This window comes from Podarcis filfolensis (assembly GCF_964270895.1).
Source record: "Podarcis filfolensis genome assembly, chromosome: 1".
NCBI classification, from domain to species: domain Eukaryota; kingdom Metazoa; phylum Chordata; class Lepidosauria; order Squamata; family Lacertidae; genus Podarcis; species Podarcis filfolensis.
This window is the reverse complement of record NC_139604.1, coordinates 32084258-32156346: the sequence shown is the minus strand read 5'-3', so window position 1 is coordinate 32156346 and position 72089 is coordinate 32084258. Positions and strand designations below refer to the sequence as shown.

General features: G+C 42.2%; 2 long non-coding RNA genes across 3 annotated transcripts; one reads left to right on the top strand and one right to left on the bottom strand.

Moving 5' to 3' along the window:
* Nucleotides 1–19467: 19467 nt before the first annotated feature.
* Nucleotides 19468–44981, bottom strand: LOC310746247. 2 transcript variants are annotated; one of them, XR_014540527.1, is made up of 3 exons: nt 44911–44981; nt 26812–26987; nt 19468–20486 (listed from the first exon to the last, which is right to left on the bottom strand). It is a non-coding gene; the product is annotated as an uncharacterized lncRNA (long non-coding RNA). The 2 variants fall into 2 exon arrangements; XR_014540528.1 differs by lacking the exon at nt 44911–44981 and adding an exon at nt 33666–33788.
* On the top strand, nt 20484–25731 carry LOC310746313. The gene is made up of 2 exons (XR_014540617.1): nt 20484–22402; nt 22782–25731. It is a non-coding gene; the product is annotated as an uncharacterized lncRNA (long non-coding RNA).
* Nucleotides 44982–72089: the final 27108 nt, after the last annotated feature.

The following is a 72089-nucleotide window of genomic DNA, read 5'->3' as shown; positions in this document are numbered from 1 at the left end:
CTCCTTCTCCTTCTCCTTCTCCTTCTCCTTCTCCTTCTCCTTCTTCTTCTATAGGATGTCCCTATTTTCATCAGAGAAATGTTGGAGGGTATGCTTCCAGGAAACTTCAGGTTAGCTTCAGCCTGCATTTTGAACAACCAGTAACAAGTTTTCAGTTCGGATTTGGGATTTGGGACAGTGTGGAGTAATCAGAAGACATTTTGCTCCTGGTCATCACAAACCATGTGATGTGCCCAGCAGGGCTGGGCGAGGTCAGGTTTTCAACATTGTGATATATCACCAGCCAATCACTGCGATCTGACAATACACCACAATGTTGAAACTGTAAGCTGCATTGGCCCCAGCCTGTGAGGTGCAGGATGAAACTGCCACAGCTCTCACCTTGGGAGCTGAGGCACTTTCACCTCAGCACCTCAAGGGGCTGAGGATGACTCAGCTTGTTTGCCCTGCTCAGCTGGGTGGCAGGAAGGCTCCCACCTTCCCGCCAGCCTAGCGGGCTTTGATGTCCCTCCTGCTCCCTCTCCCCAACTGAGTGAGCCCCACGTCTCTCCAGCTCACGCATGAGGCATAGGGGCTCACTCATCTGGGGGCAGGGAGCAGTTTAAAGAAGCAGAGGGAGAAATAGATCGTATCGGCCCATCAATACAGCTTGCTTCTCCCTCTGTGGTATGAGCATGATGGTGGCTTCACCCGGCAGTATATCATGGATGAAACCGCCGCTGCTCCTGGGTCCCTCTGCTACCAGTGGCCCAATGTTGAAAGCGGTGCTGGTAGCAGAGGGACTCAGGAGCAGTCTTGGTTTCACCCCCTCATACCAGTCCTGGGCGATGTATCAATACATCGCCCAGGCCTAGTGCCCAGGCTTTATTGGGATACTGAAAACTGTAATCTGAGCTTTTTATTTGGGGCCCAGCGCTCAATTTCTCACACTATTGAGTCATATATTTTGGGGCAGTGCTCGATTTACAGGTGTGGGAAGGCAGAGGGGCCTGGCCCTCTTACCTTTTCTATTCCCCATAGCTATGGAGGGGGATATAATTTTGCAAAAACTGTGGAGGTCAGGGGGTAGGACTTTCAAATTTCATCCAGGGAAGTTCTCCCCCCAATTTTTTTTGAACATTTATTTTGGAAGTGTTTTCCTTACCACGGCAAACTGGGATGTGGGCTAAGGTTCAGAACATCAGACAATCCCGTTGCCACCCAGTGACTGAATCCATGCTGCTTCAGAATATCTGCAAGTGGTTGTGTAGGTTTGGCTGTGACCTACCCCTTTCCCACCTTGTTGAAATGGTCATACAGTCATCTGCCTTGAGGCAAGAGCTGTGTCTTTCAGCCATAGCCTGTTTCTCCGTTTCTCCCCAAGCTGGTGAAAACAAAAGCAAGACACACTGGCTATGCAGCAGCTGCCCTGTCAATTGTAATGAAGGCGCTGCACTACAGAAACCTAATAAAAGATTTCGGGTTTCATCCAGCGACATCTATTGCTACTGCCTCGGCCTGTTTTCTTTTTCTAAACTGTGGAAACAGGCTTGGAATGATGCCTCTGGCTTCTGTTTCGTAACCTCTTTTGTAAGCAACCTGGTTCTCCAGTGAAGATTTTCGTTACTGAAGCTACTGCAAATTTTCCATCAGCTGCCACACTTCAGCTGGAATGTTACCTACAACTCCAGCCCCACCCGCGGGCCGTTCTGAAAAGCCATTGTAGCTCCTGCCCCCAACAACAACTTGATGTTGACGTTAAGACACAGGCTGAAGATTTCCAAGTGAGTGAGAGAGGAAGAAATTTTGCATCATTAGTTTTCCTTTTGAATTAAAAGATAGAAAGGAGGTGTGTTTTTAAGTTCTTTTTGTGCATTTACAAATCCGCATAGTTTTATATGAAAGCAACACAAATGTATGTCAAATGCTCTGCCTGTTCCTGCGGGATAAATTGAAGCAGAATCCAACCATAGGGCATGGTTTAGTAGAGGAAAAGGCACCATAAGTCTCAATTTTCATTTGGAGGATGGCACAGTGAAGGAGACCTGGAATCACGCTTCCATGGCACATGCTAATCTGTCCCAGTGTAATCTTACTATCAAACATTGATGGCACAAATTGCTTTAGAACAATGTGTAATTTAACATCTGATTATTTTTTTCAAGTGAGTAACTCATATCCCTTTTTTTATGTCTCACCCAGACAGTGGCGTAGCGTGGGTTGTCAGCACCCGGGGCAAGGCAAGTAATTTGCGCCCCCTAACCCGGTAGGGGCAGAGAGCTGCGAGTGCGAGCGCGCCCCCCAGATGTTGCGCCCGGTGCGGCCGGCCCCCCCTGCACCCCCCACACTACGCCACTGCACCCAGAACTACCCAGAGACTGTATCCAATGGGAGTGCACTTTGGCTCGTGTAAGGTCAGGTGCCTGATTTTTTGCTGATCCTCCCCTGCACTCCCCAGAAAAGTTGCTTCGGAGCAATAGGAGATATTTTGTGTTTTTTATATTGTGATTTTATGTTGTGAACCACCCCAAGATCTACCAGTATAGGGCGGTATACAAATTTTATTATAATCATAATAAATAATGGTGCAGTGGACCATGGTGGATGGGAAAGATCAGGTAAAACTGGGTGAACCACCTTACATGAACTGAAGCAATTTTGACTACCACATTAGCTACAACTTCTGGGCCTCAAGGACACCACGGTCATGCCCCAGCAGCGCTGAATGCATGAAGGGAACTTGGCACTCGCAGATGCTCTTCCAAAGAAAGGGAAATATTTTGTGAGCAAAATGGAGAATACCCTGCTCAAAAAAGCAATATCCCCCTTTGCAGAAGGGAACAGAAAACCACTGTGTGTAGACAGTGCCCTGGTTTACAATCCAGGTGATCTCATAGCTGCGTTTCAGATGCTGCTGGACTACAACTCCCATCATCCTTGACCATTGGTCATGCTGGCTTGGGCTGATGGGTGTTGGAGTCCAGCGACATCTGGAAGCCACCACATTGGTTACCGCTGTCCTAGGTACAAGGGGGCCCTAAACGCCATAGGTTTTGCTTTCTGGTTTTAAGCTGCCAAGTACCATTTTTAAAATAAGATAATCCCTGCTTTTGTATTTAAAAAATGTGAATATTTAGGGTAGAACAACTGCCCTGCATGTAGAGAGTTCTAGGTTCAATTCCTGGCATCTCCAGGGAGGGCTGGGATTGTGTTTTGCCTGAAAGCCTGGAGAGCCACTGCTAGTGGACCAAAAGTCTGACTACCAAAAGGCAGCTTCCCGCATTCATGATAGCTCAGTTGGTAGAGCACAAGACTCTTCATCTCGGGGTCGTGGGTTCAAGCCCCATGTTGGGCAAAAGATTCCTGCATTGCAAGGGGGTTGGACTCGATGAACCTTGTGATCCCTTCCAACTCTGCAATTCTATGATTCCTACTCCAGTGGATCATATATCCACCAGACAGATACCAGATCTCGTCCTCACAGCTGTTTCCATATTTTCAACAAAGAAGCTGTATTCTGAAGACCTTACAGGGCAAGTCTGCATGTGTCTCCTGTTAAGCAAGTCTGATAGGGCTCCATAGACTTAACTCCTAGGTAAATGAAAACAGAATTGCTGCTGCAAATACTGGGAAATTAGAAACAAAATTGAATGCTTTTGAATCATTAATATATAAGAGGAAAACATGGAAAGGTTTGTTATCTCACATTTTTCAATCATTATTGACTTCAGATAATTCAACTGGAAATAATTCAGAAGCAGCTTGCCAAGGAATGTTTAACCAAAGGGTTAGCACTATCTGCACATAAAAGAAAACAATTTTACAGTTTAGGGTTTTTAGAGTTGATTTTAAAACACCTTTTGAGCTCAGCAGAATTAACAAGAATGGAAAAAACCCAGTACATTAAAAACAGCTAGTCAGCAAGATTTTAAAATGCTTGGAATACTTTAAAAGCCTGGGAGAATAAAAAGGGGTTTCTCCTGATGCCTAAATGAAAACAGCATAGGCATTGGGCAGAGGGCTTTCCATAAATGGGCACCATGGCTAAGAGAGAAAGACTTCTCTCTAGTTGTCACTGTCCGTCAGCTGATGAGAAGCTGCTTATTCAGACCCCTAGATCTCAAGCCCTTTAGAGATTTAAACAGAATTGACATTCGGCGAAGCTTTTTTAATCCCTGATGTTATATTTTTGATCCAAATAGGCTGTGCCAGCTAAAATCCTGGCACTTCTGTGCCTGCTGAATTCTATGCCTACTGAAGTTTCAAAAGTATTTTCATAGGCAGCCCCACATTCATTTCCCCCCCTGAGCTGTTTCCTACAGTAATGATAAATGTTGACAGAGTTTCCAGACTAATGCAGATTGATTTGTTTCATCTATGATGGGATTGTCTTAAAATTAAATTATTTTGGAGGAATGTTCTGTACGGTTGGCTTGGTGATTAAACATGCTTTGCTCCTTAATCTGTTGGTCATCTTGCTTAGATATATGAAGAGTGCTAAGAATGAGCTTGGAACTCATTGACTGCAGCAAAAAAATATTCATAGCAAGTAAATGGAGTGAGCATAAACGCCCGGCCTTGAAAGACTGAATTGCTAAAACATGGAGGATTGCTAAAACGGCTAAGCTAACTGAATATGTACACTTAAAAGATGGTTAAAAAAGAGGAAAGGATCAGAGGCAATTCAGGGATACAGTTTCCATTTATTGGCGTTGTAATCATAAAGTATAATTTGGATATTATTAAATGTAGGACATTTCACCTCATTTCTAATATAAAATAAAAGATAGTTTCTGCTTTTGCGTGACCAAGGAATGAAACCTGGGACAGGGTCATGAAAATGAACTGACAGAATTAGCAGCCATGCACTAGCTAAATTCTCAGTGGATTATAACCAACTGGTATACATCCGGTGATAGAAAGCTCTTGGATTCAGTAGAACCTTCTGTCAGCAGGACAGGGTTCAAGGTGATCTTCCATGATCCCCTCTCCACCCTGCAGCCCTCCATTCCACCTCCCATGCTGTTCTGAAAGGTCACCAAAGAATCTGGAGCAGGTTTGAGAGGGGTGGGGCAGGACACCCCTTCAGCCCCTAATCTACTGACAGATGGCTACATTGGATCAGAGAGCCTTCCATCGGCAAAGAGATCCTGATTGGATACAACCCAGTGATCCCCATGAGTTATGTTGAATTAGACAAAATAAGTGGGCTCCAGTTTGAGTCACAGCTGATGAGGGCAAAATTAGTTCCAGCCATATCCTTCCACTCATGAGTCCACTTCTTTGCTTTCTCCCATGTAAGTGAACGGCTGCCATTTTGCTACCATGGGAAAAGGTAAAGAACTATATACTTGGAGAACACCATTGCGAGAGAGCCTAAGCTTGCAAGATCACTGGGGCAGAATGTACAGAGACCCCTCAATAGTCTATTAACATATGAGCTTTCTCTGCCTACACTTGTGGGGAGGGGCATTTTGTGTCTCATATAAAATAATGAAACACCCATGATATTTCAAGGTGGGCTGGAGAAATCTCCAGTTCTTGTCGGTCCCAATTTAAGTTATTAAATTGCTTAATATCTTTTTGCTTCAACTTCTACCTCCCCTTGGTATTCCATTTCCCAGCTTCTCCCCCTGATCACTCTGCATTTCCAGTCACTATTGGGAAAAGAGAATAATATTGGCAATAGATTGCTCCTCCCTCCCCTGGCAATTCCACTACCAAAATTGTCATAACGAAACTTCTGTCTTTTGAAATACTCTCAAGTGTGACAAATGTTGGAATGGCTGTGTGGACACCATACATTTAAAGCACATGATTTACGTCAAATAGTCCTGGGAATTGTAATTTACCCCTCTCAGAGAGCTGCAATTCCTAGCATCCTTAGCATACTATAGTTCCCAGGATTTTTGGGAGGGAAGCCATATGCTTTAAATGTATGGTGTATATGCAGTCCTAGAGAAACAGATAGGCAAATGTTTATTACTGGATAGGCTATTTGTGTCCATGACAGACATTGGACCATGGTCTACAGGTGAGAGAACATTACTATTGAATCTCTCCTCCTCACCCCCACCAGTGCCAAACGCAGTGACCTCTTGCTTAGAGGCTGTGTGTTCAAGTCCCATCCAAAGAGAGCTTTCAGGAAAGGCCTTTATCTTAGTAGTAGAGTACATGCTTTACATGCAAAAAGTCCCGTGTTCAATCCTTAGCATTTCCTGGTAGCACTGGGAAGCATCCTTGTCGGATTCCTTGGACACCTTCCAGCCAGCATTGAGCTCAATGGACCAATGGTCTGGTTCAATATAAGGCACCTTCCCCTGTCCCTTCGTATACCCCGCACCCATTCATCCCATCCAGGAGACCATGGAGTGGCTCCAGTTCTGAAGCTCATCTGCCCTCATCAGCAGCAACAGCAAATGACTTGGATGCTGAACTATTGGGCAGGGAAGACCTCATCACGTGCAGTTTGCTGGTTGCTCATAATGTGTGCTCTTTTGTGTCTGTATTCAGGTGTACCAGCACAGAATTTCACTGCCAACCCAACACCACAGTGCCATGCAGCACTACTGTATAAGTTTGAATCTAATGATTCACCTAGTTCTAGCTAAAGGAATCCAATTAGACAGTGGAAATGCCCCGTTTCTTCGCAGGTTTCGTACTCAGTTGTGCTAAGTCTATCACTGGCACACAGCTAGCCCACTTCCCAAGCTCCTTCATTCCCTTAAACATTATTTTCGTTTGATTCCCCTTTTGATCCTAAGGAATTTGCTTACTATTACCTGCCAGAGAATATGTCCTTGTGCAAATTCCTCCTGACAGCAATATGCAAACTCTTATTATGCTAAAGAAGAGGTAGTTCCCTATAGCCATATATGTCTTCTGTGCAAATGTGCTTACTGACCTTCAGGATCATCCACATAATAGTGCACAAATTATTTGGGCAGTAGTTTTCTTTGGAATTGGGAGTTTTCGTTTATCTCTCCCCCCTCTCCTTAGCCATGCTGTAGGGGAGAATTTTCTCTGCAGAGATCTCACTCTCTTCTGCTCATGATTAAAGTCAGATGGAAAAAGGGACCTTGCATAACTAGTATAAACAGAATATTATTGAGAAAAATGCAGTTGGGAATGGGTTTGCAGGCAATGTAGCGACAAAAGCCACAATCCTGCAAGTACAGCTCTCTTGAATCCCCCAGATGACAGATAATCCACCAAGCTATTCTTTTAGTGGGTCCTAAAATAATGTCTAAATTTGCATCTTGACATATATGTTAGCATAGGCCAATCTGTGTTTTCTTTTGGTGTTCTCAGTTTTGATTATGCATTGATTATGCATCCTACAGCACAGTGCCCCCACTGCCACTAAAGGCATGGAGTCTTTCTCCCCTCCTCACTCATTGCTTAGCAGTGGTAGTCAAGCAAACCATTCCACCAGCCTTGCAATCTCAACGTGAGCTGCCCCTGGTAAGAGTGCTGTCCTTGCTTCAGCATCATTGTGTTTGCAAGGAAAAAGGCTTGTTTTTATCCATATTTGCCAATCCTAAAGAGGCGTACTCAGAGCCACTGGTGAGGAGATCATGTCGCAAACTGACTAGGTTTTTGACAATATACTGCTTTGTCTACTGTCACAGATTATGCTCTGAATTTTCATTTGAGAGTTCGCTATTCAGAGCCTGAAATGCAATGCTTGTTGGGTAGCCACAATTTCATATAGACAGTCTCTCTGTAACACATCGTTGTTAGTAACTTACAATCACAGTCTCTGGACCAAACTCCTTGTTTGGGGTGAGTATGTTCACTGAAATCAATTGCATTGACTAACTTAAGTTCATTAATTTCAATGGGTATACCCTTAGTTGGATACAACCCTGTATTTGTGTGTGTGGTGGTGTTGTTTTTCAATCACTGCCAAATTTACCATCCTGAGGCGATAGTTCAACATAATCACTTTGCTAAATCCATCTGTTATAATTCTCCATATCAGACAAAAGTACAGCTAGCCACATCGTTTAGAAAAAGGCTAAGCTGTTTTACTTGCTAGCAAAGAACTAAAACCACAAGAACCCAGGAGTTGAAATAAGCCTTAAATCGGGCCCAGGGCTTTCCTCACATGTTTTGAAATAAGGATGACAGTATGTGGGGTGGGGGGAGAGAGTGATTCCATGACGTGTGACAAATCTGAGCGACGACAGGAAACATGTAAATCACACGCATTATCAGGCCTCATCTGATTGTCTGTACAACATATACAAGTTGAAGGATTAAGTACTGGACGGGCTTTCAGAGCAGGGAAGGTACTGTGTGGGCCTGGTGTGACAACTCTGATTAAGACACTGACAGAGCGCACAAAAAAACCCCATTTGTTGGTGTGACATGTCAGATGGATGAAGCATCAGTCTTTGTCCGTGAGAGTTCAGCTTCCTTTCAAAAGGCCGTGCAGATCTGCTGTGGGGGGAACAGGGAGACAAGTAACGCATTTGCTTAATACAAGCAACATGTAAAGCACCTAACAATGAAAATCAAAGTGATTTCTATAGCATTGGTAAAGTGCAGTGAACAATATGATTTAATGCAAGCAGCACTCCCTTTTGCCTCTTACTTCTCCAAAGCAGCTTGCATTATACAGTTAATTCTCCTTCTGCCTATGACTAAATTGTTTAGCTGGCTTTACCTTTGTTTGATATTGAAAAAATAAAATGATGGAAAATTGGAGCCAACAATGTGTTCTGATTATTCCTATGCTATAGAATATTCTCTCAATGTGACAAACCATGTTTATCTCACTAGGGATAAAGAGGGAGGAATTCCGTCTGATTTATATTCATTTATGTGAGCCACCGTTAAACAGCCACATTATTATCAAGCCAAAGACAATACTATATTTTTATTTCACTTTTTCCATAATTATCGGATTTCCATTTTCAGAATTTTACCTAACCACAAGATTGATGTGGGGAAATAAAAATGATTGGGATAATTAGTTAAAACTATTTTATCCATCTTCTCTCTTCCATGTATTTTTTTATCCCTTCGTTCCTGAGTGCCTAATCTTCTGCGTTCTTAAGAAAATTCCCTAATAGCTCTAGACTGGATATTTCTATAGAAATATGTTGTGAGTAGTGTTGAGACTGTCTTTTTTTAAAAAATAGCACAAATGAAAGAGACCATTTGCTCTTGATGGAAAATATTAATCACTTTGTGGAGTCTTGCAATGTCTTTTCAAGCTTTTATTTTAAATTTCTCATAATCGGGAGGAAGGACTGAAAATGAGAAAAGAAAAAGAAAGAAATGCTGTGTAATTAATAGTCGGTTATAATGCTTGCACAGTCAACAATGAAATACCTAGAATGGACAGCTGCATCACTGCATCATCATCATCATTTATTACTAATAAATATTATTAAATATTAAATATTATTAAACTCCACCCATCTGGCCAGGCCTCCCCAGCCACTCTGGGCAGCTCCCAAAAGAATATTAAAAACATGATAAAACATCAAACATTTAAAACTTCCCTAAACAGGGTTGCCTTCAGATGTCTTCTAAAAGTCAGGTAGTTCTTTATTTCCTTGACATCTGATGGGAGGGTGTTCCACAGGGCGGGTGCCACAACTGAGAAGGCCCTCTGCCTGGTTCCCTGTAACTTTGCTTCTCGCAGTGAGGGAACTGCCAGAAGGCCTTCGGCACTGGACCTCAGTGTCTGGGCTGGACGATGGGGGTGGAGATGCTCCTTCCTTGTTGTCAAATAGTCGGATGAAATGACTGATGGCTCATGACACACAGACATCTGTACCCATTTGAGCTATGTGTTCTTGAAAAAGTTGCTTCTTCCTTGCTAGCTAAGCAGCCTGGGACTAAGACATGTTGAGGGCACCACATTGGTTTCCCAAGCAGCGTATCTCATGTATCATCTGGTTGAGATTTCTACATTGAAGGGGGTTAGATGATATGATCCTTGTGAACCCTTCTAACTCTACAATTCTATGAGTTCAGGATTGATTACATGAGCTATCCTCTTTACTTATTTGTTTTGTGGAAGCAGCTTCTTGCTGAATAGGTTGCCTCATGGAGCTTCGCACATGCAAAACTAGATTTTGGCTCTCCACAAGATTACAGCGTTTGGCAAGGCTTTGGGTCCTGTTTCACAACAACCTCCTCACTTCCATCTGATTGTTATTTCTAGGTATTCTTGCCATGCATGGGAACACAGTGGTCTGTCAGTCTCCCTTCCTCATCGTGGGGTACAACAACAGCATAATGATGTGTATCTGGTTACCTCATGTTAATGATGATTAAACTGGTCACTAATTTAGCCTCCTGGTCATTTTAGCCCCACACCCTTCTAGTTTTCAGAGTGGGAAGGACAGTCAAAATATAATAATGGTATTTTACAGAATATCTTACAAAACTGGGACCCTAAAGTTCATGACTGACCAGAAGTTGATTAGCTGATAATACTGGCAACCAAGATCTTATAAAGATAGGGTTTAAGATTTATTCATAAAAGTATTATTTCCTATTGGGCTCATCATCTGCTCCCATCTTCCTCCACCGTAAGGAAGAGACTGGAATCTTTTATTTCCATTTCCAGTTAACCATGGTTTATCAATATGTTCAAACTTTATCAAGAACAAGCTGTTGTTAATCTTAACTATGGTTTATTGAAACAAGCCAACCTCTGGCTTTATGACCCTGGTTTATTTCCTTAAACCATAGTTAAGATTAACCACTGTATAGGACTCAGACGTAATTATAAACTGTGGTTAGGGATGAGAGAGAAATTTGATTCAGTTCGCATTTGAAGGCAAACGTAACTTGCACTTTCTAAAGTGATGTGAAAACTGAAACACAGTCATCCTTAGAAACTGGCACTTCTCCAAATTTTACAATGTAGGTCTTCAGCTAAGTAATATATGCAGGAATACTTATACAACAGTATAGGGTGCTTAAAAATGAAAATAACAATACAAAAATACATTATATTGGGGAAAACTGTTTTGCAAAAATGTGTGAAAGGTAAAGGCAGTTAAAGGGGTCCCATAATGTGGGTTCAATATTAAGTGTGTTTACAGTTGTTTTAAATGTTTTATTTTATGGTTTTTATGTTTTCCCCCCTTTAATGTAATGATTTTGTTTATTGTGAAAATTAATTAAAAATATTATAAAAAGGACCCCTGGATGGTTATGTCCAGTCAAAGGCGACTATGGGGTTGCGGCGCTCATTTCGCTTTCAGGCCAAGGGAGCCAGCATTTGTCCACAGACAGCTTTCCGGGTCATGTGGCCAGCATGACTAAACTGCTTCTGGCGCAACGGGATACTGTGATGGAAGCCAGAGTGCACAGAAATGCCATTTACCTTCCCACCACAGCAGTACCTATTTATCTACTTGCACTGGCATGCTTTCAAACTGTTAGGTTGGCAGAAAATGGGACAGAACAACGGGAGCTCACCCCGTCATGGGTATTTGAACTGCTGACCTTCCGATAGGCAAGCCCAAGAGGCTCAGTGGTTTATAGTGTATAGTGGGCTAAATTGCATACCCCCCCAAATGCATGCAAAATCCTGCCAAATTTTCATGAGAACTTTTCAAAAAAGATGCAAACTTCTGTGAAAATGTAGAGAACTTAAGATTGAGAAAATGAGAAACAGAGAAAAACAAAAATTGAAAGATTGGCCAATTTCTGCCTGTGGTTAATGAGAAATCAAATCCGTCTTGCAGCCATGCCAGAGCAGGAGAGGCAGGGTGGAGCATATGAGCCTAAGGTTTATGCCCTGAATATTAAACCATAGTTTAGCACTGTGTCCAAACCAGGCCACTGAGTACAATGGAATAAACTTCGTCTTTTAAAAGAGACGTGGACTACACCTTCACTATTGATTGCCTTCGTTTTTGTTCCCATGAGCTTCCAATGCATTCGTTTATCTCTCACTACCAGTATTATAAGCAAAGCAAAACTCCATCTGAATGTGTTGGGTTATGCTGAAACTACTGGTCCTGCTGGCCCTGTAACAACAAACAGAAATGCCTGCCTGAGATTTCCTGATCTGAGAGGTCTTGCACCATTTTCTATCTCATCTCTGATGAGCACTGCTGAGTGACTGTGCCTTTCCCCAACCCTTTTGTATATTATTTACATGGATTGTATATGCATATATCCATGATGTATGGGAAACAAAAACAGGAATATCCCAATAGAATATCACACCTCAAATTATACAGGAGGACAGGGAAAGGGAGCTTAGCAATTGACCAAAGCAATCCTGTCCTTCCCTTTGTTTCTCTGCCATTGAAAACCATCACTTACGACGTCTCGTTGCTTCTTCATGTTGTACATGAAGTGGCCCGACCAGCTTTCCAGCATACATTAGACTATTGTCTTCTGAAATGCTCTGCCGAAGCCAGCTCTGCACATCACATGGAATGCTTAAGCCGCACTGGTCTTTGTTTGACATCCAGTTTGTCTGGCATCTGACATTAGCATTGCTAAGTATCAAATTGCTGAGCGCTTACCAATTTGGCTATTGTGCCACCACATCATTCATCCAAATCCACAGCCAAGAGAAGGAAAAGAGGGGGGCAGAGGGGAGAGAGAAGAACACAAAGCAATTTTGTAGTCAAGAAGATGAAAAACACTATGGCATCCCAGGAAGAGTGTCAGGAGTCAGTGGTGTTAGAGTGCAGTCATCATTAGTAGAAGGTCCCTGTGTTCATCTTAGATAGCAGGCCTGCAGAAAGCTACCTAGTGCTGCTGCAAGTCTGGGTAAGTAATACTGAGCTAGATAGACCATTGGTCTGAAGAAGCTATGGCAGCTCTTTACAGAGGCTGCAATATCCTATCCACCTATGTAGTCTAGAGTTAGGCTGAAAGGTCAGTTAGAGTCATGCTCCAATGGCATGATTGGCCAACCAGCCCTACCTCACATTAAGACAAGGCATACTTAGAATTAGCCAAATTGACAGACATAATAAGACAAAAACCAAAAAGTGAAGTAAAAAAAGAATGGGAGTGCCTAAATGAATACCTCAAAAGTCAAGGTTTGAGGACAGAAATCTGGCCGAGTCTTGAATAACCTTGTGAAGTGAAAGGATAAGAAAGAGGGATTTATATCTAGATGTTAGGCTAGAGAGGATAAGGAAAACAGGAAAACAGGAAGACACAATGAGAGATAAAGGAGGTGCTGTGGGATTGGTGGAAGTCAATGTTTTGGGTTTTTTTTAGTGTTTATATTATTAACTTGTAAGATATGGATTTGATTTTTGTTGTTGTTGCTTTTTTAGTTTTTCAAATGTTGGCTTTTGTGTGTTGTGTATTGTTATTTTTCGATATTTTTCGTGTTGTTGTTGTGTGGAAAATACTAATAAAATTTATTTAATAATAAAAAAAAGACAAGGCATCTTGTTGATAGCAAAACAATGTTGCAGTGTGTCTTCTCCCCATCGGCCATATATGGGCTACATGTGTACTTCTGGTTCTGAGATTTCCAACACTGTAGCACAGAACACATACTAGGCTAGCTCACCCATGTGGCATGGCCTCACAGACCCTCCAAGTGTCCCTATTCTCCAGGGACACTCCCAGATTTATAGAAGGTCTCCCGGTTTCTGATTTGATCCTGGGATGTACTGCTTTTCCTTAGGACGTCCCTATTTTCATCCGAGAAATATTGGAGGATTGCAACCCCAGAGCCAAGGAGATAAGTAACTATACAACCTTTAGAAGACATCTGAAGGCAGCCCTGTATGGGGGACTTTTTTAATGTTTATTATGTTTTTATATATAGTGGTACCTTGGGTTACAGACGCTTCAGGTTACAGACACTTCGTGTTACAGACTTCACTAACCCAGAAATAGTACCTTGGATTAAGGACTTTGCTTCAGGATGAGAACTGCGGCAGCAGTGGGAGGCCCCATTAGCTAAAGTGGTGCTTCAGGTTAAGAATGGACTTCCAGAACGAATTAAGTTCTTAACCTGAAGTACCGCTGTATGTTGGAAGCCACCCAGAGTGGCTGGGGCAACCCAGTCAGATAGACGGGTATTATTATTAATATTATTATTAATAAAAATAATAATAAGAGAATAGGATGTCCCTATTTTCATTAGGGATATGTTGGAGAGTATGGCCTCATGGACGCAACTATGTGGGGGAAGCCAAGTCTCAGATGGTGCACTTTGGGTAGCAGCTGGGAAATGCACTGCTGTGTTCCCAAACGCCCACGTGATGGACTGGCACATTCATTTCTTCCCCTATATTGTTGCCAGTTTTAGAATACATTTTCAGAGCCCCTGGACAGCTGTTTCCTTCGTGCGGCACTGTCAAGTGGTTGGGGTGTGTGTTGCAGTGGCACACCTCTGTTTTGGCCTTCTGTTAAATAAATTGGCAATTAACCATACAGCAGATCTTGCTGCCCCTCTCTTGGGAGGCTTTTGTAAACACTTAGGGCGCATTGCTTAAAATAGCAGCACCATTTCAAGAGAACTTAAAGAGCATTCAAACGACATGATGTGGTTTTCGTATGAAGAGAAACCAAGTCAGCTCCTCGATGCCAAATGTGAACAGCAGCCGTGAAACCCCTGCAGCCTCTGTAGTTGAATCAAGGTTTAGGGAAATATGTTTTAGGATTAATTTTGTTTTATTTTTAACCTGACTCTGAAATGCCAGAGCTTCAAGAATATCGATTTTATACTGTATACCATAAAAAGCTATCATTCAAGGCAGAATAAAGAGTAAAATCCATTCTGCGGAAAACTAATGCATACATAGAATCACTTCAACACATATTTTAAAGTACATTATGCAATACATTAAAAATAATGATTTTGAGACAAATTAAGCCATAACAGCCTCAAATCAGTTTGCCTACACAGTTAATATGTTGATTAATGTCCTGTTAGAACCAAGACACTCATTTTTATCTCATTATTCAACTCAGTGTTTTCCCAAAGCTATTGAATAAAAATGTAATTATTGCTCTAAATTATGTTATTATTAACTTTCGCATGGTGTTTCTTGATAAACAGCACCACAAATAGTAGAGCCTAGTGGCAGAGAGACAAGAATAAAAACCACATCAATAAACAGAGCCATTTAGAAATATGTATTGGAGGAGGATTCGGGCAAATAAAAAGTAGGCAGGGTTTTCAAGAATATACAAAGACAATATGGGACCAAGTTGCTTAAACACTGGGGTGATGGATCTTACTCTCTCTCTTTTTTTCAATTAAAGTGCAATTGCTGTGAAAAAAAATATGTAATGTTGTTCTCTTTTAAGCTGCACACTGGAACTAAGCATTATGGTTGACAGAGCGCCACCCCACACTCCTCCTCTCTCTCCTGTGAATTTGGCTTTGCAAAATGCAGGGATGTGGGAACATTTTGTGGAAATTCTTGAGCTCCACGACACTGGCTGCTGCTGGGGTGGTCATGCTGAGGATATAGGCAATGCAACCATTATGCTACGAGTCAGTTTTGCATTTCTAAATATAAGGCGGGTGGTAGAGGAAGTATGAGGCTAATGTACATGGTGTTAAGCTACAGGGCGCCTGTAATATGTAGCTGTGGCTTGGTCTTTTATGTTATATGGGGAAAGCCATTCATAACCTCATATTTTCAAAAGTGACCTTACCTAAGGTCCTTCATGCAAGTGCTCCTTTATGCTTTTCCAATACCGAAAGTCTCAAAGGGCCAGTTGTGGGTGACCTTTACCTAAAACAAACACGAGCCCCGGAAAAGCAGGTGTGGGATCTGGTCTGGGGGCCTGGATACTTCATGGAACTCCCGTCTTCCCCCCCCCCCAGCCTTGTCAGAGATATTATTATACAATTCATCGTAACAAAGCATCTATGAAGTCTTCAAAGATAACTGTATCAATATTCCACTTGAGTTTTATTCTAACTAAGCGAGCTCTTTTCAGAGTTATGATTTTGACATTGTTATGCAAAACTCTATTTTCATGCATTCATTCCCACAAGAATGGTGCCTGCTCCTAGTAATGTTATCTAATTCAGGACGAGAGAGTGCTGCTGAATTTGGCACTTGTGGTTTCTTTGGTTCTGTGATTAAGAATGATACATTTTAAAAATGGGCTTTTTAAAAAACGACACTACATTTGCAGCCGACAATTTGAGCTAGCCGAGTTGTTGTCCCCCCCCCCCCCGCCTCTCCCTCACAGGGTATATGCTCTTGATGTTGGCTGTTTTCCATAACCAGTAAAGTCAGAGTTATTGAATTTAACTTGATTTGATCCCACTAATCAGTAACTTAAATTTCAACTGAAAAAGTCAATTCAAATGTTTAGTTACCACAACAACATAAGTAGCAATGGACACAGGCCTAGCCTATCATCCGCTCTTAATTCCTCTTGATTTCAGTGGGAGAGTTAAGCATATGTTTCATTTTCTTCCACTGAACAAACTTAAAAACAGTTACCTCTGGCTGGATCATTCCCAGTATGAATTAGCTAAAATAGTTGACAGAAGAAACCTCATAGATATGAGCTGTGGGTATATATAAACTGGGGTAACCATAAACCTTGTGCCATAGCTTCAGTCGCAAGCTATGGGTGGCAATGGCTCCTTGCTTAATAAAGGACAGTCCTCTGTTTGAAGGAGTCCCCGATTTGAAGGACTATCTGGTCCAAGAAGAGAGAGCAGGAGGGGCCTTGGAGTTGCCCAGCAACAGTTCTGGGGTTGCCATATTTTGAAGAGCAAAAAAGAGGACACATTTGCCGACTTCTACTTTTAACTATAGATCGCTATCACGACTCTACCCTTGAAAAAGAGGATGTGTCCTGGAAAAAGAGGACACATGGCAACCCTATGGTAGCAGCACCTGGGCAGGCACAAAGGTCACCCTGTCATAGCTTTCCCCACTATGGTGAGATACTTGTATTCTTAATGGCTGGCATCCATCTCTCTCAAGAGACAATGGATTGCACTTCCAAGTCAAACTGCTGTGTTAGAAGCACCAAAGTGACCTTGCTGGGGCGCAGGCCTGGGCAGTGTGTATGGAGGTCTTTAATATTCCTTAAAGATGTTCCAGTGTCCTTTCATAATTGTCACAAAGTGGCAAACTATTGTTGGCATCCATCTGTCTCTAGAGGTTGAAGTCAAATCACTACCTTAGCAGCACCAAAGTAACCTCCCCGGGTCACAAGCCTGGGGTGTGTGTACGGAGGTCCTAGCTGCCCAGATGACCTCTTGGCAACATTGATATGGTTCAAAGGAAAGCAGAGCAATACATTTGGCACCAGCTTGGCTGCAGGCATACAGGGCACCATCCAAACATCTTAGAACTCCACTCTGGATTTGTTGTAGGGTTTACTAAAAGGTAAAGGTAAAGGACCCCTGACCATTAGGTCCAGTCATGACCGACTCTGGGGTTGTGGCGCTCATCTCGCTTTATTGGCCTAGGGAGCCGGCGTACAGCTTCCAGGTCATGTGGCCAGCATGACTAAGCTGCTTCTGGCGAACCAGAGCAGTGCATGGAAACGCCGTTTACCTTCCCGCCAGAGCGGTACCTATTTATCTACTTGCACTTTGACGTGCTTTCAAACTGCTAGGTTGGCAGGAGCAGGGACAGAGCAATGGGAGCTCACCCCGTCACGGGGATTCAAACCGCCAACTTTCTGATTGGCAAGTCCTAGGCTCTGTGGTTTAACCCACAGCGCCACCCGCGTCTACTACTTAGCCTTTTTTTCTCCCAAAGATGTTCTGCCAGGCAGTGGAGACTTAGGGTCAGAGTCTTCCTTCTCTTAGCTGGGCTACCTCCCCAGGTTGACGAGTCCCATCCACCCCTCACTTCCTTCTACAACTTGGTCAGAAACTGTCTTCTTGACTGTTGGACCTAGTATTGGTCTCATCCGCTCAATCCTCCAGAGCCTGTCTCCGTATACAAGGGAAGTCCCTAACTCTTAGTTACATTATGATAATTAATTTTGCCTTTGAATCTGTATATATAAATTAGGATGTGCAAATTTAATGCAAATCAATATCCTCCGTTGCCCCCTTATTGCAGTAGCCATTCATATAGGCATCACCAAACCACAGTTAACAACAGATCAGCCTCTTTAAAAAAAAAGAAAAGAATTTTTTTATTTTATTTGAAAATATGTATTTAAGTCTAGATTTTCAAGATAGCTTACAAAAGAGAACCATAAAACAAATATAAAACAGATCAGAAACAACGGAAATAAAAGTAATTATCGCAGCAACAGTAAAAATACAAAAAGCAGTAGATATAAAATCAATTAATAAGTGACTAACACTTATTCCAGACTGAAAGCATTCTTTATCATCAGTTTAGTCATGGTACAACACTCCTGAGAGCAAAGTTTCAGCAGCAAGACAGCATTCTGTGTTCATCACACGTTTAAGAGAAATAGGTAAATTGTACACTTCTGATGTGGGAAGGAGATGGTCTTGTTGTTGTTTACCATTGTGTGTCTGCTTTCTGTGTGGAGCTGTAAGCAGGAGAAAGCATAACATTTTCTTTCTTTTTTTAAGAACAAGGTGCCTCATCCAAAATATATGCAAACGAGAGTCTATCTTTCATATGAATTTGGCAAGACCTTGCGCAGACTTTGCAAACCCAAGAAACCAAAGACCTTGCCAAGAGAATTAAATGCAAAGACAAGTGTTACTTGCTGAAATAAGGTGCCTATATCTAGTCCGTTTGTACTGCCAGGTTTACCAAGGCATAGCAAGATAAATCTATCAAAATAGTTGGAAAAGGAATGTAGTTATTACTTAAACACACGGACAATGCAGTAGGAGGAAAACTGCAGTTCTGTTAGTGAGTTTAGTTTCCTTTGGCAACCTCCATATATATTGCCAGGAATTGTCATGTACTTCAATTCCAGCCCCTCTTTATCCTAGTTAGTATCTCATCTTTTTCATGTTCCAGAAAGCTCAGCTCTTGTTTGTGTCAGTCCCCAGGTCATGCATGCGATGACAGAGACATTCTCTTTTTTCTTGGCAAAATTAGAAATGCTTATCCTGAACATTTTCTAGAGTAGAAAAGGGCTTTATAGGAGTCTTTTCACTATTTCAGAAGCTCTCGGGAAGAGCTTTGGGGAAAGACATCTGCTGCTTTGCTTAGTTTTATATATCTATATATCTATATATATTTATAGATAGATATAGATATACATATTAAGGCTGCAATCCTATTCACCTTTACCTAGGAGTAAGACCTGCTGGGGACATGGGTGGCACTGTGGGTTAAACCACAGAGCCTAGGACTTCCCGATCAGAAGGTTGGTGGTTCAAATCCCTGCGACGGGGTGAGCTCCCGTTGCTCGGTCCCTGCTCCTGCCAACCTAGCAGTTCGAAAGCACGTCAAAGTGCAAGTAGATAAATAGGTACCGCTCTGGCGGGAAGGTAAACGGCGTTTCCATGCTCTGCTCTGGTTTACCAGAAGCGGCTTAGTCATGCTGGCCACATGACCCGGAAGCTGTATGCCGACTCCCTTGGCCAATAAAGCGAGATGAGCACCGCAACCCCAGAGTCAGTCACGACTGGACCTAATGGTCAGGGGTCCCTTTACCCTTTACCTTTTAAGACCTGCTGAACTCTGTCAGTCTTACTTTGGGGGAAATTATTAGTGTTACACTAACCCTTTGATAAAAATGCCCCAACTCACTGCAAGCAATCAACATCTTGAAAAGCTTGTCAAAAAGCTTGGAGAAGACAATGCTCATGATGTTGCATTTGGCTATATCTCTTAGCCTTTGCATCCAGAATCTTAGTTAGCTCCCCTTGCCCAGCCACACCCAACTCTTTCTACTCCATCACCAGGCAAGGCCTGCTCTGCTCTGCTCTGCTCCCGGCAAACAATTTGGCAAGGGAGGAAAGGGAAAGAGCCAGTGTGGTATAGTGGCTAGGATGCTGGACTAAGACCTGCGAGACCAGGGTTCAAATCCCCACTCAGCCACGAAGCTCACTGGATAACCTTGGACCAGTCACTCATTCTCAGCCTGCCCTGCCCTGTGAGGATAAAATGAGGGGGAGGAGAAGTTTGTACCCCACTTTGAGAGCCTTGGAGGAAAGGTGGGACATATATATTCCATAAACAAATGAAAAGATCTATCATAGATCAAGTTGTGATCTGCCATGAGATCGTCAGATGAAGGATGGTATACAAATAAAATAAATAAATAAATATTAGGGCTAGGAGGGATGTTTGGTGAAGTGGCTTTTGGGAATTCTCCCAGCTGCCTCCTTCTTTCATAGCATCTGCTTAAGGGCAGGTCTTTTAGAAGGGCTGATCAGCTCACCCGTTACATGGGATCCAGAGGTCTTCCGTTAAGGGATCAGTTCTGATTACGAACACTACATCTTCTTGACACGCAACACCCCATAGTGTTGCAGTTTGGAATGTTGCCTTGAATATAGTTGCATGGATTTCTTAGGCATCTATGGACTGGATCCAACGTTAGTCCTACTCAGTCTAGATTTGTTGAAAAGAATAGGCATGCCTAACGTAGAACTTAGGATCATGATTAACCTAGGACAGTGGGTATAACTTTGTTGGATGCAACTCAATTGAATAGTGCCTGCAACATCACCGATGACCACCTACCCTCGCTTGCTGTCAGTCTGCAGCTTTCTCCTTGAGTTGGGCAGGTGCTGAAGTGAAACTGATGAAGGTTTCTCTAAGCAACCTTACTATGGGTCAAGCTCAACTCCCATGCCAGCCTTCCCTATGAAAGGCAAGTAAGATACTGTGCTTTATCTGGCCTTTTTAAGAAAAAAGGAGTAGGGGCAATACAGGACAGTGATCCCATTATTCTACCCTCTCTAATGGGTATTCCACTGGAGTCTTTGCATTTAGCCTTGCAGACCTTTCCAGGAAAGGGGCAAAAAAGGTCGTAGTAGAGGAATTGTTTCAGCTGATCATCTGGATAACCCTAACAATACATGGCACAATTCCACAACCCAGATACTTTAGGAACCTTTCTAAAGCTGACGCTTAGGTGGGCACACTTTTTTGGTTAACAGTATCTAATGTATATGGATGGATGTGTGCAATGGCAAAACATTTAAAGCCCAAAGCCTGTGATCAAGAGAAAAGGAAGTATATGTGAATGATGAATTAGTGAATATAATTATTGAGATACAATGGGACACGATGTAATTAAATAACATCAGAGAAAGAGTAGTAACCCAGACACAGATGATAAGCACTGGATACGAAACTACTCTTGTGAATGGAGGCTTGTCTTTTATCTTCATAAAAGTAGGGAAGCAGGTACTGAGCTATGGAAGAGGAGGAGGAGGAGGTTGTGGTGGTGATGGTGTGAGGGATGCTTAGCTTGATTGAGAAAGGTTAATTACATGTGAAATGAGACTGGGATTCAGGCTGTGTTTGCTCTAGATTTTGTGTAATGTTATATCAACACTGGGATTCTCTGTTCATCTATTAGCAAAACCAACCCGTTTTGTTTGGTTTCATTTCAGTGTTGTTTTAATCCCACTGAACATTTATACTGTTATTTTAATTCTGCTAAACATGTGTGGATAGTAAAATACTTCCGGAATTAAACTACCAACGGGTATGGAAAGTGATCCAGTCCTCATAAAGATTTGATCTGTTAATTAGCCATACCAATTTTATGGATCATTGCCACCCACTTAAAACACATTGTTATATGTTCATAATCTTTGCATAATGAGCCTTTATGGAGTATAGAGGCCAACTTTAGTGCAATGTTCAACAAAGCCTTTTTCCCTCACCTAGTCAATCATAACTACATTCCATAGGGGAAATAAGCAGATAAGGATTATTAAAGTATTTTCCCTGCCCTAAATATGGAAGAATTAGACCCTTTGGAAAATTATGGACACCTTTTCCATGTATGGTTTTAAATGCATATGCAGCCCAATCCTATGCTTGTTTACTTGGAAGTAAGTCCCTCTGAGTTCAGTGGGAGCAAGCATTGCATAACGTATTGTTATGCAATTGGGGATGTCAGATACCTATATTTACTGGATCCAGTTAGTGTTAGAACTTAATCAAGGCTTGGGGTGTTAAACTGGAGGTTAGACACTGAAGCCCTGGATTCAGCAAGTGTTAAAATATAAACCAGGCTAGCATCCTGGTGAGATAATCACTTGCAGTGATGAACCATTATGAAAACAAAGGAAAAGTGATGGGTCATTAAGAAAGCAAGGAGAGGGGCTCTGTGCCAGACAGCAAATGGGCTGGGCCTCTCCTCCAGCTCTTAGATAGTTAGAAGGACAAAAGCCAGAGCTTAAGAGTTCTGTGATGTGATGGGACCTAGAGGAAAAAAAGGTTGCACAATGGAAAGGGCACAGAGAGAGCCATGGCTGATTTCTTCTTGAATATAAGGCTGTGGGCTATGGGAGAAGCAAGACCCTCTTGGCGTGCTAATGCTGTGAACCTCTCCATCATAGACTCAGGTTGTAAAAAGGTAAAGGTAAAGGTACCCCTGCCGGTACGGGCCAGTTGTGTCCGACTCTAGAGTTGTGCGCCCATCTCACTTAAGAGGCCGGTGGCCAGCGCTGTCCGGAGACACTTCCGGGTCACGTGGCCAGCGTGACGAAGCTGCTCTGGCGAACCGGCACCAGAGCAGCACACAGAAACGCCGTTTACCTTCCCGCTATAAAGCGGTACCTATTTATCTACTTGCACTTAGGGGTGCTTTCAAACTGCTAGGTGGGCAGGAGCTGGGACCGAAAGACGGGAGCTCACCCCGCTGCGGGGATTCAAACTGCCGACCATGCGATCGGCAAGTCCTAGGCACTGAGGTTTTACCCACAGCGCCACCCGTGTCCCCAGGTTGTAGATGTAGGTAAATAAGCCATATATAATAAAGCCACTACAGTCCCCACTGTGCCTTATTCCCAAACCCTGGAGTCTTGCACGACATGTAGATCGGGGCAGCATCAGGGCAGGTCTTTCTTTTCTCCATGCTCATTCTTAAGACCATGGTATTGTCACTGGCCTTCTCCTTTGCAAATCTTCCTATCCCCTGCCATACCTGCTAAACCACTTCTCAGTACAACTTGATGCTTGTGTATCAGAGTCAAAGCAGCTACGAGAGGCAAGAAGGCTTCCTTCAAAATGCAAAAGTATTGTGCAAAGGAGGAGAATGAAAAGGAACACAAACTTTGGCAAAACAAAAGACCCAGCATATAGAAAGGGGTGCTCAAGAAGAATTTGAGGAATGCATTGTTGAAAGCACTGAGACTAACAACAAACGTCTTAGTCAGCCATAGTCTGGCTTACCATGTTGTGAGAACTAGATCATAATGCATTGTTGTGATCCTCCTAACAACCCTGTAAAGTAGGTATTGTTATCTCTATATTGCAGGGCAGAGGGCCATGGGAGGGGTGGTGGATCCTGAGAGACAATTCAGACCACCTACTAAATTCATAGCAAAAGGAGGTATAAAAGAGGGGGAGACACCCTGATTTGTAGCACAGACTCTTAGACACTATGGTACACCAGCTCACAACTGACTAGAACAATAAACCACCATGTATTAAATATGGCTCTGCTGTCACATGGCAAAATTTAATGGGCAAAGTCATTGTAACTGAGAGTGAGTTTATGGGGCCTGGTTGCCATTTCCAGTGGATTTTCTCTATACTGTTCTCATCCAGGCACAGATTTGGACAGACAAACCATGCGATACGAAGGCTGAGTTTAGGCATCCTCAGAGTCACAAGGGAGGAAAAACCACCATGCACCAATGATTGGTTGATCATATCCTAGGGTTGCCATATTTCAAAAAGTAATGGCTGCCCTATCATATCTGAAATACTCTATGTCCAACCCTTTTAGAACAGACTCAAGGATTGGTTGGACTGGAATGAAGACAACAGTTAAATATGTGCATCCACAATCCATTCCCTCCTGTCCAAGCAGCCATGTTTAGGAGGATATTTATGGGATTTGGTGAAGCCATTTAGATTCCCTCCCACTGACATACCTGAGCAGACTGCGGAATATACTGCAGAATGCCCTATGATTGCCTGCCAGGGGAAGCGTGTGGCTGGGGTTGGTGGCAGGGTGGCATGCAGGACAGATGGATTGCTCTGGATTGCTGTGTTACCCATTCAAGGTGTTGGCTAAACATGTTGTGTAAAAGGCTTCGTCCGAACCTATATTTATTATGCTTTCACTCACAAACGTGCTTCTGTAACTGTGGTTGGTGCTAGCCTCGTAGTATTATAAGAGAGGAAGTAAAATCCATTGTCTAGCTCCCATAATATAAGAAAGGACAACCTAAATATGGGTCATCTGCAGGTCAGCCTCCACAATTTTGGTCACTATGTACAATAAGCAGAGAGGAGATAGCATCACATCCATTCTGTGCCTGTAGAGGAAATTGCACTGGATGGATCGGGGAGGGGGGGGATTGAACCAGACCTAAATGAAAGGAGAAGGCAGTACCAATATGGCCTAGAGTAAAACGTGTCCTCTGATCTCAAATGTGGTTGGCTCATGAGTGTGGACAAACACCACAACACGTGGAAATCCCAGAACCATTCTTTCTATCATCTCATCAACTTAAAACAGGGTTGGCTGATAAAACTCCCAGGCTGGGGGGGAGACTGGAATTTGAGTCAAAGATCTTCTGGAGGGATGCAGTTACACCACTGTTGACTTACAATAACCTTTTGATAAAGAGGTAGACTTTGAAGCTTAAGATATAAACCAGAATGTGGATGGTTGCATAGTTCTCTTGGCTTAGAAGGCAATCCACCCACCCACCACTAAAGTCTAGAATAGAACTCTTTTGGGAATTTAGCACAATTCTATTACGTACATATATCATCCAATCACAGTCCCAGAGTTTCAGTTCTATAGCTTTGTGACATGATACTGTATTAATAGCTACACTAATTAGTGAAAGGTTCACAGCCTCTTTCAGCAAAAGGATTATCAGGCCCTTATTAGAACGATCCAATCCTCTTGGGTCTGCAGAACTGAGCTGGCAATCTCACAAGAATTGATTTCCTTTCTTGAGACGCAGGACTTCCTGCTTCCAGTCAGGCCGGAAATGCCAGGAGAACACCTTTGTATTTTAGAGCTTCTGCTTCTGGGCAATTTCAAGAAGCAAAAAGGCAAGGATGAAGGGGAAAGGGAAGTCAAGCCACATGAAGAGGTGGACTGGAAGGGAGAGCTACCCAAAAGGGGGCTTGAAGCAAACAGCGTTTTGTACAGGGAACAACTCCAGTCCTTGTTCAAACCCTCTGGCTAGTACTAATGTATGGTACATACAAATTCTAAATGAAATTATACCAGAAAACTCATTTGCATGCCAATATGAAAACTTTGCTTCTCAATAGAGTTGCTTTTGGGGAAACAAAGTTCAACTCAGTTGCTGAGTTAAAAATACAGTGGTACCTCGGGTTAAGTACTTAATTCGTTCCAGAGGTCCGTTCTTAACCTGAAACTGTTCTTAACCTGAAGCACCACTTTAGCTAATGGGGCCTCCTTCTGCTGCCGCGCTGCCGGAGCACAATTTCTGTTCTCATCCTGAAGCAAAGTTCTTAACCCGAGGTACTATTTCTGGGTTAGCGGAGTCTGTAACCTGAAGCGTATGTTACCTGAAGCGTATGTAACCCAAAGTACCACTGTACTGTATAAGCTATGGGGTGGAACAGAGAGCTCCGCCCTCCTCAGAACCACTAAGTTTCCCAGAATCCCATGAACTGGGACTGAGGGCCTAACTACGTATTATGTAAATTGAATGGCTGGCAGCCAAGTTGGGGTTTTTTTTTTTTAAAATCCTAGGTCTATGTAGGAACTTCCAATGGGAAAGCAGTTTAACTCTTCCCTACCAAGCTGTGACTCTGATGGAAATATCCTCTCCTGGTAATGGTCAATGAAAGGAAAAAAATAATCTCCCATTGCTACCACTATGAAGTTTCTCTGCAATTGCTAATCACAATACAAGTGGCTTATATGGGATCACACCTAGGGAGGGAAGAGTTAAGTTCCCTATGTGTATAGGCTGTGGTCCCAATGCAAAGTACACCCTTGAACCTAGAATTAAATTCCCAGACCAGTTGTAATACACTTATAAGCAGATGGGATGCAGATCACATCCAGAGCCTGATGAACGCTGAGCACTCTGCAATTTGCCGCAGGTGGTTCCACTGCAGATTTCAGTGAAAGAAATGTGAAGGGAGCATCCCTAGTCAAACAAAAGGCAATTTGTCAGTTTCTGCCTCTCCCCATGGGCTCCTGTTGTTTTGTGCTCTCCTCAGATATGGCAGTCTGGTTTGTAACTCAAGTATAGACAGCAAAGGGGGGAAGGGGTTCCCAGGAAGGAGGTGCTGAATCTGTAAACTTTTAAAAATACCTGTACTTTACAGTGCAGTTAGAGAATTCCCAGCCCAGTATAAGCTGAAACACTAATGTGTTTCACCGGCATCACCATGACATTTCTTCAGTTAAAAAAAAACAAAAAACAAAAAAATCTTAGGGGTACATTAATTCTGCTACACTCCCCGCTCCCTGATTATTACTTAATTAGGCACAAGAAGGTTTTTTTAAAAAAATATATAAAAAATTAAAGCATGAATCACCCAAGTCTGGTGTTATGCACTGACATCGACTAAGTTAACAATTCAAGGGTCAGTATTTGCAAAAGTAAGGACAAAGCTTACAAGCATTTGGATCCATCTAGCAACAATGTGCACCTTGGGATAATGGACTTAAAACAATTGCAATTAACAGGCTAAGACAAAGGATTAAAATTAAAAATGAATAGTGTGGCGCTTGCAGCTTGCTTGTAAAACAGCATTAAGCCAACTTAATCCATTTTAATTCCGGGGTTGGGGGGGAACCTACCGGCACAAATGAAATAGATTTGGGAGGAGGGTGTCGAGTTCAGCTCCTGCGAAAGTGCGATACATTCACCTGTGACAATTCTTTCTGGAATGATAAAGTAAGGGAAGTCTCTTAAGAACTCTGAGTGACTCTCTGAGGTCCCCAGAGATCAGGTGTCAAAGTTGTCTATCAGATGCCTGAAAAGAAAAAAAGGAAGCATTACGCACTGCTATTGTGAGACAGTTGTCATTGACTGATCAGGCCTTTTAAGCAAGCTTTCACAGTCAATGAAACCACCTGAATAGATGAAAGCCAGACAGCTTCTGACAAACAAGAGACTGTGGAATATTCATTGTGCATCTGTGAGGGAAAGATTAATGTATTAGAAATTAAAATGGGACCAGAACGTATGATCTTGCTCTAACACTTGGCCAGACCTGTGTCACCCATTGCTAGTGCCTGAAGTCGACAGACAATTCTGCCAGGGTAACTGAGAATCATTAAGCATCCTGCTATTGTGCGTGGTGAATAATAAAACTTTCCCCCTATTCTTTGCCTGGAGCTGACAATGAATAATTCTGGAGCTATTTGCAATGTTAACAGCACCTATCTTGCCCATCCATTCCTTTACGATAAGGATGGAAATATGCATTTCAACAGTCTGTACAGATACTGATTCACAGGCATTTCAAAGGACACCTGTCACTCAAGTGAAGGACCTGTCAGTCTCCAATGTATGATGGTGCCAGGAATATGGCCAAAAAGATTATCTATACTTTATTTCCTTTCCCCCTAACTCAGATTATAACACTGTTACATTTGCCATAGACTGACAAGTGATTTACACTCACAACTGTAATGTGTTTAAAGCTAAAGGGGTGGGGAGGCAAGCTATTCTCTTAGCCTTATTCTTCCAGGGTTTACAACGGTGTCAGATGTACTATCGCAAATGTGATCTAGACCATACAGAATGTCATTATGCCAGATATTAGAATCATTTAATCCACTGGCTAACTTAAAAGGTGACATCCGTAACACTTTTTCCTTTCACACCAGAGTCTCCAAATCTCTGGTTTCAAGAAATAATTCAGAAAGCATACCTGTGAAGGGGTCCTTTATGAAACTTCAGTAATAATACATCTAGACCAACTGTTACTATTAAATTAGCCTTCCCCAACCTGACCCCCTCCAGATGTTTTTGGACTACAACTGCCATCAGCCCAGCCAGCACATGCTGGCTGCAGCTGAGGAGATTTGTGGCCCCAAATATCTGGAGGTCACGTGATTGGTGAAGGTTGTATTTACATTGGTACCTCAGGTTACAAACACTTCGGATTGCAGACTCTGCTAACCCAGAAGTAGTACCTCGGGTTAAGAACTTTACCTCAGGATGAGAACAGAAATCGTGCGGCAGTGGCACAGTGGCAGCGGGAGGCCCCATTAGCTAAAGTGATGCCTAAGGTTAAGAACGGACCTCCAGAACGAATTAAGTTCGTAACCAGAGGTACCATTGTAGTTTTGGGGAGGGCAGGGGATGCACGAGGAGATGAGACGAATTCCTTCCATCAGATACAAAGAAGTAAACCTGTCATTCTGATGAAAGATAGCTAGCATCCTATATGGGTCAAATATCCCCTAAATTTTGGTATACGTTTGAAGTGAGCACATCATTCTTTGTGTCCTGCCCTCCCCCAATCCTTTGACAAGCCTTAAAGATCTCGAGGGCAACTCCATTTACCGTGCCTCATGTGACCTGATATGCTTTCTATGTGGTTCTGACAAAGCTGCCGAGGCAGCCGGGCAGCCAATGGCCTTTCATACAGTGAGGCACACCCTCCAGAGCAGGACTCTCATTGGCCAATTTAAAAGGCAGGAACTGGCGGGAACTCCAGCCAGCTACCTAGGTGGCCAGGGAAATTTTCCCAACAGTCACCTGGCCATGTGCATTCTGGCCGCCCGCTGGTGGTGATTGTGAAGATCTGCAACAACCACACACCCAAAGGAATAGGTAGGCATCCGTCATGAAAGCTGGTGACAGGACAGGCATCCATTATGAAAGCTGGTGACAGGACAGGACACACATCAACCAGTCAGAATGCATTTTGGGGCAGTTCATTGAACCACTTGGGCTTTCTAATTCTCTTATTCTGTTCAAGACTCTTCTAAGATCTTTGTATACACACTTGACTTTTGTATCATGCATCATTCTTCCATGATGGCAAGATAGTGTCTCTAGGATTCCCTGGTGATCTCTCATCGAGGAACTGACCAGATCCAGACCCACTTAGCTTCAGCAAAGTTGCTGTGTGATGTTCCTTCAAACCAATGCTTTTAGTATGTCAGTTTCTTCATGTAATTTTCCTCTTCAGTTGTATTACCACTGGAATTACAATTACAGTGGTACCTCAGGTTACATACGCTTCAGGTTACAGACTCCGCTAACCCAGAAATAGTGCTTCAGGTTAAGAACTTTGCTTCAGGATGAGAACAGAAATCGTGCTCCGGCGGCGCAGCTGCAGGAGGAGCCCCCATTAGCTAAAGTGGTGCTTCAGGTTAAGAACAGTTTCAGGTTAAGTACGGACCTCCGGAACGAATTAAGTACTTAACCTGAGGTACCACTGTACTGTAATTGCTATTGATACCATTTCTCTCCATTTGCTTGCTGTTGGTGTACTAGATAATGTTAGTATGGAGTGCAACTCTGAGGTATTTCTGCTTCTTGTGCATTGATGGCATGGTTATATATCTGGAAGAAGTGCATAGGCGATAATATTTGTACAGTGGTAACTCGGGTTAAGAACTTAATTTGTTCCGGAGGTCCGTTCTTAACCTGAAACTGTTCTTAACCTGAGGTACCACTTTAGCTAATGGGACCTCCTGCTGCCGCTGCACTGCCGCCACGCAATTTCTGTTCTCATCCTGAAACAAAGTTCTTAACCTGAGGTACTATTTCTGGGTTAGCAGAGCGTTTGTAACCTGAAGCGTCTGTAACCTGAGGTACCACTGTACCTTGTTAAATGTGGTGTAGCAATGATTGTGTCAGCACCAAAGCAGTCCCCATAAAATGTTGACTGCACCAGTCAAAAAGGCAAAACAAGCTGGTAAGAGTAGATGATGATGTTGCTGCTGTTTCGTTGCTGATCAATTATTACTACCCCTATTGTAAAATCACCAGTGTATGTGGCCCCTGCCCTACAATCCTATGTCTGCTTACTCAGATCTTTAAGATCTTTATTGTTCAATGCAGCTTTAACTGCTAAGCAAAGAAAGTTGTCAGAAAATGGCAAAAGGGCAGAAAAAGCGCCGGAAATTCCCCAGGTGACAACTACAAAGCACAATATCCTGAAAAATAGCAACATAAATTCTGTATCTCAAATTTCATAAATTGTGGGTTAATGAAACGAATCAGAGTGTGATTGCTTAGCAGTAGTTTATATTCAGGACGAGAGCTTTGGTAAGAGAAGAAACAAGATGTACAGCAATACATAGAAAATGAGTAGGATTCAAATCCCAGCTAAGCTCAAAGTGAAAATGAATTTCTTCCTTTGATACATGTCCCCATTTATGCAGATAACAAAAACTCCAGGCATGGAGTCTTACATACTTGAACCTGGTTGAAGCTTTTGCCCAGGGATGCCAAAATGTAAAATACTGAGCATCTTATATTTTAAAATGGAGGAGGTAAGAGATTCAAGCAAGCCTGCCCTGGGCTGTGCGTTTCTATATGTGAAACGTAAAAGAGAGGTGCAGAGGTGCTTTATGATCACCCAGAAATTATGCATCTTCTACACACTGGTACTCTGAAGTCTGAGTCTTGAATCTTGACATTAATGAACGATCTCTGGTTGGTCATAGATTTCTGAACTTATAACTTTGTTCTCTTTATCTCCTTCATATCTATTCCACCCGGAAATACCATTGTTCCTTTTATCTTGGACTTGCTCCTGGACTCAGCCCTGAGGTGGTGGAGAGGAGTGCATTCGCACAGCTAAATCTAGCGCATCAGCTACGCCCATTCCTTGAGATGTCTGATTTGACCACAATAGCACACGCCCTTGTTACACCCATTTTGGATCACAACAGCATGCTCTATGTGGGGCTACCTTTTAATCCCTGGTGCCAACTCCAGGGGGCCGTGAGTGCCTAGGCATCCACAATAATATATTTGTGGGGGCTGCCCTTCCCTGCTGTCTCCATCTCTTCATGTGAAAAAGAAGCTGCCATATCTGGCTCTGCTTGCTCCTCCACCATCGTCACCTCCTGGTCCGTGAGGGTGGAAGGGAAAGAGCCACTGCCACCAGCCATCTTGTTCGCCTCTGCCTCGCCGCCACCTCCTGATCTGTGAGGGGGAGGGAGGAAGAAGTGTTGCCGCCACTGCTGTCTGGTGTGTGTGACCTCATACACACCACATGTATTATTATCAGTGGTTCTTTTCTGGGGGAACACAGGGGTACACATACCCCTAAACATTTTGTGAATCTTTGTACTTTTGTCCATTTACTGTATTTATTTTCCCCGATTTGAACTATAAAATGGTGGTTTTCTTGAGTCAAAATGAGAGGACTCCCTAAACCTTTTAAAGAAAAAAAAACACTTTTATTATTATTATTATTATTATTATTATTATTATTATTATTATTAATTGGATTTATATATCGCTCTATACCCAGGTGTCTCAGGGCGGTTCACAGAATAAAATCAAGATATAGAACCACAAAATCCATAATAAAAATAAAAACAACCCAATAGCCCGCCCAACCAAAAAAAAAAAAAAAATTGTTATCTATGCAAAAGAGAGCCTATCACCGAAATTTGCTTTTAAAGATGAGCAAGGAAGATTTGTCGCAATTGAGATCCAACTACAAGGTGAAAAATATTTGATTGTAGGAGTATATGCACCAAATGAGGGGAAATCTGAATTTTTCAAGAAACTGCATGAGACATTGTTGGACTATATGGACTATAACATCATTTTGATGGGAGATATGAATGGAGTGGTATCTACTAACATGGATAAGTCGCAAAGACAGGTGGTAACTAAAGACGGCAGACTACCAAAAACCTTTTTTGAACTAGTTGACAATATGGACCTTACTGATATTTGGAGAACTAAGAACCCCCTTGGAAGAGAGGGAACATTCTTCTCTGAAGCCAACATGACCTGGACAAGAATTGATCAAATATGGATAACTAGAGGACTGGCACCTAAGACACGAAAAGTGGAAATTTGCCCAAAAACTTGCTCCGACCACAATGCAGTGAAGATGGAGATGAAACTAATGCCAATCGGTTCTTTTAGATGGAGAATGAATGACACCCTGTTTAGAGATCAGGAGGTGACTAAGAAGGCCCAAAAAACTTTGAGAGACTATTTCGAGATAAATTTGAACACTACGGTGGAAAAAAGAACAATCTGGGATGCAGGCAAAGCGGTCATGAGAGGGTTTCTGATTCAACAGAATGCAATAAAGAAGAGAACCCAAAATGAGAAAAAAGATAAAATCCTGGAAAAAATAAAAGAAGGAGAGAAAAGACTAAGAGCGAAATCAAAATCCCAAGAGATTCTGAGAGAAATTAAGTTATATCAAGTTCAATATATGAAAATGATAAATCAGGAAGTGGAATGGAAAATTAAGCAGATGAGACAAAAGTCCTTTGAATCGGCCAATAAATGTGGGAAACTGCTAGCATGGCAGATGAAGAAAAGACAGAAATTAAATACTATTACAAATTTGGAGGTAAATGGAAAGATCATACAGAATCCATTGGAAATTAGAAACTGCTTCCAGAGATACTTTAAACAACTCTATACACAAGGGCCACAGAAAGAGGCTGAGTTAGACCAATTCCTGAGGAAAAATGGATTACAAAAAATTTCTCAGGAAAAAAAGACATTGTTGAGTGACAAAATTACAGAACAGGAAGTGGCGGGTGCCATTCAAAATATGCAGTTGGGCAAATCTCCAGGACCAGACGGTTTAACCTCCAAATATTATAGAGTTTTGAAAGATTGGTTAATTCGGCCACTAATGGAGGTGTGCAATGAGATATTAGAGGGGGAAAAGGCACCGGAGTCGTGGCAGGAAGCTTACATTACACTTATACCGAAAACTGAGTCTGAAAAGACGCAACTTAAGAACTACCGCCCCATATCCCTCCTTAATGTGGATTACAAAATATTTGCTGACATTTTGGCTAATAGGTTAAAAAAAGTGCTATTGGAAGAGATCCATAAGGATCAAGCTGGCTTTCTCCCGGGTAGACACTTATCGGACAATACAAGGAACATAATTAACATTTTGGAGAAGTTGCAAGTGAATATAAATACTAAAGCAGTTCTAATCTTCATAGACGCGGAGAAAGCCTTTGACAACATTTCTTGGAGTTTTATGAAGAAAAATCTTCAGGGGATGGGGGTGGGTCAAGGGTTTTAAAAAAAAACATTTTAAAAGGGCATAGGATGTAAATCAGATCAACCAAAGGCCTGGTTAAAAAGGAACACTTTTGCCTGGCACCTAAAAGTGTATAATGAAGGTGCCAGGTGAACTTTCCTGGAAAGAGCATTCCACAGAGGGGGAGCCGGTGCAGAGAAGGCCCGTTCTTGTGTTGCCACCCTCCAGACCTCTCAAGGAGGCAGCACACGAAGGAGGGCATGTGCGTGTGATGTCACACTTCTGCGTTACATTGTGGGCACCCACAATCTTTGGCATGAGAGGACGCCTATGGAAGCCACCAAGTCAGAGGGAACCAGGTTGTGGAAGGTTGGTTTAGTGGCCTGTCCTATTACTCCAACTTTAAGAAGTACACTTACACCAGCACCGTCCTATACATATCTACTATAAAAAGGTGTATTAAGTTCAACAGGGCTTACTCACTGTTTATAGGATCACAGTCTTAAATATTTAGATGAATAGATCTGTAATGTGGATTAAAATAACAATGGAGAGAGTTCACAGTACATTAGTCTTTTGCTCCAACTGGAAAACATTAATACAGCATCTGAACCTCTGAGTCATCTAATCTCACGGTATGTTCTTCATGCCTGTATCTGCCTAGTGGATACAGAAAGAAAGTCCATATTCACATGCTGAGGCTTCTTATTTGCAGAGTCTGCTTAAAAGTTACAGTGGGGAGATTGCTGGAGAAACTGCTAAGACAAGTAATCTGGAAAATACTTGAGATAAATATGAACTGTTTTGCAGGGAACATTAGAACCAAGAATTTGAATAATAAGTGCAGAAACATCTTTGCATACATTTTTAAGGGGGAACCATGTAGCACAGTCTTGTCTACTCAGCAATTAATGCTGCTGTGCAATTGGGTTTATTCCCAAGTGTGCATAGGATAAGTGTTAGGCATGGTGAGAACTAAACCTGGTAAGATTTGCTTTCAAGAAATTCTAATAAAAGCAGGCTACAAATTATTAAAGGCAAATAAATTTCTAAGAGTTGGCTCAATTGGTACTTTTTGATTCATGCAGAATGTCTTAGAGATCCTAAAGTGGCTTGGGCAACCCAGTCAGATGGCTTGGGTATAAATAATAATAATAATAATAATAATAATAATAATAATAATAATGTGTATGTTCCTATGAGCAAATTGTAATGGGTAAACTAAGAGCTGATGGATATTGGCTGCAGCAACCACTAGGATAATTCCTCTAAAGATTTGGACTGAAGTATCACCAATATGCAGGTTACAGTATCTTCCACCTCTTTGCTATCTACTCATCTCACAAAGGATGCCTAACTTCTGAAGAAGGAAGTGGTACCCAGATGGATGAGGGTGAGCAAGCTGGAACTGAAGCCAGACAGGTTCCAATAAAAATCACATTGGGACATTTGTTTGTTAAGCTTTTGATTTCTCCACAACTCTTAATCTGCTAGATGGTAAGCAAATATGAAAAGGTATGGGTGGGGGAAGCTATCTCTGTCGGAATTTTGTACGAGGAGGCAACTAACATTCAAATGGGGCTGTATTCATAGCTGATGTATGTACTACTCATTAATTGTGAAAACAATGTTCTTTTTTATAAAAAAAAATGGGGCTGTATTAGGTGCTATGCAGGTATCGGGCTTCACTGAGACATATCGTTAAAGCAGAAAGATGTAACAACTGTCCCTCTAGCTACATGAATACAAAAACCAGGTGTTACCCAGGCTTGTTTGCCATCCTTAAGTGATATACACAAGTTTGGAATTGGACAACAGGAAAACAACAAATTGTTCTTGTATTCACAAAGATAGAGATTAATTTAAGGTCATGCTAGTTGTTTTTTTAAAAAGAATGGCTGGTTCTTGTTTTTGCATAGAAAGGGGAATCATTATTGTATGTTTCTGCTTCTTAAGGCACCTCTAGGCAACCTGATATCTGAGCAGCATCTAAAACACACACACCCTTTTGAATGTTTGTTGCCTCCTCCCTCACTTCATCATAAGCCCTTTACAAAATGCAGACAGAGATGGCCGCACCACCAGCCAAATATATGTATTCTCCTCCCCACCCTTTTTATTTTTCCTTTTGCTTGCCATCTAGCCTGTTGAAGAGCTCTGGAAAGCTTAAAGGCTTGCATATGATTTTGTGACATCTTGGTTGGCTGTATAAAGGGATTGCCCAAATGTGGAATTTTAAACACATTCATCCACTTACCTTATTCATCCACTTACCTACTACCACTGTGCTTATTGCCTACCCCTGCTGAAATCTACAAAGTTAGGAGACGTGAATGAAGAATGAAGACTCCATGAAAACATCAGGGAATAAGATTGTGATAAAGTGAAAATGAATTTGAGATATAGTTTATAACAGGGATATAGAAATCCAGGCACCCACTAGCTACTCGTACCCTAGAAAACGGAATCTGACTTTCTACAACACAAGTCTGGAAGCAGGATTTTTCACCTATATGGCTCCTAAGAAATCTTCTTCTTTGCAAAATTGTTTGCACTCCTGTATATTCCCCTCATTCTTGGAAGTGGAAAGAACTCTAAAATGTGCAAAGCAGCTTTCCCTAAACTCAGACTCTTCCCAGTCTTGCGATTGGCTAATCCCTTTGCCTTCCTGTTACCTCTGTCCAATCACATGCCAAGGTTTGTAACGATATATATGCCGCAGGTTATGAAAACAGCAGGAGTCTTTTCCAGCTGATTTATTCCTCGCAGTGCACGTGGAAATTGATCCTTAAAAAGAGAGAGAAGATGGTACACCTGAAGTTTAATGGAACACTGAAACAAGCCAGCATCCCACTAAATTATCAGGCAAGAGCTAGCGACAGTGGTGTGTTTTTTTTCTTCTAATGGAAAAGAAAAAAAAGGGTGATGCAATTAGAAATGTGTGGGTCTGGGATTTAAAAATACTTAACAATTATTTCCATTTAAAATAATTTTGGAAGAAAAATATTTTATACTTTGGGAAATAGTTTTTGACATTTTGGGGAGTGGAGAAAGAACAATGGACCGTTTACAGGTCTACACCGTAGATTAATGAATCTAATTGAGTCTGTAGGGAAATGTTTCAGTTTAACTACTGGAACTAATTTATACATTCACTACATCGTAATAAGTCAATTTAAGTTTCTGGAAATAAAACTGGATATCCTGGGTATAGATTTGAACTATAAATTTCTGCAAGAAAGGAGTCTGTGTTCATTATACATTGTAAAATTACCATATGGACCTGTCAACACTTCTTAGCACAGCTTTGTAATAATGTCATTTAGTTTAACATTGTAATGTGCCGACTGAATTAATGCGTATGACAAAATGAATGCCTCCCAACCAGTGGTTTTGAGGGAAGTTTGGAACTATGTATTGTGGTTATACAGACAAATCTCTCCTTATTTACAAAATCAACACCTACCCTTTGATTGAGCATGATTTGTGTTATTTTGTTTCTCTTCCTGTACCAGCTTGAGACCCTTCCATTTTTGTCTCACAACCAAAAGCCAAATCTGAATAGTTGCCAGACGACCAAAAACATGCACATAATCAAAGTTCTGAATAAATGAGATGCTATTTTCTCACGGCTAACTCACCATCATAATGCATGGGAAATACTCTATTAGCTCAAAATATAATTTCAGATGATTTAGGCTCCAGCAATGGGTGTTTCAACTCTAGCCTTCTCTTTGTCTAGATATGCTTCCTTACGCGTCAGTCATTGCTAGGACTTCATTGATTGGCTGAAAATGCTGAAAGGTGGGTGCAGGCTGGTTTCTCAGAAATCAAATTAAGGTAATGAAGTTTGCATTTTTTGCATCGTATCTCAAGTTCTACAAGGACTAAAGACTTGCTTATCTTCAGGTGGGGGAAAGCTGAGAAGCCAAGGAATGCTGCTCAACCTACTCACCTAAACCACAAACACCCATAAGTGGGGGGGGGGTCAGAGTTAAGAATACCACAAAATGTATATTTTCTATGGAAGAAGAAACTTGGCGCTTTAAAATCAAACAAGCCACAAACACTTGACAGAATGTATCTAGTCAGCAAATAATATTTCACTGACCTGAGCCATGCTGATCAAGGTAAGGTTCAGTTCTTTCCAGCTTGGTCTGATATTCACAGCAATCACTAGAAAGTGAGAGAAACACCCTCTAGCCCTCTAAAATAAAAACATCACCAAGCATGTGTAGCTCAAGTATCACAACCTTCTAAAATTTACTTTGCCCCAGATTCGTGGTAGCGGTGGTGGACCAGGAAGGATAGGGTCTAACTAGTATTTGCTGGTATAAGCTCTGTATTAGCTTCAGTCAGTTTAATTGCACCACAGAAGTGCCTGCCTCATATATTGTTCAGCCTTGATATAATGGAATGGAAAATACCCAGCAAATTTTAAAGGAACTATTAGAAAGACTATTCAAGGCAGCAGAGATATGACATGATCAGAGCTCCCCCCCTCCCCGAACATGAAGCATGGGAAGTCCCAACAAAAAATTTATAATTTAGGCAGAATATTTGGACAATTTGATATGTATTTGTATAATTTGGAACATTCAATGTGATTTGATTGGATTGTTAAAATGGGAAACTTAATAAAAATGATAAAAAAAAAAAAAGGAAAATGCCCAGCAAATACAATGGCCAAATGGTGTCATCCATATTCTGGTTAAACTGGTAATGGTAGATATGCTATTGATAGCCTTGAATTCGGTACACCAATTGGCCACAAATACCAAGCACTATACCAAGCATCTCTCTAGAGTCAGGAAGGGTTAATCTGTGGCCCTCCATATTGTGGACTCCCAACTTCCATCAGCCCCAGTCAGCAGCAGCGGAGCATATGCCCATGCTGCCCAGGGCGGGCGTGCTCCTGAGGGGGGTGGAGAGTGCCCTCCCAGGCGCAGGATAGCCACTTGGGTGCAAAGAGCGGTGCGCACACCCTGCAGCCGAGGCAGAGAGAGACACCCTAATAGACAGAGCAAGCCACCGATGGCGGACATTCTGCGCACTGTACGCCCGCTACTCCCAAGCCTCTCCCAGCTGTCAAAACGAAGGGGAAAGGGGGAATGCCGCCAATGTCACCCCCCTCAGCAAGGACACCCAAGGCAATCCGCCCCCACTGCACCCCCTTTCTCCGCCCCTGCCAGTCAGCATGGACAACGGGCATGGCTGATGGTAGTTGTATTCCAACAATATCAGGAAGGCCTCAGCCTCAAAATTTCGTTCACACAACCAGAATACCTTCCCCCACTGAACTGACAAGCAGACTGCTAACATGGGGGGGGGGGCTAAAAAGAGGTTTGTGGTTGGCATAGAAGACCGTCGAATGAAAAGCCTGTCTGGGTCTACTTGCACTGTATCTTTCGAGTCTTGGATTACAGCCAAGATGACTAACTGGACCAACATAACTCAGTTCTCCTCTTGAGGCTGACAAAAAAACCCACTCAAGTCAGCAGACAAATTCCAAATAATTCAACAGGCTTGGGTCCTTTATGAGCATTCTTATTATATGAAAGCACTATTGTGAAATATTTGACATTTCCTTTCATTATTTGCCCTCAACGTTGATTTTAGGATTCTGGCTGTAACTCGCATTGTGGTCAATTATCTTGCAGGAGGATCCGATATGGGAGGACGGCAAGATTTTATATCTTGTGAAAACAAACCAATGTGCTTTGTGTTGACACAAAACTAAAATAATATTAAGTGTTCATTGTATGAAACTCATTAAATACACAGTTAAGGATTAAACGTCTCATGAAATGCTGTATTTCCATGGGATGTGTGAAGCTGCACACACACCAAAAAAAAAAACTGTCTGCAGAAGCTTATGGGGAAAAAAGTAATCTAAAATGCTTTTTTCACAAATATTGTGTCTTATTATGCTGTCCTTAAATGGTGTGCTTCAGTGTTGTCCCGTTTGCTGTGGGAAATTTGAGGCTTGGAATTACAGATAGTCATTCATGACTCTTCTGTAGCCAGTGGCAATTCCTCCAAAAGAATAAGGGGGGAAAGGAAGGAGGGGGGAAGAATTGTATCCTAACTTCTGAATATCGAAAGAAAACTTAATATGCTACAACACAGGTATAGAACAAGCCTGCACAACTTTCAACACACCAATTCCTACCTGTGATTTCTGCATTGACCCCTTTTCCAACTCCACAATCCTATGATTCTAAGTTGGGCGCAGACCACCAGCACCTTTTTGCAGCTGCTTAACAACCCTGCATTTCTTTTACAGTTCTGGGTAGGAATCGAAAACAAGTTTATTATCGTCCGAAAAGGCTACCTTATATGGCTTAGACGAGCCGAATTCAGCTTGGTAGGTAACATCATTTGCGGCTGGTATAGAATAACGTTGATAGTGTCAATGCTGCACAGGGCTCCACCTTGCAAGGTGTTGACCAATTTCTGGGTGGGGGCAAGTGTACTCAAAACTACATTCAATTCCCAGTGAAGCCTGCAGAGTTCGAGAGCACTCATCACTTCCAGATGTTAGGTCGCATAGTGAGTGATCCCGAAAATGCTGACAGCCACATCTACACAATCATAATTGTAGTGCCTTTACAAATTCTTACAGTGCAGTGATTTCACCTTTATGCAAATGATCATATAACGATGCAGTTTGAATGCTCCCAGCACAGCAGCCAGGTGGAGAGATACCTCTTTCTGAATTCCTCTTTGTTACATCAGAAAATTATGGTAATGTGTACTGCATTCTTAAGAAAATGCTTCCTTTATGGATCTCAGAGCTATTATGGCAAAGGAGCACAGTTCCACAGAGGGCCGGGGGGGGGTGTATTTAAACTGAGTGTAGATTTTGGAACCCCAAACAAGATTTTCTCCCAAGGAGTCCTATTCACATAGATTTTATTTTTAAAATGTATTTATAATACACTTTCTGATTAAAAGCCATGGTTGTGGCTAAGAAAACATTGAAAACGAGATAAAATTGTTGCTTAAAAAACCCCAACCACACCTAATTATGTAGACAAATGAATTAGTGCATCAGAAACAGGTAAAAATGTAAACAGGGTCGCCTCCAAGATCTCTGGAGTACCTGGGCCTGGTGAAGAAGAAGAGAAGAAGAGTTTGGATTTGATATCCCGCTTTATCACTACCCTAAGGAGTCTCAAAGCGGCTAACAATCTCCTTTCCCTTCCTCCCCCACAACAAACACTCTGTGAGGTGAGTGAGGCTGAGAGACTTCAGAGAAGTGTGACTGGCCCAAGGTCACCCAGCAGCTGCATGTGGAGGAGCGGGGAAGCGAACCTGGTTCACCAGATTACGACTCCACCGCTCTTAACCACTACACCACACTGGTGCCTAAGTGCCAGCGAGGGGGAAAGTTTCCCTTGGAAAGGATTTTGATCACTTTGGTGCAAGTGGAAAGTTGGGAAAGCACTCCAGCACTGGCAGGAGGATATTAGACAAGCATTCATACCGACGCATGGCAAACTCAAGAAACACAGTCTTACTTTGAAGTAAATCTTGTGGAGCTCGATGGCATTTACCCCATACCAAGGGTGATTAGGATTGTCATCCTAAGACCACATTGCAGTTCTAGACGTATTTACTTGGAAGTAACCAATCAAAGTAAGCCATACAGAGAGAGGAAGAGAGCAGGCGAGCAGGGGAAGGAAGGCTGGGCAGCCAGGTGGAGGACAGACATGCACACACTACACACTTCCATGCGCCTGCCGCAACCGCTATGCTTTCCTTGCTCATCCTGGAGGCAAGCTGGAAACGGAGGGCGGTATGTGGCTGTGGGGAGGCAGCCAGGGGGAGGCGGGAATGCAGGTGGGTGGGGGAAGCCAATATTGAGGGGGCTGCGCTCCCAGATGAAAATTATTGGGGGAGGGGGCCAAGGGATCCCAATCTAGATTTGGCACCTATGCCCTCCAGCACTGAAGTGGTAACACTGATTTCATGTACCTTCACACAGATCTGGGAAATCTGGAATTTCAAATGTTGTTGACCAGACAAGATTTGCATATTACAAATTTCAGGTGCACTGGATAAAAGAACTGTGAAAAAACAAAAGCAAAAGGGGGTGTGGGAATGAAGGAGTCCACATTCCAACCAACGGAGGTGTGTTAATTTTGTTTTTCAATTTTGTGCACCCCTACTGAGCAATACTATTTCAGTTGTTACATTTTCCCTAAGCTTTTGCATCTAGAAAAACGATGGGGGGGTGGAGGATTTTATTTAGAAATTTACGTGCTGCCATTTGGCAAAAGGCCACAGGGCATTTTACAGTGTAACAACAACATAAGAGCCATACAACCCAGTAACTTTACAAACCAACACAACCGTTTCAATACAACTCCTAATGAAAGCAGCAACATCAAACTAGACATTGGAATCAGACCTTCCTGTGCTGAAGAAAGAAAGAAAACGTCTGCCAAATACTCTGCATCATGGAGAGTTATTAGTATATGGATTTAGTTACTGTAGTTAAGTATGTTTTGCTATTCAGGGCATGTCTTACCATCAGGGTTGCTATTAAAAAAGATGCAGAGCCCTCTTGTTACACATCAAGGGGGCACTCATCTGCATACGCCACTTGAAGGGAAGCTCAGAGCTGTCGAAAGGCTACTTCTCAATTCCCCAGGTATTTTAAATGACCAAACAACCTGAGCACTGAAACTGATTTCCAGAAAAAAGAAAGAAAAGATGTTACTATTTGCTACTACATAGTTCTAGATAGAGAGTATTTTCCTCCCATGAAATCTGAATTCATCGCAACATAATGGGGAGTCTCTCTTGATGAGTTGGCCACATTTTGTTGGGCAAAGGAGTCTGTGAACTCAGGAAGTGGCTGTATCAATATCAGATTCCCTTCCTTCCCCATATAAGGGTAGATAATTCTATGGAGCACTGCTTTTCTAGGATGAGCAAGCTTTGGTCGTATTCAAGGGTTGTACTATTCCAGTGGTCCAGTTTAGCTTGCACATTCCTCCCTCTCCTTAGTGTGTGTGTGTGTGTGTGTGTGTGTGTGTGTGTGTGTGTGTGATAGGCACCCCAAAGGAATTTAACAATAATACAAAATGTGTATGAAATTTAATAAACAATGCAAATATAAAATATTAACACAGCAATCTAAAGCCCACTTATGTCAAGTTGGTGGATTGAATGGAGATCTGCCCAGCTCTCCCATCTAAGCCAGCCTCCTAGCTGCTGCCCCCAAAAGAATGCTGTGAGCACCAGCCTGTTGGTGCTAGCTTCTCCCTTCCACCAACTGGAGGAGGCAAGAGGGGGATCTACTAGTAGTATCTCCATGGGTGGGGGCCAGTGGAGTGCCCTAAAATGGGGAAGTTCAAGGATGGAGCATGGGGCTGAGCCAGCTATTATGTGATGACATCGGGCTCAACCCAGATCTAATTACTTGTGCAGTCTGGAAGCAGCACAGCAATCGCTCTGCATTAGATCCAGTTGTCCTGTCCTGCTCCTTCCACCATGGCTGCAGTTGAGTGACATGGCTGTGGATGCAACTCCACAAAGCCCTGCTGATGCAACCTCATCTACCCTCCTTGCAAACAAATCAGAATGTATGCTCACTGAATAGCTAATGTAGTCTGACCTCCCTGCATGTAAATCAGGGTGAATGCTCAATAAACCAGTTGTCCAAACGTGATCAAAGAGTGTCATTCAAAAGAATGTCATGGAAAGCAACACAAAATATCTACACCTACCCACAAGGATGAACACCAGTAGCCACTAGACGCCTGGCTATCAATATTATCCAAATACTTGGGAAAATAAAACACCTTTGCCTGGTACCAGAAAGATGACAAAGTCAGTGCCAGGAGACCTGCCTTGGAGAAGGCATTCCACAATCAGGGGGTACCATAGAAAAAGGCTCATTCTCCCATTACCACCCTCCAAATGTCTCCTGGACTGGATCTCGGATCTCAGAATCCAGATAGGTTCATTGAGGAAAGGCAGTCCATGGGGTGTTGGCATCCCAAGCTGTGCAAGTCTTTATAGGTCAGAACCAGCACCTTGAATTGGTCCAGGAAGCAGTGCAAGCAGTGCAAGATTGATCCTGGTTTTATTGAATCATGGTTTGAACAAATCATAGTGTCAGGGGTTCAGGAGCAGAGGGAACGGATGGCGAGGAATCGGAAGGAGAGGTTAGCGATGATAGCCGTCCGAGATCTCTAAGTCTGTCCAGCGAATCGGAGGATTCACAGAAAGGGGCTCCCGTGGGCAGAGCTGGGGGGTTACCAAGAGGGGCACCCCAGGAAGAAGGGACCAGAGGGGATTCAGAGAGCAGCAGCTGGAAATCCGGACCAGCTACTCCACCAGAGAGCAGCAGGGGGGAGGAGTTCCAGGCACCAGCGACAGGCAGCTCTCCGGCAGCAGCCACGCCTGCGTCAGAGAGCGAGGAAACGGTAGAGAGGAGGGTCGGAGACAGCGCGCGCGCGCCAAGTTCAAATGTACCAGAGGGAGGCGCAATGAGCAGCCCGGAAAGGGAGCCAGGTCCTAAAGCCCGCCGAAGGGAGGGGGAGGAATCCGAAGGGTCCGCATCCGAGGCATCCAGGAAGGAAGGAACCCCGGGGGGTGGTAGGACCCAGAGGCGAAAGGAGAGACGCAAAAGGTGGAGCAAGGCTAGGGTCTTGAACTGGTGTACAGGAGGCGGAGATTCAGATGGGACTTCGCCGATCTAGGGAATAGACGTAGAGACGCACGCTAAGATGTGGAAATGGAAATTATACTTCAATAAAGACTTTATTCCGTTCTACCGGCTAGCGTTGGTCCTTTGTGAGCCGGGACCTAGAGGCAGTCTCTGACACATAGTTTCTCATATTTTGACTCTGGGAAACTCTGGGTTGTTCCAGGCCCCAAACGAAATTTTTATTACACATTTTGGAATGGTTTCTAATTTGCTGGGAGCCATCATGAACACTGTGATCACGAAAAGAAGACAGGGTATAGGTTTTCTTAAATAAGTAAATGTTTTGGAGGAAACATGCAGTGACGAGATGTCAGCATGAGGTAAGCAATAATATATTTTCCTGGGTGGGGAGGAAAGAGAGGACTCAGTATTGGAATGGTGTTTTGGCAGCAGTACCATGTCTCTGCATAATATAGTTACTCCTCCAGGAACCCCAAGCCCATCACTCACTGCAATTTGATGACAGTCTTCCATTTAGGCCTTTTATGAGGAAAATATATTTCATTGCAGTTGGCAAAAGAAATGCCCCCTTCCTAATGCAATATCATTTTCTTCTGGAATGAAGCAAGTCTGTACAGTTTAACTGCTAATGTTTACAATTGGATTTGATACTGCAAGATTTCCCTTAGGATGCAGTCTTAAGTAAGGAACAGCCAAATAGCTAAGATTCCGACCTCCATGAATTAGTGGAATGGGCTAATCCTTGCAAACAGATAAAAATTTAAGATAGGATATTAAGATTTTTATCCAATTGCATAGATCTGTGTAGATCCAGACATATTGTGAGTTTATACAGGCAGCAACTGATAGGAAGAAATTAAATATAAACTCTGTGCCTTCTAATCCAATATCCTTCAGGACATTTTATTTCTAAGCACAGTTCTTTTATTTAACATGGACATACTGGGATTTTTAAAAATATTATTGTTATTATTATTAGCTGATTTAGCACTAAAGCCCAAATGATAAATCACAAATTAAATGCTAATGTACAGTCATTACCGAAATGTTGAATTCTGTTTTCCATCTACGGTTATAATAGTTAATGTCACCACTTGTACAATCCCGGTGGCACCAGCCCATAAAAAGAAGATGATAAAAGTTTAGAGCAAGAACTATAAATTCATCTCCTTCCCTGAAAATGAAAGGCAATTCAAGTTCAGGTAGAATATTTTATTTCACACAAACAACACCGAAAGAAATGTTAAGGATGGTTATATAGGAAGTAGAATGTTCTGCTGTTGTCACTCCACAATTCTAGATGGCATGACAAAGGGCTGAAGTCCCATTAGATTATTCCACCCCCAGCGGCATTTCCAAATGCAAGAAAAATGCACTAGGTGGAAACGGTATTTAATTGCATAGAGTTGTAATAGCGCAGTATCCTTGATTGTTATGCTAGGATTAAAAAAGTTAGGAAGCTGCCTTGCGCACTCTGCGTTAGACCACAGTGGCCGGAAGTTTAAGGACAGGCAGAAGGAAGTACTTCTTCAGACATCTCATAGATAAACTATGGAATTCATAATCGGAAGATGGAGTCATAACACTGGCTACCAACCAACTCAAATAGCTTTAAAGGGGTGGAGGCAGACAAATTCATTGAGGACAAGGATAGCCATGGGTACTAGCCACAATGTCTGTGTACTTCTTCCAGTATTGGAAGCTGTATTCCTCTGAATACTAGCTGCTAGGGATGGGGATGTGGGTGGCGCTGTGGTCTAAACCACTGAGCCTTTTGTGCTTGCCTATCTGAAGGTCAGCAGTTCGAATCCCCATGACAGGGTGAGCTCCCGTTGCTCTGTCCCAGCTCCTGCCAACCTAGCAGTTTGAAAGCACTCCAGTGCAAGTAGAAAAATAGGTACCGCTGTGGCGGGAAGGTAAACGGCGTTTCCGTGCGCTCTGGTTTCCATCACAGTGTCCTGTTGTGCCAGAAGCGGTTTAGTCATGCTGGCCACATGACCCAGAAAGCTGTCTGTGGACAAATGCCAGCTCCCTTGGCCTGAAAGTGAGATGAGTGCCACAACCCCTTAGTCACCTTTGACTGGACTTAACTGTCCAGGGGTCCTTTACCTTTTCTTACCTAGTTGCTAGGGAGCACAAGTAGGAAGAGTGCTGTTGTGCTCATGTCCTGTTTGTGTGCTTCCCATAGGCATCTGGTTGGCCACTGTGAGAACAGGACACTAGACTAGGTGAGCAGGGCTCTTCTTCCATTTGTATGATCCACCTTCTGCCTATCGATGATCTTCCCACCTTCTACAGATCAATGTTTTTAATTGACGCTGTCAGAATTCTCCAAATACTCCTACTGCTCTCTCCAGCAGACCCTGACACCACACCAACTTTTACTGAAATGTGATTTATCCTCATCACCATTGAAAAACCACACTAGCACAAGATCAGAACTTCATTGGGAACTGAGACAAGCGGGTTACCCTCCTGCTTAAAGGTAAAGGGACCCCTGAACATTAGGTCCAGTCGTGGACAACTCTGGGGTTGTGGCACTCATCTTGCTTTATTGTCTGAGGGAGCCGGCGTACAGCTTCCGGGTCATGTGGCCAGCATAACTAAGCCGCGTCTGGCGAAACCAGAGCAGTGCACGGAAACGCCGTTTACCTTCCCGCTGGAGCGGTACCTATTTATCTACTTGCACTCTGACGTGCTTTCGAACTGCTAGGTGGGCAGGAGCAGGGACCAAGCAACAGGAGCTCCTCCTGCTTAGGGTAGAACTAAAATCAAAGTGAAATTGGGCAAAGCAAGTCTGTCCTTTTCTGACTAAGGAACTGTCTCGGAACTCAAGCACTCTTCTGCAACAAGACATCACCAAATTCCCTGTCCTCTACAATCACCCTGATATTCACCAGACATTCTTCAATAAGGTGCCTACAGAGTATAGTTTGAGAGGATTTTGGAAAAGCCCGTCAAACCATACAGTGCATGGGAAGAGCTTAAAATACTAAACAAGTTACAAAAGGGGGATCAATATGCAGGCTGACTGAGCAACTCCCTTCAGCTCCAGACAGAGCCCTGAAGGCCAAATTAGGTGTGACACCATTCACACAGTGAGCAATTCTGTGAATAGCATCTCATCTACTTTGGCCCTGAGAATATAAGCAAAGGGACTTCTTTTGGAATACAAACTCACGCCACTCTCTGTGTTCTCTGTGTGGGCAGTTATTCTACCAGTCTTTAGTTTATTTTAGGCTTACCTGTTGCAGATCACTTTCATCTGCTTGGTTCTATTTCATCCTGGCTCTTGTGGTTTTAATGGGACTGCGATTTTAATTATTTTAAACTGCCATGGGAGGAAGCCTTTTTGTCATGGCCAAAATGGTGGTACAGAACCCCATCACAAGTATAGGAATTTCACTAGTATATCAAGCATATAGTGGCTGCACAAATAGGCATGGTGAGAAAATTCAGTCAGTTTTCTGCTCCCATGTTCCCCAACCAAACTAAAATATCCTTCCTAAAAGGGCAAGGAACTGCAGGATACCAACAAACAAAAATGCAAATTAAAAAATGGATGCAAAAGGACTCCGACATGTGGCTGTGCACAGAAGATGCTGTCTAGATGAGAGCATTGTTTTCAGTGGGGTTCTCTGAGCATTGAGATGTACACATCGAATGAGCACCTAATCCATGAGGTTCCAAAAGTCAAAGGTGATCAGATATGCTCCGGTCACATCACTTCTCACCTATATGAGAGGCTGTTAAAAAAATGATTTGTTTTAATGTTTGCAGCTCCCACAGACCAGGTATTTTGGGGTCAGTTCTGGTGTTGTAGTAAATGCTTTTAATGATTTGATTATCATGATAAGAATATCGGCTGATTATTTGTTCTGATTGCTCATTAAGGTGTTTTCTCCTGCCTGAGGAAATGTGGAAAGCTCTCTTATACCAGGGCCAGACTCAGATCACTGGTTGATCAATATCAGATTTCTCCAGGGTATCAGAAAGTGGACTTTTCTAGCCCTGCCAGTGATTGAACTGGGATATTTTGCATGCAGAGGATGTACTCTACCAATGAGCTACAGTCCTTCTCTAAAAAAACACCTGATCAGGTAAAATTGATGGGTAAACCAGTAATAATGAAAAGCCGTAACAACTGCAGTTAGTGCTAATTTGCAAAACAAAATTTAAAAGGTCCCTGAAAGTAATTTCAAAATCCTTTATCCTGCTATCCACTTTGCATTTACCATGGTTACAAATAATATCTAGTTCCAAATATATATGATTAAGATGGTTGTGACATATGACTACAGAATCTTTATATCATATACTTGTCTGCTCTTGTGAAAGAGTTCTCTGGCATGGTACTGGGCGGGGGGGGGGCGGTTGTGGATTTATGTTCCTTTACAAACCCCTCTTACTCTCCTTAGGAAAAAAAATCTGTTTAAAAAGATTTCTGCATAAATACAATAGCTCCCTCTGCAGGTCTTGAAAAAAAAATCAATTTAAACCCCATAAAAACATGTATCCATCACTATGGTACTTTTAATTAAAGTAGACGCTAATAATGTGCTATTCATTTCATGCTAATTGCAATTTATTTTCACACAGATTAATGCAATATATGAATATGATCATTGCTATGAATTTTATTTTGTGTGCTAGCATTGTATTCAAATCCACTTTCATTTTGAGAATGCAAGATCTCCTTAACCGCTACTCCACTGACTGTGTTACTTGTGTCAAAATGTGTTGTTCCGATTACAAAATGTATTTTTCTTAACTCTTTGGCTGCCTGACCATCAGCCTGAGTTCATCTCTGGAAACAAAAGGCCCAAGTGTAGTTCCATGTTCATTCCTTTGTATGTCATATGCAAAACAACCTCTTCACCCCTTTATTAACATGCTTTGATTTTTGCTCTGAACCAAGAGGACTGAGGATAGTATCTCCTACACCCGACATATCATTAAGTTTTGTTTTGAATCATACACTTGCCCCTGAAATTATTGGTTTTGCTTGCTCCTGTGCCCGAACTTCCGACTGGGGCTACTTTAGACAATACTAACCCAGCCATTGCATAGAGGAAGACATTCTTCCCATCTATTGTGCCACTGCCTCTATCTCTGTTATCCCTGGACATCTACCCAGGGACATCACATCCAAATTATGGACTATGCACACAAAATCCGACATGCATAGACCAAAACCACATGGTCCGATAAAATCCGGGAGCTGAGCATTCATTTTTGGCCTGTGAAAATAGGCTTTTACATGCATAGGGCATCATCTGAACATGCCATCGCCACATAGACATGTGAAGATTGTGAAGGTGGGCATTTGTTGTTATTTGAACTGGCCCTTGGGAAAGTGGCAACAGGAAATAATTTCACAGGTAAAGTATTCTGTAAAGTTGAACTAATTCAGTAGTGGTTTTTAGGGGTGGTGGAAATAGCTCTCCTTTTAGTGTGCTTGTTGATATTAACACTGTTATATAGGACCAAGTTGCACAGTAGATTGGCATGGAGTTTTCACCAAAGAAAAGTGATACCACATGGGTAAGTGAAACTGCACAGTATGAGGACTTGCTGATCAGAAGGTAGGCGGTTCGAATCCCTACGACAGGGTGAGCTCCTGTTGCTCGGTCCCTGCTCCTGCCAACGTAGCAGTTCGAAAGCACATCAAAGTGCAAGTAAATAAATAGGTACCGCTCTGGCGGGAAGGTAAATGGCATTTCCATGTGCTGTTCTGGTTCACCAGAAGCGGCTTAGTCATGCTGGCCACATAACCCGGAAGCTGTACGCCGGCTCCCTCAGCCAATAAAGCGAGATGAGTGCCGTAACCCCAGAGTCGGTCACGACTGGACCTAATGGTCAGGGGTCCCTTTACCTTTACCTTTAGGCCACCTCAAGGAGCACCCCGCTCTTCCTTCTTATGGTTCCCAGACTGAACAGCCCCTCACACAGAAGACTCCTTCAATCAGAGGACTCGCCTCTGTAAAATAGGAGAGGAGGTGGTCCCTCTTAGCCATACTTGGCAGCAACGATCTGCCAGCACATATAGATTGCCGCAAAGGTTTTACAATGTGTTGCATTAACTAATGTTTGAAAGGGCACCCAACCGTGCTTCTAAGTATCTGGAGAGGGATGGTGGAAAAAAGAGGGATGCAGATTATTATGAGGCGTTTTAAGTGTTCAGCCCAAGTTACACATTGCTATCTAGGGAAGAACCTTTTTAATTTTACATTTATGTTGTATATTGATTTCCTTTGGAAGTGTTGACAAGGGCTATTACTAGTACCTGTCTAGTTAATACTTAATGGCGGTTATGCTCCTATGTCAAATGGGAACGATCTCACCTCGCACACAACTGAACACATTTCTGCACACATATTACTTGTGCAGGGGTTGTTGTTGTTGTTTTTTAATCTATATGTTCAAACCCAGTTACCATCTATGTCCATCTATGAAAAATGAAAGTCTGTAGGCAAAATCATTTCTCCATGTTTATGGCAGATGCACTTCACTATTATTAACTGAGATTTTTCTGGTGGTCTCTCAACATGTTGATGCTGTTTTGTGAGGCTGTTTGCAGAACAGCTCGTGCTGATACTAACATAGCTCTGCGGATTTGGAACAAACAAAAAAGCAAAATGTTGGGTCTAAGCCGAGATCACTCATTTGGTTTCAGTTGGGTTTTTTTCTTCCCCAATCAAAAAGCACCTCTATTTTTTTATAATGACTTTTGGCACCTCTCTTGTTTTCTTGCAGTGGGAGGGCAGGCATTCATTTCTCACTTCCAATAGGCCAGAAGCCATCCAAGCAAGCCCCAAATGGACAAACGCCCAATGATGGATGTGTTCTGCCCCTGAAGTAGCCCATGTGATGGTGGGCATGGCTAAGGACATGACTTCTGATTGGCTGGTGAAGAGCGCTTCCCAAGGATGTAAACAGACAGGCTACTGGTTCATATCAAGCTCAGTCAAACCAGTTCTCCCCTCAGTATGGCCCTTAGGGACTGCACAGCTCATGCCTGATTTTATTCCCTCCCCCCTTTTAATTAAGAAGTATGTAGCCATTTTTGTTAGCAATGCCTGTGAGTGCTCCTGTAGGGAGAGCAAAAGCATGCCAAGATAAATGGAATGTGTTGTAGGTGTTAGGAAGACGAATTAATTCTGGATGAGCCAACCTCAACTTTCAAATTTCCTAACCTCCATCTGGTTAGCTATGCAGCTTTAATATTCTTTTAACAGATGCTTAATTTCCCTACCACCACCTCAAATGTATTTTACACATGTGATTGCATGCTGCCTCCTGAATCATTCCTCAAAGGGCCTAACTAGTACATATGGGGCTGTGTACACACAGAGCACGTTCAGAGCACATGTAAAATGCCATTTCCTCCAAATAATCCTGGGAACTGGTTTATTTAGGGTGCTGGGAATTCAAGCTCTGTGAGGGGTAAACTGCAGTTCCCAAGGTTCTTTGGGGGCAAATAATGTGCTTTATACGTTATTTAATTGTATGGTGTGTATGCAGCAGGGTCCCAGACCCCAACGAGCTTAGACAGCTGCCCTTGCTGTTTGCAGGCACAAACAGTCCCTCCTTCTCTGTCTTCTTGTCCTACCAGAGAAACCCTGGGAGAGTAAGCAGCCCCACCTAACACCCCCTTGGTATCCCCTTATGTTCTTAGGGTTCTCCAAGCTGTGTGATTGAGCAAGCAAGCAGCAAACTGTTTAGGAAACACAGTGGTACCTCGGGTTACATACGCTTCAGGTTACAGACTCTGCTAACCCAGAAATATTACCTCGGGTTAAGAACTTTGCTTCAGGATGAGAACAGAAATCGTGCTTCGGCAGCGCGGCAGCAGCAGGAGGCCCCATTAGCTAAAGTGGTGCTTCAGGTTAAGAACAGTTTCAGGTTAAGAACAGTTTCAGGTTAAGTACGGACCTCCGGAACAAATTAAGTACTTAACCCGAGGTATCACTGTATCTGTTTGTGTTTTCAGATATACATTAAGAGCTCTGTGGTGGAAAAATTGTCCACAAGTGTGCACAAGGGACAAGAAATCTGGGCACCAAATATGATTCTGAAGAATCATAACTTTACTTAATTGAAAGAGGACCACCAGAAACTCATGGACACTTAGGTAAAGGTGTACTTTGGTACATGACTGCTCAGACTTGACTTAAATAGTGATTGTTTTTATCTAAATTGGACCAATGTACTATGGTGGATAACCAGTTCCTTGGGGAAGGGAGTAAATTCTTGTTATTCATGTTTTGCTGTTTTATTTGGGGAAACTTTCTCTCTCTATACAGTGGTACCTCGGGTTACAGACGCTTCAGGTTACAGACTCCGCTAACCCAGAAATAGTACCTCGGGTTAAGAACTTTGCTTCAGGATGAGAACAGAAATCGTGCTCCAGCGGCACGGAGGCAGCGGGAGGCCCCATTAGCTAAAGTGGTGCTTTGGGTTAAGAACAGTTTCAGGTTAAGAACGGACCTCCAGAACGAATTAAGTTCTTAACCCGAGGGACCACAATATATATATATGGTGTGGGTGGGTGGGTGGGTGGGTGGGTGGGTGGGTGGGTGTGTGCGCGCACACACACACATATACATACAGAGAGAGAGAGAGAGAGAAGAGGGATAGAAGGATTATCTATAATCCATGATGGATTATAGCTTAACCAAAATAAATTATTACCAAATAGCAACAATGTATAAAGCCAATGAAAATAGAATATTCACAACTGAGGGATGCATAGCCTCTCCTTTGACACTCCTATTTATTTATCTGTGTTATAATGGTGGAACACCAAGATTCTGCTTCATAGGGTAGCCTGTCAGTAACCCTCATGGCAATGTTCTGTCTCCACTGTTAGAGGCAGCATTCTCCTGCATATCAGTTGCTGGAAACTGCTGGAGGAGAAAGTGCTGTTGCACTCAGGCCCCTGTGGGATCCCCAGAGACACGTGGTTGGCCACAGTGAGAGCAAGATGCTGGGCAAGATCCAGCAGGCACTTAATACGTGCTTATGTTCTTGACACCGAAAGCTCATATAGGTCAATGTGCAATGGTAATCCCATATTCTGGCACAGCTTTCCATTGAACTGGAGAACAGGTTCCTGCACATTCAACCATGTACTCAAATAGGGTTCGCGATGCTCCAGACACATATGGTAGCATGATGTGTGAAAATACCTTAAGCTCTCCATTGCAAACCTCCACAGAATATCTGAGGAATAAGGGCCCTTGCCAAGCACTACAATATTTCATGTGCTCTTTCTTCATAAAATGATGACAGTATGAGTAGTTGGGTCTAGCAGAGTTATTCCTGCAGTTCACTTGGTGCAGAAACAGCTTTAAAATCGGAAGGTCTTTGACAGCTTAACTTTCCTCCCTCCTCATCTCCTCCCACCTCCCTTATTATCAGCTGCCACACAAAGAATGAGAGAAGAATGTGATAATGTGTTCCATTATCCTTTCTGTCCAGCTTTTTAGTGGCTGGCAGTATTTGCTCCAGTCTTGCTTCCGAGCCGTATATTTCAATGTCAAGGGGGCTTATGCAATATTTAAGCTTGCATTACACTAAATTAATCTTAACATGAAAAATCTTTTGATTGCATAGGATGTTTTTGTCACTGACCGATTGACTAATTCATTTTATTCATATAGAAAGAGTAAGTCCTGACTTCTGTATATAAGCAGCAAGGACTGGAAATTCCTGTCTGTCTCACACTATTCGAAATCAAATTACTGATGCTTTGCAAAAATCATCATCATCATCACTATTTGTTCTATTTTTAAACCATCTTAGGACTTCTTGGAGGGATGTGGGTGGCGCTGTGGTCTAAACCACTGAACCTCTTGGGCTTGCCGATCAGAAGGTTGGTGGTTTGAATCCACGCAATGGAGTGAGCTCCCGTTGCTCGGGCCCAGCTCCTGCCAACCTAGCAGTTTGAAAGCACGCCAAAAAGTGCAAGTAGATAAATAGGTACCACTCTCGCAGAAAGGTAAACGGCGTTTCCATGCGCTGCTCTGGTTTCAGTGTTCCGTTGTACCAGAAGCGGCTTAGTCATACTGGCCACATGACCCAGAAAAACTGTCTGTGGACGAATGCCAGCTCCCTCGGCCTGTAAAGCGAGATGAGCACTGCAACCCCAGAGTCGTCTGTGACTGGACCTAACTCAGGGGTACCTTTACCTTTACCTTTACGACTGCTTGGAGCATATTTGTAAAAACAATACAGTTTCAGGGTATATCTGAAAAAATAATAATTGAGTAATCATAAAGAAGACCTTAGGAATGTCATAAGAGCCCCACTGGATTAAACCAATGGCCTATCTAGTCCAGTATCCTGTTCTCACCATAGCCAACTAGATGTCTATGGGATGCTCACAAGCAAGATCTGAGTGCAACTGCACTCTTCCTACTTGCAATTCCAAGCAAATGGTATTCATGGACATACTACTTATGACAGTGGATGTAAAACTTAGTCATCAAGGCTAGTAATAATCATAAACAACAATCATTTTAAAAAAGAAACATTACACCATCCTATAAGTACTGTAGCAGACATCATAATTACCCTGAGCTTGAACAATCAATTTCTTCCAAAAGCCTGGGTGGAAAGATAGGGTTTTGTTTGGGTGCCACTACCAAGAAGGTCTTATTCTGTATCACTGCACAAGGGGCTACATTTGTCAGAGGGGCAATGAGACAGACCTCCCCCGCTGATCTCAGGGCGAGGGCTCGCTGATATACGGAAATATATTCCTTCAAAAATGTGACTGTGTCACCAGGGATACCAATATCATAGGAGTAGTAATTTCCTGATCAGGAATAGAACAGGTAATCCTGAACAATGACAGAACTGTTGTTTGTTAGGAATGTGAGTGAACTGTATAAAATACCAGTTACAGCAACAATCTGAATCTATTGTGTATTTCACATAGCTCATTGCCTCTAGAAGCCTATGTAAATAGACCTTCGATTTATTTGAAATTCTGATTATCTACTTTTATGTCCCCAAGGCATTTGGATAATGATTGGAACTGCAAATCTCAGAAGATCATATTTTGATGTAAAACGGGCAATGGCAGGGAAGACAACCGGAGTTTAAATATTATTACCCAGGATTCAGTTTGCTCCAGAGCGGTTTATATTAAATGGGAGTGATTTCTTGCTGTTTCAAATGTTGCATTTTATGTTTTATTTTTTTACTGAAGTAACTTCTGCATCCAACAAAGCATGAAACAAACTAACACATAGATCATAATATGTAGCAATAACACAACAGCAAGCGATATGTAAGATTTGAGAAGCTGCAGTGGGTGACAGTATCCCCACATGCACCGTCATACAGAAAACATGTGTGATTGTTCCGTGTATCAATCTAAATTTGAATCAGATTTTGTCCTTCAGTTAAATTTCTCCTGTGTACAAAATCTGCGACATATTTTGGAAGGTTGTTTACCTGTGATGCAGTTGGACACTTCCTAAAGATAAATTCTAACTAAATTCTAAATAATATTTCCGAAGTTTGAGGAGCCGGCTTCCATCTGTGTATAGATGCAATTGGATACCAGTTTGAATCGGGGCGAGGGACGGAACCTTTCAAAACCACAGTGATTTTAAACATTGATTTCCAAACTGCACTTTGTTTGTTTGTTTGTTTGTTTGTTTCTTAGAATTCCAGAGCAATGGTGGGTGTGGTGCTGCTAGTATGTAATGTTTGAACCAGCCCTCATTCTTTGGCTATATCTCTGATTGAAAATTGAAATGTTTAGATTTATTAGTCCCTTCAAAGCCAATGAGCTGCAATTACGAGTCATTGATCCTAGCAGTAGGCAGCTAGTTGCTGAAGGCTTTTTCAGTAGAAAGAATTAAATAAACAACCAAGCTAATACTTCTGGATAAGGATATGCATACCAAAAAGCATTAAAGGACATACAGTGGTACCTCAGCTTACAAACACCTCGGGTTACAAACACTTTGGGTTACAGACTCTGCTAACCTGGAAGTAGTACCTCGGGTTAAGAACTTTACCTCAGGATGAGAACAGAAATCACATGGTGGCAGTGGGAGGCCCCATTAGCTAAAGTGGTACCTCAGGTTAAGTATGGTTTCAGGTTAAGAACAGACCTCCAGAATGAATTAAGTTCATAACCAGAGGTACCACTGTATAGCATCAGTTCAGTGAGGCTTAGGTGAGTAGTGAGATGTGCATAGAATGTCCATCTCCTCAGATGCACATCTGTAGCCATTTCAGGTAGGTAGAGGTGTGTGTGTGTGTGTGTGTGTTTGTGTGTGTGTGTGTGTGTGTGTGTGTGTGTGTGTGTGTAAGTGTAAGGCTATATCCCTTGCTGGATCCAGGAAGTGCTGCTGTTTAACAATATGGTTGATTGTTCTGCACTTGGGAACGGAAGGTACAAAATCCTACCCAGACATTTTTGACAGAAAAGAAATCAAAGTATTTTGCATAAAGCAGGACTAGTGAAATTTGATTTCCAGGCTTTCTGATTTTAAACGTATATTTCATGATTTGGCTGTACTCCCAACTATAACATGTTTAATTTCATTCCCCTGTTGCTGCTGTTGGGTTTTTTTTGTTTTGTTTTGTTTTTGGTGTGCTTGAATATGACTTGCTTTGCACTGAATAATGAAATTTCTTTTTCCCCACCCCCACCCATGTTCCTTGATGCCTCGCCTTCCCAGGAAAGGGGGGGGGAGTATCCCACCTTATTACTAAATACAGGTCTCCTGCATGGACTAATTTGCTTCACCAAAACAGTGACCATTGTCAAATCCTTTGCATCACCATGGAAACAGTTGCCTTGGCCATACAAAGATCTGAGCACGCTACGAGACTCAGAGTTTCGGAGGAGTTGGACCCCCTTGCTTAAATCACAGTGGAAAGGTTTTAAGGGTAGATCTCTTATAGTCGTCTTCTTCCTTTTTTTGCAGTCTGAGCATTGCAGCACATTTGTCTTGATGTAAGAGAGAACAGCCCCCTTGGAAGAGAGGGAACATTCTTCTCTGAAGCCAAAATGACATGGACAAGAATTGACCAAATATGGATAACTAGAGGACTGGCACCTAAGACTCAAAAAGTGGAAATTTGCCCAAAAACTTGCTCCGACCATAATGCGGTGAAGATGGAGATGAAACTAACACCAATTGGTTCCTTCAGATGGAGGATGAATGACACCTTATTTAGAGATCAAGAGGTTACCAAGAAGGCCCAAAAAATCTTGAGAGATTATTTTGAGATAAATTTGAATACCACGGTTGAAAAAAGAGTAATCTGGGACGCAAGCAAAGCGGTCATGAGAGGGTTTCTGATTCAACAGAACGCAATAAAGAAGAGAACTCAAAATGAGAAAAAAGATAAAATCTTGGAAAAAATAAAAGAAGGAGAGAAGAAATTAAGAGCGAAACCAAAGTCGCAAGAGATTCTGAGAGAAATAAAGCTATATCAAGTACAATACATGAAAATGATAAATCAGGAAGTAGAATGGAAAATTAAGCAGATGAGACAAAAGACATTTGAATCGGCTAATAAATGCGGGAAACTGCTAGCCTGGCAGATGAAAAAAAGACAAAAATTAAACACCATCACAAATTTGGATGTGGAAGGAAAGAACATACAGAATCCATTGGAGATTAGAAAGTGCTTCCAGAGATATTTTAAACAATTATATACACAAGGGCCACAGAAAGAGACTGATTTAGACCAATTTTTGAGAACAAATGGATTACAAAAAATCTCTCAAGAAAATAGGATAATGTTGAATCACAAAATTACAGAACAGGAGGTTGAAGGTACCATTCAGAACATGCAGTTGGGTAAATCTCCAGGGCCGGATGGTCTAACCTCCAAATACTATATATCTTTGAAAGATTGGTTAATTCAGCCACTAAAGGAGGTCTGTAATGAAATTTTGGAGGGGGAAAAGGCGCCAGAGTCGTGGAAGGAAGCTTATATTACACTTATACCGAAAACTGAGTCTGAAAAGACACAACTTAAGAACTACCGCCCCATATCCCTGTTTAATGTGGATTACAAAATTTTTGCTGATATTTTAGCTAATAGATTTAAAAAGGTACTAGTTGAAGAGATACATAAAGATCAAGCCGGCTTTCTCCCAGGTAGACATCTGTCTGACAATACGAGAAATATAATTAACATTTTGGAGAAGCTGCAAGTGAACATCAATACCAAAGCAGTTTTAATTTTTATAGATGCGGAAAAAGCTTTTGATAATATTTCTTGGAATTTTATGAAGAAAAATCTTCAGGGAATGGGGGCGGGCCAAGGGTTTGAAAATGGTATAAGTGCAATTTACTCAGAACAAAAGGCTAAGTTAATAGTTAATAATGTGATGACAGAGGAATTTAAGATAGAGAAAGGGACACGACAAGGCTGCCCAATTTCCCCATTGCTTTTTATTTTGGTTCTGGAGGTTTTGCTGAATATGATTAGAAGGGACCGTCTAATTAAAGGTATTCAGGTCGGAGCCAAACAATATAAATTGAAAGCTTTTGCAGATGACCTAGTTTTGACGTTACAGGAGCCAGAATCTAGTACGGAAAGAGTATTAGAATTGATTCAAGAATTTGGTCATGTGGCAGGATTTAAGTTGAACAAGTCAAAAACCAAAGTGCTTGAGAAAAATTTTACACCAATTGAGAAAGAGAGGTTTCAGAAGGAGACAGGTTTAACATTAGTTAAGAAAGTAAAATATTTGGGGGTTAATATGACTGCTAAGAACTTAAATTTATTTAAAGATAACTATGAGAAATGTTGGATAGAAGTGAAAAAAAGATTTGGAAATATGGTCAAATTTGAAGCTTTCCCTGTTGGGTCGAATTGCAGCTATAAAGATGAATGTATTGCCAAAAATGTTATTTCTGTTTCAATCATTGCAAATTTTGGACAAGATGGATTGTTTCAAGAAGTGGCAGAGAGACATTTCCAGATTTGTCTGGCAGGGCAAGAAGCCTAGAATAAAATTTAAAATATTAACTGACGCAAAGGAAAGAGGTGGATTTGCCCTGCCAGACCTTAAACTTTATTATGAATCAGCAGCATTCTGCTGGTTGAAAGACTGGCTGCTTCTTGAGAACACAGACATTTTGGACCTAGAAGGTTTTAACAACGTTTTTGGATGGCATGCATATTTGTGGTACGACAAGGTTAAAGCACATAAAGCATTTAAAAACCATATTGTCAGGAAAGCATTGTTTAATGTCTGGATAAGATACAAAGATTTACTGGAAAATAAAACCCCAAGGTGGTTGTCACCAATGGAAGCGAAGGCTCAGAAAAAGCTCAATATGGAGGCCAAATGGCCGAAATATTGGGAAATATTGGAACAAGAAGGAGACAAATTGGAATTGCAGAGTTTTGAGAAATTAAAAGATAAAGTGCGAGACTGGCTTCATTATTATCAAATAAGAGAGGCCTATAATTTGGATTAAAAAATTGGCTTCCAGGTGGAAAAATCAAAATTGGAAACAGAACTGTTAGATCCCAAAACTAAGATACTTTCAAGAATGTATACCGTATTTTTCGCCCCATAGGACGCACCGGCCCATAGGACACACCAAGTTTTTTTGGGGGGAAATAAAGAAAAAAAATTATTTCCCCCCAGGCGCTGCAGGCCTACCGCCTGCAGACCAGGTCCGGGGACAGCGGGAAGACGCGCTGCGCCTCCCAGCTGTCCCCGGAGCTTGCGGGGCAGGGGGTGGGGAGAAGCGCTCTTCTCCCTGCTGCCCGCCTGCAGACCAGGTCCGGGGACAGCGGGAAGACGCACTGCGCCTCCCCACTGTCCCCGGAGCTTGCAGGGCTGGCGGCGGGGAGAAGCACGCGTCTCCCCGCCGTCAGCCTCCAAACCACATCGGGAGACAGCGGGATGACGGCGTTCCGCCTCCCCGCTGTCCCCCGACCTTGTGGGGCTGGCGCTGTGGCTCTCCTAGGCCTGGAGAACAAGAGGGGTCGGTACACACCAACCCCTCTTGCTCTCCAGGCTTCAGCGAAAGCCTGCATTTGCCCCATAGGACGCACACACATTTCCCCTTCATTTTTGGAGGGGAAAAAGTGCGTCCTATAGGGCGAAAAATACGGTAACTTGCTGTTAAAATGGAATACGCAGGATGAAACGGTTAAATCTGCTATGATCAAATGGGCACAAGATATTGGTCACAACATTATGTTTGCTGACTGGGAACAGTTGTGGACCACCAGTATGAAATTTACGGCATGTAATGCCTTAAGAGAGAATATTATGAAAATGATTTACAGGTGGTACATGACACCAGTCAAGCTTGCAAAAATATATCATTTGCCCGATAATAAATGTTGGAAATGTAAAGAAAATGAAGGTACATTCTTTCACCTTTGGTGGACGTGCCCAAAGATTAAGGCTTTCTGGGAGATGATATATAATGAAATGAAAAAGGTATTTAAATATACCTTCCTGAAGAAACCAGAGGCCTTTCTCCTGGGCATAGTCGGCCAATTGGTGCCAAAGAAGGATAGAATTTTTTTTATGTATGCAACAACAGCAGCAAGAATACTTATTGCAAAGTATTGGAAGACACAAGAGTTACCCACCCTGGAAGAGTGGCAGATAAAGGTGATGGATTATATGGAATTGGCGGAAATGACTGGCAGAATCCGAGATCTGGGAGAAGAGTTGGTGGAAGAAGACTGGAAGAAATTTAAAGTCTACCTTCAGAAACACTGTAAAATTAATGAATGCTAAAATGATGTTGGACTGAAAATAAATGGCATTAGCAACAAAGTTAATAAGAATATGCAAAAATGAATTGATAAATGGATGAAAATATAGAGTTATAATATGTTAAGATATAGAGTTAAGATAAACGAAAGAAGGTAAGGATTTGCTAATTTGATTATTTAAATGGGAATACAAAAAGGGGAGGTGTGAGGAGGTCAAGGAAACAAGCTAATGAGTTTAAAGTTACTAAAAATGGATTTGTTTTTTAATTCTTTTTTACCTATTTGTTTTTTGTATTTTGTATTTTTATTCCTCTTTTTTTTTCTTTTATGTATTTTTCTATGTTTTCTTTTTTGTATCTTTTTCTTTCTATGTGACTTTTTTCTATTTTGTAAACTTATGTTTTTGTAAAATCACAATAAATATCTTTAAAAAAAAAAGATATAAGAGAGAACAGAAAACGGCTTTACATCCCTCCTTTTCTCACTGCCTTCTCATGCCATCACTCCAAGCGCACAGAATCACGAATGCTTGTGCTGCTTCTGCTGCTGCCGTCACCACCTGACTCAATCAAGTGGAGTGCATTGGATACCCACAGGCTACAAGTGCTGGAGAGGGGGGGAGGGAGGAAGAACTGACTTGTATTTTAATTAATAGTGTGATACAGTATCTCAGCAGCAGCAGCAGCTAGGCCCTTGGCAAGCTGATTTGCTGCATTCCTTACTTGAAGTATATAGTTTTCAAACAATGTGTGGCCAATTCTGTCTCAAAATTTCTCTTGCAAATTTGTAGCATGAACTTTAAAAAAATTGTAGGGTGCGGTCCTTCTCTTCCCACCCCCCACTCCCTTCCCCAAGAAAACAAGGAAAACAGGTGGTTAAATAAGCTTCCATACTGAATTAGCTGCTTATAAAGGGAGAGTCTGGGCTCTTGGTAAAGAAAGAAAGGAACAGGCTGTTGATCAAAGTAAATGTTAAAACCAGTGCTTTTTTTCTTTAAAAACGTTTAGGGGTACTCTCATTCTGACTCAAGAAAATCACCATTTTATAGTTCAAATCGGGGGGAAATAAATACAGTAAATGGACAAAAATACAAAGATTCACAAAATGTTTAGGGGTATGTGTACCCCTGCGTACCCCCAGAAAAAAAGACTAGTTAAAACCCTAACACTTATGGAATTGTAATGAAGAATCAAATGCCCAGGTAATCAGAAAGACCCCTGAGAGTCTCAGAATAAACCCCTATGAGTTAGAATGCTGATCTAGATGGACAAATAGTTTGATTTGCGGTAAGGCAGTTTCCTATTTTCCGGACCTCAAAACATTAGATACCAAAACCTTCCAACCACTTACTCTTAAGTACACTCTTGGAAATCAAGGCAATGTACTGAAGGAGTAAACTATGCAGTTTCAGGTTCATGCAGTGAAATCGGTCCCTCTGATATCCATGGGTCTAAAGTGGGAATGAATAACTTGTGTCCCTCCAGTTGTTGCTCCCATCATCCCTGACCATTGGTCAAATTAGTGAAGGCTGATGGAAGTGGCAGGGCAGCAGAATTTTGAAGGCCACAGGTTAGCTATCCTGGATAGCTTTCCTGTTATATTGTGAGACGATATAGGAACATAGGAATCTGCCTTATACCAAATCAGACCATCAGACCTTCTTGCTCAGTGTCCCTGCACTGCCTAGCAACAGATCTCCAGGGTTTCAGGAAGGCATCTTTTCCAGCCCTACCTAGAGATGCCGGGGATTGAACCTGGGACTTTCTGCATGAAAAGCAGGTGGTCTACTGCCAAGCTATGGCCCTTCCCTAGCATATGGGTCTAATTTATCTTTTAGACTATTATGGTTGGCATATATAGCCCCTTCCCCATCCTTCCTCCGACTTTAAAAGTCACTGGGGAGAAAGACAGAAATCCAAGCGAAACTGTTTTGCTTTCCTAATTGAGTATCCTTAAGTCACATAGTCTTATAATATGCACACATTTTGTAAAAACAAAACAGCCCCTCACATAACAAATTAACAATGATTATTTATGCCCTCAGAAACCATGTTACCCAGCAGTGTTGTCAAAAGGTCAACCATTGCCTCAAACGGTGTAGAGCGCACAATGACCTAGAAGTACCATTGATAATGACCCTGTGGTTATGAGTCTTGAAGACTTAATCATTTGACATACAAGCAGCCCTAAGGCAGGCATAGCTGGCATTTTGGTTACCGAAACATGCACAGACAATATGCATTTTAAACCATTCTTGTTGTTTCTTTTGAAAGAAAGTGTGCCTGAGATAGCCAGTGGCCTACACAATGTCCTTTATTGTAACTGACTTCTCACTGCTGAAGCTCAGCGAGTTTAAAGAACAGGGCCGCCTACCATGCTAAGAATAGGGCTTCGTGTTTATTTAGGCTTTTGGTGCTCGCTCAAAGCACTTTCCATATATTATCTTGGCAATCTTCACAGTGACCCTATAAGTTGGGCCCAACTTGTCAGTCCCATGTTACAGATGATAAGGTTGGGACAGGCTGAGAGGCTGTAACTTGCCACAGGCCACCTATGGAGCTCATAGCTGAAGTGAAATTTGGGCAGCCACTTCTAATTTGCAACACCAACAACAAAAAGAACAGGAAATGCTTCATATGCTAGATTTTAGGTATAGCTGCAGATTGAGAAATAGTTACTATTGTCTAAATAAAAATACATATCCCCAGAGCTATTTTTCTAGAACAAGAGGTGCTGGAACTCACCATGAACATCTCCCTTGTTCTCTTATAGTGGCAACGGTGCCCACCTGGGAGGTGCCAGAACTAAGTTCAGGCTGAAAAAATGCCCTGCACATCCGCTGTGATCTGAGTGACTTTCCAGTCTGCTGTCCAAATGCTGACTGTTGATGGACAACTTCAAGACTCCTGCTCTTCCTCCATAAGCTTGGGCTGACAATGGAGGGTCCTCCTTTTCCAAGGAGGACACAAGACCACCTGAGGCGATATGTGAACCAAATACTTCCGGCTCATTGCATATGCCCTGCACTACCAAACCGCAACACTCCGTTTCTTAGCTGCACGCAGTACTACAAATTGCTCCATAGGGAAACGTATGTGAAAAATGTCACACACATGAATGCAACATCAATGGAGATTTCTGGGGCTTTGGGGAGGGTGGGGACTAACTCATATCAAAAGCTTGAGGGGAATGGGTTGCTAGTGCAAGTTTTTGCATAATGCCAGTTATTAGTGCAGACATATCTGAATTATCCCTTAGTGTGTTTAGAAATCCTCTTAGAGGTTGAGTGATACACCTGCTGCCGTGGTCCTGTGCTGCCAGCCACAGCAGAGCTCAGTGGAAGGAGAAGCCTGCCAACCAGCCAAGTCTCGGGGGGGGTACTTGTCCGGAGTCAGAGTACATAAACAAGGTCCAGTCCAGTCCTAAGGTCAGGAGTATCTCAGTTCACATAGTCAGACAATCCGGGGCGTCAAGAAAACCGAGGGTCCAAGGCCATGAGAAGCAAGAAGCAGAATGGTCTGGTCAGGAACGACGAATGTTGTTTCCAGAAACTGACAGAGGCTGGAAACCCTGCTTAAGAAAGCTGAAACCAGCTGGTTCTCATCAGGAGCAAGAAGGCCAATCAGCAGTAGCTGGAGTCACTTCGCCTTCTGCGCCTTCAGGCTGCTGCTCAGCAGGTGAAGCTGACTCCTGACCTGCTTACAAACATCTCCACAACAAGCTGCCTCCGAAACAGGCACTGCAGCAATTGCATGTAAATGGTGTGTCTAGTTTTTACAGTCTATGCCTTCCCACTGTGCACCAGTAAAATCTGGACACATTGCAAATGGTATGGTTTTGGATTCAGGGTGAAATAAATGTCACCAGTTTACCTTGCCTCCAACTGATCCCAGTGTAAGTCACACTCACATTTCAACATATTACTTTGGTCTTGAGAATTGACCTTAGAAACCCCATTTGCCCTTTGCACCTGCTGATCTATTTGGAAGCAATAGGGCCACGCTCTTCACATAGTGTGTGCACATTGTTTGGGTTATATCACCTTCATGTGTGTGTGTATAGACACACAGTGGTTGTGCTCCTATCCCTTGAAAAAAAATATGGTATGTAATTACTGCAAAGCTTGATGGTGAGCATGCAATTTGCATCAACAGCTACTTGGCTTGTAGTTCTTAAGCACTGACAACTTTGTACAGTATACTGTCAGAATGTAATGCAATAAGCCATTATCATATTTTGATGGAAATATGACAGCTAAGTTGGGCTCTTACATTTCATGATTTTAAAAAAATAGGTTTTGCTGATTTAGCCTTAATACATCACACTACACACACACATACACAAACAAACAAACAACTGTGCTTTTAAGAAAAATGATTGCTTCTGTTATGGATTTCACGCAGCTAGGAAAACAAACCCGTCTACTTGCCATATGTTCCATTTTAATAAACTATACATTCATTTCGTTCAGCAACTTCAGCCTCTGGCTATCCATTGCCCTGTATATTAGTTTTAAATACACATTGCTTGCAATAACACATATCTGCCTCAAGTTAAGAAACGGTTAGATTTGCTTTATATTTGTGGTCCCATTGAAAACATTTATTCAATCCAAGGGAAAAATAAATGTGCTCCCTCAGCTCTGTCAAGTATAAACTGTTATTGATCCTCTAAATGAAATTTGTCCATGCTGATCGATCAAACACATTATCCCTCACCCACCCACCCCGCAGTCCATTACCAGCAATTGGAAACTCTCAAGCATCAATAGTTGTTTGATGGCACGGGCCTATAAATTGAGCCTATAAGCTTCCAATATCTGAGTTACTCTGCTTTGTTCTTCCCATGCCAAACAGTTCAACCTCTGAATATTTTCCCCTTCTGAGAAGAAGGCTAAACAAAATTCAATTCAATAAAAACATGGATGATATTTTTGTGTCATATAAGACTCAAGCAGCAGAGCAATGGCCATGGGTCTGGAAAGAAGTTGTTGAGAGAGACCATGGTACTGTTCACATAAAAAGTGTTGCAGACAATCTACTCTTTTGTGATATTTTTCTTTATCTTAGTCAACCTCCTAGAAAAGGGCCAAAGAATTCCTCCCAAATGTTATCCACCATTTTTTGTAGTAGGCACCATTTTCCTCTCACAATGCCCCAGAACAACTCTGTGTCTGAAGCATTGTGGAGGATACAAAATGGTGGCCAAGCTGCCAACACAGTTGCTGCTACTGCCACTTGCAATAGCATTAAAAAAAGGGGGGGGGAATATTGTGCTACTGCAACTACTAATGGTGAGCAATCTTTGAGAAACTGTTGGAGAAATGTAGTGAAAGTGCCCCCCAATTTCTCTGCTCATAAACAGAGTGGAGAATTTTAAGGGACCATTTGTGTAAAACTCTAGTTAAGACTTGATAGACTTTAGGACTCTTCAGCTCTGATGTGACACTAAAATGAAATACTCCATACAGATTCAGTGAGTGGAAAGGTGTAGGCCAGATTGCTTAGCATCACTCCCCAAACGGATGCTGAGACATGCTTTTACATCTTTGAGATCACAGTTCATTACAACTGTGCCATTTTAACAGGGGACTGAGTAATATTAGTTATGAAAAATGGCTATGGGTTTGTGTTGAAATGGAAGAGCATCACCCCCATGTACCATTTTGTAAATGAAGTCAGGAAGCTATGCTCAGGAAACCTCGGCTGACTGTGGGCAAACCTACTGGTATGTTCATTTGTTGTTGCTCTTAATTAAAATTAAGGAAATCAAAAATAGATTAGAAGGGTTGTTGCCAGATTTGCTCGTCAGGCTGCAAGGATAAGGGAAGTTATCAAAATCAATATGCTATTGATTGTGCATGTGAACATGTTGTCTGATACCTTTTCTTTTCCTTGAGTACGCTAAAATATATGATGTTTGTGGTCTGTATTATTTTTGATGCTGTGGTCTAACCTTGACATACTAATGGAGCTAAGAGCTGTTGGTCCTTCCACGTAGATTTCAGCTTGCCAAATGAATGCCGGGTTCATTCTTTTAAAATTATTGATTAATTAATTGCCCTGTGCTGACCATGCTGCTATTTGTCACAGGGGAGAAACATAAAGTAAGAATATTTGTGCCTGTATGTAATAAAATCATGTGGGAAGATCCAGTTGCAGATCTCTTGGCATAACATGCCCCTTAGGAACGCCCACAAATCCTTGGGTCAGAGCCTCTGCCTGTAAAACAAAGCGAATGCCATCATAGAGTTCGACTATGTTGCTTTATTTAAGAACTTCATTTCAGGTAGATGGATAAAACAAAACAAAACAAAACAAGGGACTCTTGTCTCAACAGCTAGCTATCATGAAGAACTTCTCCTCTTTTGCTGTCAATAGCTCATATGTTAGTCTTCCGTCTTGCTGATAGGTAATAATTTTCAAAGCAAGCTTAGGGAGCCGTGACTCTTGATTAAAACTAATAAGGGAGGGAGACACGGGTTTTTAAAAATCTCTCAAGAAATTATTACTGACAACTCTCCCTTGAATTCCTATACAGAAGAAGAGCAGTGAGAATTTAAATACTCAGACTGGAGAAACTAATTAATCCAGTCTCCCTCCTCAGCCTTCATACAGGAAGCATGACTATCTACATCATTCAAGATTGCCACTTGCTACTAATGCTGTATATTAGCAGAAATCGGTGTGATACGTTTACAATGCACTCACTGAAATCACAGTCTCAACCCCACATATCGGGTACACTCCAGCCAAGCCTAAGTACTTTTTAGGCTTACAATCTTATCAGTGGTGTCTGGTCCATTAGGAAAAATCCAGCACTGCTCCACCAAGCCCAGACCTCACTTCATACTTACAGTTAGTCCAGGGAATGGCGCGGCTGGTCACCTTCCTTCTCCTCAATCTCAGTTTTGCCCTTGTAGAACTCAACAGGAAGCAGAATGAAAACAAAACTAGAATTAATTTCCCTGTCATTGACTTTGGCTCCCCCTACTGTTGGCCTCCCTGCCTTCCACCCTACCAGTCCTAATCTGCAGCAGTCACCTACGCAGAACCCCCCACACACTGTCTTGAGAGCAAACCTCTTTGAACACAGTAGGACTTCCTTTCAGAGGAACATGCATAGGGTTGCACTGGCCATTCATTACAGTGTAACTATTTCTGTGCATGCTCAATTTTTGTTTCCTTTGAAATCAATGGGGTTTAAAATTTTGGTTGGATTAGAAGTAGGTTTGATAGTTTTCACTGAAATGTACATCAGTCTGGAAAAGGGCCATACCGAAAAGCATACTTTCACATATTGCTAAAGACCAGACCAGATGTGGCACAGCAGATGCATACAGTATATATAATATAATATAATATAATATAATATAATATAATATAATAATATAATATAATATAATATAATATAATATAATATAATATAATAATATAATATAATATAATATAATATAATATAATATAATATAATATAATATAATATAATAATATAATATAATATATAATATAATATAATATAATATAATATAATATAATATAATATAATATAATATTACAACACAACACAACAAACACAATACATTACATTACATTATAATAAACTTTTTAAGCCTCAGAGAGCTATAAATATGATCAGAGCAATACCACAGGGAAGATATAAGAGGCTGGCATCCTTTCCCCCCCGGGGCTATTCTTAACAAAATCACACACTAAACTATTGGGAAGAAAAAACTTATGGAAAAAAGTGACCTTGTATATTTACCCCTGAAGACAGAAAAATAGTGGGAGTGGGGTTGGTTTTGATTGGAGAAATTGCCCCGAAAGCAAAGGTTTACGCATCCTTTCCCCCGTGCCACTGCTCTTCAGAATTCCTCACAAGTTCAGTCAAAGTTAAAAGGACATGCCTTGTGCTTCATGACTAGTTTGGCCCTGGATAGGCCTCTAGCCCAGTGGTCCTCTGGATGTTGTTGGACTCCAACTCCCATCAGCCCCAGCCAGCATGGCCAATGCTTAGGGGTGATGGGAGATATAGTCCAGTGACATCTGGAGAGCCATCGCTGCTCTAGAACAAACATGGCAGTAAGCCTTCTTGCCCTCAAGATCTGCATAAATAGATACTGCTTCATTAGTAGTGGTTGATGTGGATAGTTCATCCCAGAAAACAGAATCCAGAAAAATCACCCGTAGCCCCATGGCCATCCCACAGGGATACTTGTTTTAATATGATGTCAGTCCATGTCAAAAAACATCCAGCTGGAGCTGACATGTGGAAGTATGCTTATTATAGGAAGTAACAGTCATTTAAGTTGCCAATATTTTTTTATCACATGAAATAAAGTATACTGTTATAAGGCAGGATCAAATTCCTATGAAATTCAGAAATAATTAATTACAAGCTACAGTTAGATCTGATTGTGACATCCTAATTAATTAATAGCAAAGTCATGAAGCATCTTCAAGAGGCTCGCCTGAGAGGTTTAACGCTGATGGAACAGCTCCAGTTCTGAGACTAATCAACAAATCTGCAAAAAAAGGAAAAAAGGGTTATATAGCTCAAAATCTGAGGTCACCCAACCAGCTCAGTCAACTAGCACTGCTATAAAGAGTATTAATAGTACCGTATGTCTAAGGCAAGAGCGGTGTGTCCTGTTTCACCGCTTGAAGCGAAACAGGAAGTGCCACTCTGCCACTTCCACCATCTATGGCACTTCCCCCTGCTGCCTCCACCACTGGTGAAGAAGCGGTGCTGGTATCGGCGCTGATTTCGGGTGAAATTTGGCTGATTTTGGGTGGGATCTCTTACACTCCACAATATCTCGCCTAAAATTGACCGAAATTGTCACCGATTCTGCTGGTGCTTTTCCCGTGGTGGCAGAGGTGGTAGAGCAGTCAGAGGGCATCCACGGGGGTGCTGTTTCTACCCCCTGAGGTGGTGGCCTCTGCTCCCCAATGGCTGCACCAGCCCTCTCCAAGTTTCCAACATCAGTGTTGCATCCCAGGAGCCAATTCTTGCATTACTATTATCAACAAGTTTACTTATATGTCGCTCCCCAAATGATGCCCTGAATGGCTCGCAACAACAATAAATAAATCATCCATATATGGGAAAACAAAGAAACAGATAATATCAAGCATATTTTGCTATGTAATATTTATATCCACATTAGCAAGCTAACAAAAACATTCATTTTATAAATAAGGAGAAATAAGAACAGGATGTTTTAATGCCATCATCATCACAGAGGTGTCTATGGAGGGGATATATTCATTGAAAATGTTAACTTTTTTTCTTAAAAACAGGGAACTGCGGCACTGGGGAGCTGGCTGGCTGGCGAGGCCCCCTAGATTTAGAGGCCCTAGGCTTCAGCCTACTTAGCCTATACATAAATCCAGCACTGCTACCCGCCTTAACATGAGGTTGGTTTATATAGGTAAAGGTAAAGGGACCCCTGACCGTTAGGTTCAGTTGTGACTGACTCTGGGGTTGCGGCACTCATCTTGTTTTACTGGCCGAGGGAGCCGGCGTACAGCTTCCAGGTCATGTGGCAAGCATGACTAAGCCGCTTCTGGCGAACCAGAGTAGCGCACGGAAATGCCGTTTACCTTCCTGCCAGAGTGGTACCTATTTATCTACTTGCACTTTGACTTTCGAACTGCTGGGTTGGCAGGAGCAGGGACCGAGCAACGGGAGCTCACCCTGTCGCGGGGATTCGAACCGCCGACCTTCTGATCGGCAAGTCCTAGGCTCTGTGGTTTAACCCACAGCACCACCCACGTCCCTCGGTTTATATACCGGGTTTAAATGTGATAATTCTTTGAACTAACAAGGAGTAGGGAGCCACATATCCCTTCGTCTCCCATGAAGTTTATCACGAGTAATATCACCTTCTCTGCCTTTCATTGTGTGGGACAAAGTCTGACCCATTCAATGTACATTCTTTGGCCTATTAAACTGGCACTCTTTTCCTCACATGCTTTCTTTTGTTCCAGATTGCTGGCTAACAGCTGCTTTAAAAGAAGAAGTACTTGAGAGAAACATGTTTGCCCGGTGCTGACATTAATGCTTTTGCACTCCTGCATCTCAACAGTCTTCCGGCACTCTTGCGCAGCAGAAAACCAGCAGCCCCCCAAATGCCAAACAATGCCTGCTTGCACACAAGACTTCTAAGGGCTTTTATTCTCTCCCTCTCTCTCTCTCTCACTTTGGGCTTCTAGATAAACAGACTTAATGAGAACAATATATTTTTGAAGACAAAAAAGGGGATATACGGAATTGGTTTGTACAGTGTGAACATTCTCTTTCAATAAAATGGAAATTCAATGGTATCACATCGGGGCCGTCTGATAGTTTGGTAATCAAATGACTAGATTATGAAATCCTGGTATTATTAATTATTGTTTTTTATTCAATGGCAAACAAGATTTTTTTTAAAAAAAACCTCTTGTTGTATATTTGTACAAAGTTACACACACACATATAGATTTAAAAATGAGTTAGTTGGTTGGTTGTTGATGTTTTTTGCTGTCTTGAATAAAGAAGAAACACCCATTTAAATTATAGTCCAGGTTTTGATGAGATCACAGAGAGAAATGGGTGACATGAGAGCTATATGCCTGCATTCCCACCAATAGGGGTGCATTGTTTTTTGTAAATAAAATAACTCCCAGTGATAGAGGATGAAGAAGACATGCAACTTCAATTTTTTTTCCAAATCAGCTTTCAGTTTTAGACCCCAGGCAGACAGCCTCCAAATCAGTTTAGACCAAAGGAGGCTGTTTACTGAAGTTCTGAATGACTATGTGCATTGTAGTGTAGAGAGATTCTAGGACTGGGAAAACCCAGGTTCAAATCACCACCTAAAGCTTTCTAGGTGACCTGAGGCAAATGTTCTCATAGAGATTTAGCCTAACCTACCTCATAGTACTTGTTGTGAGAATAAATCGGGAGGGACAGAAGAATCCCATGAACTTCTTGGAGGAAATGAAATGAAATGAAATAAATGCAGAACATTTCAGAAGTGGGGAGCTTTGTCCCACATATTAGATTCTGGGAGGAGTATGTTTTATATTAATGTTCCTGGCTTTGAATTCCCTGAAGTCAAGTTTTATTGATTTTGATGGAGTTTAAAGTTCCTTCCCTACACTCCTGTTCTGTCATTAATGGGCAGAAGCGAGCCTATGTGGAACGTAAGTAGATTGTATTCATTTATATAGTGCTTATGTGCCAATGGCTTCTCAGAGGTTTACAAGTATATAGAGATAGATAACAATAATGGTAATGAAATTATGAAAAGGCACTCTATGCGTGTGAAAGGTGCCCAGCAACAGGGAGAGGGCAGCTAGGGGGGTAACTATTTGCCTGCCCATCAACCCATATCAATGATGGGTGGCATCTGTGAATCTCGCTCTCCTGTTACCAAAGCGTGCTGGGAGGTTTTTGACATTATGACCTTCACCAATAGTTATGGTTCTTCTCACTGC